This window comes from Xylocopa sonorina, chromosome 7, assembly GCF_050948175.1.
Source record: "Xylocopa sonorina isolate GNS202 chromosome 7, iyXylSono1_principal, whole genome shotgun sequence".
Classification (NCBI taxonomy): domain Eukaryota; kingdom Metazoa; phylum Arthropoda; class Insecta; order Hymenoptera; family Apidae; genus Xylocopa; species Xylocopa sonorina.
Genome location: NC_135199.1, coordinates 13,828,563 through 13,898,117, shown reverse-complemented (window position 1 = coordinate 13,898,117; position 69,555 = coordinate 13,828,563). Strand labels below are relative to the sequence as shown.

At 39.7% G+C, this 69,555-nt stretch overlaps 9 protein-coding genes across 14 annotated transcripts in view; 2 read left to right on the top strand and 7 right to left on the bottom strand.

Moving 5' to 3' along the window:
- Positions 1–22,819: 22,819 nt before the first annotated feature.
- On the bottom strand, positions 22,820–25,381 carry Cpr5 (cuticular protein 5). Its single transcript, XM_076898113.1, has 4 exons — positions 25,189–25,381; positions 24,824–25,019; positions 24,276–24,565; positions 22,820–23,125 (listed from the first exon to the last, which is right to left on the bottom strand). The coding sequence occupies exons 1-4, from the start codon at positions 25,198–25,200 to the stop codon at positions 22,928–22,930; spliced, it is 696 nt and encodes a 231-aa protein (XP_076754228.1). The 5' UTR covers positions 25,201–25,381; the 3' UTR covers positions 22,820–22,927.
- Positions 25,382–26,838: 1,457 nt separating this feature from the next.
- LOC143425731 (G-protein coupled receptor Mth2) lies at positions 26,839–27,810 on the bottom strand (the record flags this gene model as incomplete). Its single annotated transcript, XM_076898734.1, has 1 exon — positions 26,839–27,810. A coding segment is annotated over one exon (948 nt), but the record flags the coding sequence as incomplete, so codon positions are not given.
- Positions 27,811–30,316: 2,506 nt separating this feature from the next.
- Positions 30,317–46,810, top strand: LOC143425059 (roundabout homolog 2). 4 transcript variants are annotated; one of them, XM_076897521.1, is made up of 11 exons: positions 30,317–31,787; positions 36,108–36,416; positions 41,763–41,916; positions 42,008–42,138; positions 42,236–42,502; positions 42,611–42,891; positions 42,957–43,484; positions 43,558–43,791; positions 43,882–44,220; positions 44,303–46,361; positions 46,440–46,810. In XM_076897521.1, exons 1-11 carry the CDS (start codon positions 31,727–31,729, stop codon positions 46,694–46,696), a joined length of 4,620 nt encoding a protein of 1,539 aa, XP_076753636.1. In that variant the 5' UTR covers positions 30,317–31,726; the 3' UTR covers positions 46,697–46,810. The 4 variants fall into 4 exon arrangements, with proteins under 4 accessions (XP_076753636.1, XP_076753637.1, XP_076753638.1 ...); XM_076897522.1 differs by lacking the exon at positions 30,317–31,787 and adding an exon at positions 32,130–32,273; XM_076897523.1 differs by lacking the exon at positions 30,317–31,787 and adding an exon at positions 33,400–33,476.
- A 3,202-nt stretch (positions 46,811–50,012) lies between these two features.
- Positions 50,013–51,088, bottom strand: LOC143425432 (uncharacterized). The gene is made up of 5 exons (XM_076898184.1): positions 50,969–51,088; positions 50,655–50,777; positions 50,465–50,577; positions 50,258–50,384; positions 50,013–50,141 (listed from the first exon to the last, which is right to left on the bottom strand). Exons 1-5 carry the CDS (start codon positions 51,015–51,017, stop codon positions 50,059–50,061), a joined length of 495 nt encoding a protein of 164 aa, XP_076754299.1. The 5' UTR covers positions 51,018–51,088; the 3' UTR covers positions 50,013–50,058.
- A 266-nt stretch (positions 51,089–51,354) lies between these two features.
- Positions 51,355–53,658, bottom strand: LOC143425306 (kanadaptin). The gene is made up of 6 exons (XM_076898005.1): positions 53,014–53,658; positions 52,670–52,944; positions 52,445–52,587; positions 52,213–52,373; positions 51,766–52,137; positions 51,355–51,663 (listed from the first exon to the last, which is right to left on the bottom strand). The coding sequence occupies exons 1-6, from the start codon at positions 53,641–53,643 to the stop codon at positions 51,355–51,357; spliced, it is 1,890 nt and encodes a 629-aa protein (XP_076754120.1). The 5' UTR covers positions 53,644–53,658.
- A 2,304-nt stretch (positions 53,659–55,962) lies between these two features.
- Positions 55,963–60,763, bottom strand: LOC143425521 (choline/ethanolamine kinase). Its single transcript, XM_076898395.1, has 6 exons — positions 60,636–60,763; positions 58,934–59,046; positions 58,286–58,765; positions 57,977–58,223; positions 56,403–56,570; positions 55,963–56,327 (listed from the first exon to the last, which is right to left on the bottom strand). The coding sequence occupies exons 1-6, from the start codon at positions 60,651–60,653 to the stop codon at positions 56,211–56,213; spliced, it is 1,143 nt and encodes a 380-aa protein (XP_076754510.1). The 5' UTR covers positions 60,654–60,763; the 3' UTR covers positions 55,963–56,210.
- A 1,589-nt stretch (positions 60,764–62,352) lies between these two features.
- LOC143425237 (galactose mutarotase) lies at positions 62,353–65,060 on the top strand. The gene is made up of 5 exons (XM_076897870.1): positions 62,353–62,424; positions 63,520–63,728; positions 63,899–64,266; positions 64,444–64,875; positions 64,939–65,060. Exons 1-5 carry the CDS (start codon positions 62,381–62,383, stop codon positions 65,017–65,019), a joined length of 1,134 nt encoding a protein of 377 aa, XP_076753985.1. The 5' UTR covers positions 62,353–62,380; the 3' UTR covers positions 65,020–65,060.
- On the bottom strand, positions 64,647–65,766 carry LOC143425730 (uncharacterized). The gene is made up of 2 exons (XM_076898733.1): positions 65,617–65,766; positions 64,647–65,466 (listed from the first exon to the last, which is right to left on the bottom strand). The coding sequence occupies exons 1-2, from the start codon at positions 65,764–65,766 to the stop codon at positions 65,227–65,229; spliced, it is 390 nt and encodes a 129-aa protein (XP_076754848.1). The 3' UTR covers positions 64,647–65,226.
- A 2,946-nt stretch (positions 65,767–68,712) lies between these two features.
- The window catches only part of Asator (tau-tubulin kinase asator), a 9,234-nt gene continuing 8,391 nt past the window's right edge, over positions 68,713–69,555 (bottom strand). For all 3 annotated transcript variants that reach the window (XM_076898393.1, XM_076898392.1, XM_076898394.1), the window contains 2 exons: positions 68,876–69,281; positions 68,713–68,780 (listed from right to left, as the gene is read on the bottom strand). In XM_076898393.1, the coding sequence (XP_076754508.1) occupies positions 68,726–68,780; positions 68,876–69,281 (461 nt within the window). In that variant the 3' untranslated portion in view covers positions 68,713–68,725. The remainder of the gene's footprint in view (positions 68,781–68,875; positions 69,282–69,555) is intronic.

Sequence of the window (69,555 nt, the reverse complement as noted above, 5' to 3'; positions counted from 1 at the left end):
ACCTAACCTAACCTAACCTAACCTAACCTAACCTAACCTAACCTAACCTAACCTAACCTAACCTAACCTAACCTAACCTAACCTAACCTAACCTAACCTAACCTAACCTAACCTAACCTAACCTAACCTAACCTAACCTAACCTAACCTAACCTAACCTAACCTAACCTAACCTAACCTAACCTAACCTAACCTAACCTAACCTAACCTAACCTAACCTAACCTAACCTAACCTAACCTAACCTAACCTAACCTAACCTAACCTAACCTAACCTAACCTAACCTAACCTAACCTAACCTAACCTAACCTAACCTAACCTAACCTAACCTAACCTAACCTAACCTAACCTAACCTAACCTAACCTAACCTAACCTAACCTAACCTAACCTAACCTAACCTAACCTAACCTAACCTAACCTAACCTAACCTAACCTAACCTAACCTAACCTAACCTAACCTAACCTAACCTAACCTAACCTAACCTAACCTAACCTAACCTAACCTAACCTAACCTAACCTAACCTAACCTAACCTAACCTAACCTAACCTAACCTAACCTAACCTAACCTAACCTAACCTAACCTAACCTAACCTAACCTAACCTAACCTAACCTAACCTAACCTAACCTAACCTAACCTAACCTAACCTAACCTAACCTAACCTAACCTAACCTAACCTAACCTAACCTAACCTAACCTAACCTAACCTAACCTAACCTAACCTAACCTAACCTAACCTAACCTAACCTAACCTAACCTAACCTAACCTAACCTAACCTAACCTAACCTAACCTAACCTAACCTAACCTAACCTAACCTAACCTAACCTAACCTAACCTAACCTAACCTAACCTAACCTAACCTAACCTAACCTAACCTAACCTAACCTAACCTAACCTAACCTAACCTAACCTAACCTAACCTAACCTAACCTAACCTAACCTAACCTAACCTAACCTAACCTAACCTAACCTAACCTAACCTAACCTAACCTAACCTAACCTAACCTAACCTAACCTAACCTAACCTAACCTAACCTAACCTAACCTAACCTAACCTAACCTAACCTAACCTAACCTAACCTAACCTAACCTAACCTAACCTAACCTAACCTAACCTAACCTAACCTAACCTAACCTAACCTAACCTAACCTAACCTAACCTAACCTAACCTAACCTAACCTAACCTAACCTAACCTAACCTAACCTAACCTAACCTAACCTAACCTAACCTAACCTAACCTAACCTAACCTAACCTAACCTAACCTAACCTAACCTAACCTAACCTAACCTAACCTAACCTAACCTAACCTAACCTAACCTAACCTAACCTAACCTAACCTAACCTAACCTAACCTAACCTAACCTAACCTAACCTAACCTAACCTAACCTAACCTAACCTAACCTAACCTAACCTAACCTAACCTAACCTAACCTAACCTAACCTAACCTATGACGTCACTTCCGGCGAGAACATATACCGATGACGTCACTTCCGGCGAGAACATATACCGATGACGTCACTTCCGGCGAGAACATATACCGATGACGTCACTTCCGGTGAGAAGATATACTGATGACGTATATCTTCCGGGGAGAAGAAATACTAAATGACGTCACTTCCGGTGGAAAGAAAGAAATACCAATGACGTCACTTCCGGGGAGAAGAAATACTAAATGACGTCATTTCCGGTGGAAGGAAATAGGAATAACGTCATTTCCGTTTCGCGTGCCAAAGATATGACGTCATCTCCGGTTCCAGTTAGAGGAAGGTTGCAGTAGTATCGGGAATTAGCGAACAGAGATTAGATTAGGTTAGGATATTTTCCTTGAAATTTGTGCAATGTTGGATACATAGAGTGTTATGTTGAAAAAAAAAAAATAAAAAATTGAAGCAATAAAAGTAATAAAGAAGAATTAAAGTGTCATTGTAAGGTGAATCGGTATGTTTAGTTTCATGTCTTGTAATATCGGCAGCAATCAAACATACATTGGTTTAGGTTGGGTTATTTTTTGAAGTTTCTGGAGTGTTGGACACACTGAGTGTTAAAAAAAAAAAAAAATTTTAATAATAATAAAGGAAGTGATGTGTTATTGGAAAGTGATGTTGGTATGTTTGGTTTTATGTCTTGTACTATCGGCAGCAATCGGACATAGATTGGATTAGGTTAGGTTATTTTCTTGAAATTTCTGCAACGTTGGATATATAGTGTTATGTTAAAAAAGAAAAAAAAAAAAAAAAATTTGTGAGATTGGAAGATGAAATGGTATGTTTGGCTGTATGTCTGGTATCGACCAATCGAACAGCGATTAGGTGAAGTTGGATAATTTTGTTTGAAACACTTTGACGGAGCTCACACGATGCGATGTCAGTTCGGCTCATGATACGAGAGATGCCACGTTGCCAACAGAGATTAGGTTAGGTTAGGATATTTTTTGGAATATTTGACGCAAATGACGTGTATAGCCGTCGAATTGTTGGCGAAAAGCGTACACGAATGACGGTTATAGCCGTCCGATACTTGATAAAACGAGTATTACAGGTATGACGGTTATAGCCGTCGTGAATACTTGCAGAGCGAGGAACAAATGACGTCTATAGTCGTCCGAAAGTGTGTGATGTTTTATGCAAACGACGTCTATAGCCGTCCGATACTTGATAATATTATTACAGAAACGACGGTCGTGAATATCGTAAGACCGTTAAACAAATGACGTCTATAGCCGTCGGATACTCGACAATGTGTAACAGGAATGACGGTTACAGCCGTCGAGAGTATTGCAATAGTGAGGAACAAATGACGTGTATAGCCGTCCGATCGCTAGTGATGTTTCCATGAATGACGGTTATAGCCGTCGCGAATATTGTAATATTGAGGAAGAAATGACGTTTATAGCCGTCGGGAATGTTGTAATATTGAGGAAGAAATGACGTCTATAGCCGTCGGATACTTGATAATGTGTATCACATAAATGACGGTTATAGTCGTCGTGAATATTGCAATAATGAGGAACAAATAACGGTTATAGCCGTCGTAAGTATTGTAGAAGTGGCTAAAGAGAGCAAAGCGTACGCAAATGACGGTAATAGCCGTCCGATTTTTTGTGATATGTGTTATACAAATGACGGTTATAGTCGTCGTGAATATTTTAATACTGACGAAGAAATGACGTCTATAGCCGTCCGATACTTGGTAATATGTGTATCACATAAATGACGGTTATAGCCGTCGTGAATATCGTAAAACTGAAAAACAACAAATGACGTCTATAGCCGTCCGGCACTCTATGATACGCGTATTACAGAAATGACGGTTATAGCTGTCATGAATATTCGATTAGAAAGGAATAAATGACGTTTATAGTGGTCGATGTTAGTCGATGTAGTCGAAAGATCGTATCTTTTGTAAGTATTTTTTGACGAATGAAGTAAGTACGCTGAATTATCAAAGTAAATGATAATCATTTGCTTTGGCGAGGAAATATAGTCGTAGAAAGTAACTTTAAGAAGAAAAATGTTGTGAAATTGAAGAATTATAAGTTGGAAATATACAAGTTATCGTCGAACGTTGTATTATATTAGAGGTTGGATGTATCGTATGCTCTTTTCAATTGGTAGTATTTCAGTCATCCTGTGCTGAATGACCTTTTTTTTTTTTTTTTTTTTTTTTTTTTTTTTTTTTTTTTGCTCGTCGGTTTTCGTTGGGGGCGGAGAAAATTTTTTAGGGTAAGGTTTTTTGTTTAGGTTAGGGTAGTTTTTTGTAGGTTGGGGTTGGTTTTCTTAGGTTTGGGGTGGTTTTTTGTAGGTTGGGCTTGGTTTCTTTAGGTTTGGGGTGGTTTTCTGTAGGTTAGGGGTGGTTTTTTTAAGTTTCAGGTGGATTTCTTTAGGTTTGAGGTGGTTCTTTGAGGTTAGGGGTGGTTTTTTTTAAGTTTGAGGTAGGTTTGAGGTGCGTTTTTTAGGTCAGGGGTTGTTTCTTAGGGGTTAGGGTTGCTTTAGGGGAGGTTTACGGTAGGTTTTTTTTTTTTTAGGGGTTGCGTTGGTTCGGGGTTGCTTTACTTTGGTTGGGGGGTTGGTTTGGTTCCGGGTTGCTTTTGTTTGGTTCGGAATTGCTTTGTTTTCGGTTTTCTTTACTTTGGTTTGGCGTTGGTTTGGTTTCGGTTTGCTTTAGTTTCATTAGGGACTGGTTAGTTAAGATGGTGGTTACTTGTCGGGGAAGGGGGGTAGGTTACCTTAGACTCTGGAAAGGTTATAAAAATATATCCTAACCTAAACTGGCAGTGTCTGTGTGGGCATTGGGTTGGTGTATTGATGTTCGAACAAGTTAGACTCTGGAAAGATTCAAAAATATAACCTAACCTAAACTGACAGTGTCTCTGTGGGCATTGGGTTTGTGTATCGCTGTCTGGACAAGTTAGACTCTGGAAAGGTTCAAAAATATATCCTAACCTAAACTGACAGTGTCTGTGTAGGCATTGCGTTGGTATTGCGTTGTTGTGTTCGTGGGGGGGTGGTGTTTGCGTCTACTTCTGTTCGGTCGAGTTGGACTCTGGTAGGATTATAAAAATATACCCTAACCTAAACCGACAGTGTCTGTGTTGGCATTGGGTTGGCGTTGTGTTGTTGTATTTGAGCGGGCTGGGGGGTTACGTATATTCCTGTTAGGTGGAGTTTGACATTGGAAAGGTTATAAAAATATACCCTAACCTAAACTGACAGTGTCTGTGTGGGCATTGTGTTGGTGTTAGGTTGTTGTATTTGTGGGAATTGTTTATATTCTTGCGGGGGGTGGGACTGCTTTTTCTTATATTTGTATATTTCTTTAAATTTCTTTGGGTGTTAAAATTGTGGTGGATACTTTGTATTTCTTGCGGAGTGGGGGGGTTGTTTGAAGTTTGAGGAGGGAGGAGGTATATTTTTGCGGGGGAGGGGGACTGTTATATTCTTGTGGGGGGGTGTTATATTCTTGCGGGGGGAGGGGGTATGTTTTTGCGGGGGGGTGGGGGGGTGTTACATTCTTGCGGGGGGGAAGGGGTGTTATGTTCTTGCGGGGGGGGGGGGGGGGGTGTTATGTTCTCGCGGGGGGGGGGGGGGGTGTTATGTTTTTGCGGGGGTGGTGTTATATTCTTGCGAGGGGGGGGGGGGGGGTGTTATGTTCTCGCGGGGGGGGGTGTTATGTTTTTGCGGGGGTGGTGTTATATTCTTGGGGGGGGGGGTTAGGTTCTTGCGGGGGGGGGGGGTGTTATGTTCTTTCGGGGGGGGGGGGTGTTATGTTCTTTCGGGGGGGGGGGGGTGTTATGTTCTTTCGGGGGGGGGGTGTTATGTTCTTTCGGGGGGGGGGGTTATGTTCTTGCGGGGTGGGGGGGGGTGTTATGTTCTTGCGGGGGGGATGTTCTTGCCGGGGGGGGGTGTTATGTTCTTTCGGGGGGGGGGTTATGTTCTTGCGGGGTGGGGGGGGGGGGGGTGTTATGTTCTTGCGGGGGGGATGTTCTTGCCGGGGGGGGGGGGTGTTATGTTCTTGCGGGGGGTGGGGGGTTATGTTCTTGCGGGGGGGGGGGGGTGTTATGTTCTTGCGGGGGGGGTGTTATATTCTTGCGGGGGGGGTGTTATGTTCTTGCGGGGGGTGGGGCGTTATGTTCTTGCGGGGGGGGGGGGGGGGGGTATGTTCTTGCGGGGGGGGTGTTATATTCTTGCGGGGGGGGTGTTATGTTCTTGCGGGGGGTGGGGGGTTATGTTCTTGCGGGGGGGGGGGGTGTTATGTTCTTGCGGGGGGGGGTGTTATATTCTTGCGGGGGGGGGTGTTATGTTCTTGCGGGGGGGGTGTTATGTTCTTGCGGGGGGGTGTTATGTTCTTGCGGGGGGGGAGGTGTTCATATTTCTGGGGGTGATAAGTGTTTATATTTTTGCGGGGGGATTGTATTTTTTCGGGAGGGAGGGTATATGTTTGAGGGGGAGGTAGGTTAGTTTAGGTTATGCTAGTTTTGGGTTAGGTTAGGTTAGGTTAGGTTGGTGTAGGTTAGGCTGCTTTTGGGTTGAGTTAGGTTGGGTTAGGTTAGGCTAGGCTGGTTTTGGGTTAAGTTGGGCTACTGTTGAGTTAGGTTAGGCTAGTGTGGGTAAAGTTAGGCTACTGTTGGGTTAAGTTAGATTGGGTTAGGTTAGTTTTAAGTTAGGCTAGGTTAGGCTAGGCTGGTTTTGGGTTAAGTTAGGCTACTGTTGGGTTAAGTTAGATTGGGTTAGGTTAGTTTTAAGTTAGGCTAGGTTAGGCTAGGCTGGTTTTGGGTTAAGTTAGGCTAGTGTGGGTAAAGTTAGGCTACTGTTGGGTTAAGTTAGGTTAGGTTAGGCTACTTAGGGTAAAGTTAGGCTACCGTTGGTTTAAGTTAGGTTGGGCTAGTTTGGGTAAAGTTAGGTTGGGTTAGGTTAGGCTACTTAGGGTAAAGTTAGGCTACTGTTGCGTTAAGTTAGATTGGGTTAGGTTAGGCTACCGTTGCGTTAAGTTAGATTGGGTTAGGTTAGGCTACCGTTGGTTTAAGTTAGGTTGGGCTAGTTTGGGTAAAGTTAGGTTGGGTTAGGTTAGGCTACTTAGGGTAAAGTTAGGCTACTGTTGCGTTAAGTTAGATTGGGTTAGGTTAGGCTACCGTTGCGTTAAGTTAGATTGGGTTAGGTTAGGCTACCGTTGGTTTAAGTTAGGTTGGGCTAGTTTGGGTAAAGTTAGGCTACTGTTGGGTTAAGTTAGGTTGGGTTAAGTTAGGTTGGGTTAGGTTAGGCTACCGTTGGTTTAAGTTAGGTTGGATTAGGTTAGTTTTAAGTTAAGCTAGGTTGGGTTAGGTTAGGTTGAGTTATGTTAGGCTGGTTTTGAGTTAAGTTAGGTTGGGTTAGGTTAGGCTAGTTTTAGGTTAAGTTATGTTGGGTTAGGTTAGGCTAGTTTGGGGTTAAGTTGGGTTGGGTTAGGCTAGTTTGGGGTTAAGTTAAGTTGGATTAGGTTAGGCTAGTTTTGGGTTAAGTAAGGCTGCTGTTGGGTTAGGTTAGGTTAGTTTTGGGTTAAGTTAGGTCGGGTTAGGTTAGGTTGGGTTAGGTTAGGCTAGTTTTGGGTTAAGTTAGGTTGAGTTATGTTAGGCTGGTTTTGGGTTAAGTTAGGTTGGGTTAGGTTAGGCTAGTTTTAGGTTAAGTTAGGTTGGGTTAGGTTAGGCTAGTTTGGGGTTAAGTTGGGTTGGGTTAGGTTAGTTTTAGGTTAAGTTATGTTGGGTTAGGTTAGACTAGTTTGGGGTTAAGTTGGGTTGGGTTTGGTTAGGCTAATTATAGGTTAAGTTAGATTGGGTTAGATTAGGCTAGTTTGGGGTTAAGTTAGGTTGAGTTGGGTTAGGTTGGGTTTGGTTAGGCTAGTTGTACGTTAAGTTAGGTTAGGTTAGGATAGGTTATGTTAGTTTTGGGTTAAGTTAGGTCGGGTTAGGTTAGGTTGGGTTAGGTTAGGCTAGTTTTGGGTTAAGTTAGGTCGGGTTATGTTGGGCTAGTTTTGGATTAAGTTAGGTTGAGTTGGGTTAGGTTGGGTTTGGTTAGGCTAGTTGTACGTTAAGTTAGGTTAGGTTAGGTTAGGTTAGGCTACTTTTGGGTTAGGCTAGGCTAGTTTCGGGTTAGGCTGGGCTAGTTTCGGGTTAGGTTAGGCTAGTTTCGGATTAGGTTAGGCTAGTTTAGGGTTAGGTTAGGTTAGGTTAGGTTAGGTTAGGCTAAGTTAGTTTTGGGTTAGGTTAGGCTAGTTTAGGGTTAGGTTAGGCTAGTTTCGGGTTAGGTTAGGCTAGTTTCGGGTTAGGTTAGGGTAGTTTCGGGTTAGGTTGGGCTAGTTTCGGGTTAGGTTAGGCTAGTTTTGGGTTAGGTTGGGCTAGTTTCGGGTTAGGTTAGGTTAGGTTAGGTTAGGTTAGGTTAGGTTAGGTTAGGTTAGGTTAGGCTAGTTTCGGGTTAGGTTAGGCTAGTTTCGGGTTAGGTTAGGCTAGTTTCGGGTTAGGTTAGGCTAGTTTGGGGTTAGGTTAGGCTAGGTTAAGTTAGGTTAGGCTAGTTTCGGGTTAGGTTGGGTTAGTTTCGGGTTAGGTTAGGCTAGTTTCGGATTAAGTTAGGCTAGTTTAGGGTTAGGTTAGGTTAGGTTAGGTTAAGTTAGTTTTGGGTTAGGTTAGGCTAGTTTAGGGTTAGGTTAGGCTAGTTTCGGGTTAGGTTAGGCTAGTTTCGGATTAGGTTAGGCTAGTTTAGGGTTAGGTTGGGCTAGTTTCGGGTTAGGTTAGGCTAGTTTTGGGTTAGGTTGGGCTAGTTTCGGGTTAGGTTAGGTTAGGTTAGGTTAGGTTAGGTTAGGTTAGGTTAAGTTAGTTTTGGGTTAGGTTAGGCTAGTTTAGGGTTAGGTTAGGCTAGATTCGGGTTAGGTTAGGGTAGTTTCGGGTTAGGTTGGGCTAGTTTCGGGTTAGGTTGGGCTACTTTCGGGTTAGGTTGGGCTAGTTTCGGGTTAGGTTGGGCTAGTTTCGGGTTAGGTTAGGTTAGGAATGGTCCTGAGGGGTGAAGTTTAGGTTAGGCTGGGTTTGGTTACATCCGGGGTGGTACAGATTGGTTTAGGATAGGTTAGTTTAGGTTAGCTTACTTCCGGTTGCGTTTGGCAAGCGGTTAATGCATTACTACTTGTATTTTGTGTCATTGGTAGGGCCAATTTCATTGATGGATAGATCATTTCTTACCGTGTGCGTACAACGCCCTTCTTTACTTAAGAATCATTACACAATTTCATGATTAATTACTAATTTCATAATTATAATTCAATTTTGGCGCCATTGTGGCGCCATCTCTTCGATAATTTTCGAAACAAAGTTGAGAACAGTTTAAGCAGTTTCACGAGAGATGGCGCCACCTGTCAGTCAGCAGGACTTCCTTGTACATTTCGATTAAAGTTAATAATTATAAAATATGCATTGTAATAGCTGTCAGTTGCTTATAATTTAAACAGTTTCTTCATTGTTAATGTAAGGAATATGTTATTGTGCAGTGATTCCATGTTTCATCCCGTTCCAAACAATTATTGAATGCACGTGCTTATAGTTGTAACATGTGCATTATTTTTTAGATCTGTAGCTCTACTTTTATATTCAATTCTGCTGGTTTCTGTGTTCTGCAAGTAATCTCCGTAATGATCAACGTATTCCTGAGTAATCTGCATGCGCGTTGTCCAAAGCGATTCGTTAATTTCTTTCAGAAAGTGCATTTTACAAGTTGTTTCGTGTTCCAGGATTGAAATGGGTCATTCTTGGTTATTTACAAGTGTTATTAACGATTAATTGGTGATAATAGAACATTTATTTCAGATGCTTGACAATTAAAGAATACAAAAAAGTATCCGTACCTGCGTACGCTTATAAATTAAATTTATAAATCCACGTATACATAGTAAGTTATTAAAAATTTTGATGGTAAGTCTTACCAGGTACATTTTACGCATTGTCTTTGTAAACAAGTGTAAGATACATCCTATGCGAATAAAAGCGATGCCAATTTATAATGGGAACCTGTAGATTAACAATTTATATTGCTCCTTCTTCGTCGTTGATCCAACAGTTCTTTGTAACTGCTTTAAGACGTAGAGACTCTTCTTCTAACTGTGGTAAGAGGCTGACCATTAATCTCTTTTACCTGATTATTGTAGTTCTTGGACCGTTACTCTCAGCTGAACACATGTAATTGTTAGTCGTAAGTCCTTGGAGATGCTTCGCCAGACATTTGTACAAGCAATTAAAAGCATACGCATGTGCACAAGTGATTGAGATAACATACTAAACAAGAGAAAAGTCAAAAAAAAAAAAAAAAAAAAAGATTACAAGTGTCAGTATGTTACTATCATCGTTTAATGGAAGAAACCCTTTCAATTATTTATTTTTCACCACTTACAACATACTCTCCTAGTAGAAAAGCATTTTTTTTAATGATTATGCGTATTCTATCATCGTTACAGTTCTAACATTGCTGATTAAATTATTAATTACTATCATTAATTTATTTACGATATAGTGGCGCCATCTCTCGTGGAATGGCTGAACCCTGAACGACGAACAGTTTCAACACTTTTTACAGAGATGGCGGTACCAGTCTTCCTATGTGTCGAAAAATGTGAGCAAACATAAAACATTCTTTGTTGTGGCTATTAATTAATTAATATTCAGTTTCTATCGTCACGTAATTAACGAGGAAGGAGCTGTAGCTTCATAGTTCATGTAAATAAAATGTTATTGAAAAAAATGATTCGTTGTTTTATTCCCTTCCAGTCATTACTCTTGTGCTTGCAGTGATTCCAACGTTTCTGTGTAATTTTTGTATAGATTTATGCCCATTCTCTTACATCTACTTTTATTAGTTTCCCTGCTTCTGTGCTTGTTTCTCTTATATACGTATTAGTAGAAACTACAAGCAATCTGTCCATGCAATTGAATGCATTCCCTACTAATTTCTAGACACGTGGTCGCATGCAATTCATTTATTTGTGTTTGGTACAACATTGCACTATTATTTCGCCTCAGACATTGAAATAGATTATTCCAGGATCGTTGCGAGGATGGTTGATTAATTAAACAGATCATTAAAGGTAACAGAGCGTTTATTGCAACTTCTTATCAATTCACAGAATACAAAAGTTTTACCTTATAAATTAACTTTGCAAATCCACATACGCATAGTATATTACTAAAATTTAAATGGTAAGACTTAGTAGGTGCATTTTATAAAGGATTTTAGGAAGCCAATGTACGACACATGTAAGACCAACATAGATGTCAATTTATAAGGAGATAACGTAGATCATCCATTTCTGCAAGTTCTTCTTTGTCGTTGATTACACAGTCCATTGTTACTGCTTCAGGACTCTGCGACTCTTGTCTGAATAGTTACAATAAGCCAACCGCTAGTATTCGTTGCATGGATATTATAGTTTCTTCTCTGTCATTCTTATCCGATGTAGACAAGTAGTTGCTCGATTAATAAAGTCCTTTGGGATGCATCACCAGATATCTGTGCATAAAATCAAAAACATACACATGTTCACAATTGATTGAGGTACCACACTAAACAAGAGAAAAGTCAGAAAAAGGGATAATTATAAGTGTCAGAACATTATTAACTTTGATCATTTAATCGAAAAAATCCTTGCAATGGTTCTGACGCATTCACCACTTAGAACATTTTTAATCATTATACGCATTCTACTATCATTACAGTTCTAACATCGCTGATTAATTTATTAATTAGTATCATCATTAATTTATTTACGGTATGATGGCGCCATCTCACATAGAACGGCTGAACCCTGAACGGCGAACAGTTTCAGCACTTTTTACAAAGATGGCGCTACCAGTCGTCCCGCCATGTTTTCTGACGTAGTGTCGAAAAATGTGAACGAACATAAAACGTTCCTTGCTGTGGCTATTAATTAATTAATATTCAGTTTCTATCGTCACGTAATTAACGAGGAAGGAGCTGTAGCTTCATAGTTCATGTAAATAAAATGTTATTGAAAAAAATGATTCGTTGTTTTATTCCCTTCCAGTCATTACTCTTGTGCTTGCAGTGATTCCAACGTTTCTGTGTAATTTTTGTATAGATTTATGCCCATTCTCTTACATCTACTTTTATTAGTTTCCCTGCTTCTGTGCTTGTTTCTCTTATATACGTATTAGTAGAAACTACAAGCAATCTGTCCATGCAATTGAATGCATTCCCTACTAATTTCTAGACACGTGGTCGCATGCAATTCATTTATTTGTGTTTGGTACAACATTGCACTATTATTTCGCCTCAGACATTGAAATAGATTATTCCAGGATCGTTGCGAGGATGGTTGATTAATTAAACAGATCATTAAAGGTAACAGAGCGTTTATTGCAACTTCTTATCAATTCACAGAATACAAAAGTTTTACCTTATAAATTAACTTTGCAAATCCACATACGCATAGTATATTACTAAAATTTAAATGGTAAGACTTAGTAGGTGCATTTTATAAAGGATTTTAGGAAGCCAATGTACGACACATGTAAGACCAACATAGATGTCAATTTATAAGGAGATAACGTAGATCATCCATTTCTGCAAGTTCTTCTTTGTCGTTGATTACACAGTCCATTGTTACTGCTTCAGGACTCTGCGACTCTTGTCTGAATAGTTACAATAAGCCAACCGCTAGTATTCGTTGCATGGATATTATAGTTTCTTCTCTGTCATTCTTATCCGATGTAGACAAGTAGTTGCTCGATTAATAAAGTCCTTTGGGATGCATCACCAGATATCTGTGCATAAAATCAAAAACATACACATGTTCACAATTGATTGAGGTACCACACTAAACAAGAGAAAAGTCAGAAAAAGGGATAATTATAAGTGTCAGAACATTATTAACTTTGATCATTTAATCGAAAAAATCCTTGCAATGGTTCTGACGCATTCACCACTTAGAACATTTTTAATCATTATACGCATTCTACTATCATTACAGTTCTAACATCGCTGATTAATTTATTAATTAGTATCATCATTAATTTATTTACGGTATGATGGCGCCATCTCACATAGAACGGCTGAACCCTGAACGGCGAACAGTTTCAGCACTTTTTACAAAGATGGCGCTACCAGTCGTCCCGCCATGTTTTCTGACGTAGTGTCGAAAAATGTGAACGAACATAAAACGTTCCTTGCTGTGGCTATTAATTAATTAATATTCAGTTTCTATCGTCACGTAATTAACGAGGAAGGAGCTGTAGCTTCATAGTTCATGTAAATAAAATGTTATTGAAAAATGATTCGTTGTTTTATTCCCTTCCAGTCATTACTCTTGTGCTTGCAGTGATTCCAACGTTTCTGTGTAATTTTTGTATAGATTTATGCCCATTCTCTTACATCTACTTTCATTAGTTTCCCTGCTTCTGTGCTTGTTCCTCTTATATACGCATTAGTAGAAACTACAAGCAATCTGTCCATACAATTGAACGCATTCCCTTCTAACTTCTGGACACGTGGTCGCATGCAATCCATTTATTTGTGTTTGGTACAATATTGTACTATTATGTCGCCTCAGACATTGAAATAGGTTATTCCAGGATCGTTGCGGGGGTGGTTGAGTAATTAAACAGATCATTAGAGGTAACAAAACGTTTATTGCAACTTCTTATCGATTCACAGAATACAAAAACTTTATCTTATAAATTACCTTTGCAAATCCACATACGCATAGTATATTACTAAAATTTAAATGATAAGCTAGAGTAGATGCATTTTATAAAGGTTTTTATGAAGCCAGTGTACTTCACATCCACGGTTAACACTGATGTCAATTTGTAAGGAGGTAACGTAGATCAGCCATTTCTGCAGCTTCTTCTTTGTCGTTCATTAAACAGTCCATTGCTACTACTTCAGGACTTTGTGACTCTTGTCCGAATAGTAATAATAGGCCAAACGCTAGTCTTCGTTGCATGGATATTATAGTTTCTTCTCTGACATTCTTATCCGATGTAGACGTGTAGTTGCTTGAATAATAAAGTCCTTTGGGGTGCATCATCAGATATCTGTGCATAAAATTAAAAACATACACATGTAAGCAATTGATTGATGTAGCATACTAAACAAGAGAAAAGTCAGAAAAAAGGATTATTGCAAGTGTCAGAACATTATTAATTAATTTTGATCGTTTAATCAAAGAAATCCATTCAATTGTTTTGAAGCCTTCACCACTTGGAACATTTTTAATTATTATAAGCATTCTACTGTCGTTATAGTTCTAATATTGCTGATTAATTAATTAATTTATGTATGGCATGGTGGCGCCATCTTTCGTGAAACGGCTGAACCCTGAACGGCGAACAGTTTCAACACTTCTTACAGAGATGGCGCCACCAGTCTTCCCGCCATATTTTTCGACGTATGTTTCGAAAGATGTGGATAAACGTAAAATATTCCTCATTGTGGCTATTAATTAATTAACACGCAGTTCCTTTCGTCACGTAATTAACGACGAAGGAGCAGTAACTTTACAGTTAATGTACGTAAGATGTTATACAAGAATGGTTCGTTGTTTTATTCCCTTCCAGTCACTACTTTCGTGCTTACAGTGATTACAACACATCTCTATAATATTTGTATAGATTTATATCCATTCTCTTATATCTATTTCTATTAGTTTCACTGTTCTGTGCTTGTTTCTCTGAATATACGCTTTAGCAGAAAATACAAGCGGTCTGTCCATACAATTGGACGCGTTCCCAATTAATTCCTACACACGTGGTCGCAGCAATTCATTTATTTGTTTTTAGTACAGCATACTACTCTCTTTTCGCCTCGGACATTAAAATAGATCATTCCAGGATCGTTGTGGAGGTGATTGAATAATTAAACTGATCATTAAAGATAACAGAACGTTTATTGCAACTTCTTGTCAATTTACGGAATACAAAAGTGTTAGCTTATAAGTTACCTTAATAAATACGTATACGCATAGTATATTACTAAAATCTAAATGGTAAGAATTAGTAGATGCATTTTATAAAGGATCTCAGGAAGCCAGTGTACGACACATCTACGGCTAACACTCATGTCAATTTGTAAGGAGATAACGTAGGTCAGCCGTTTCTGCAACTTCTTCTTTGTCGTTGATTAAAGAATCCATTATAAGTGCTTCAGGATTTTGTAACTCTTGTTTGAATAGTAATAACGGGCGGTCTGCCAGCCTTTGGTGCATGGATATTACAGTTTCTTCTGTGTCATTCTTATCCGACGTAGACCTATAGTTGCTTGAATAATAAAGTCCTTTGGGGTGCATCATCAGATATCTGTGGATAAAATTAAAAACATACACATGTAAGCAATTGATTGATGTAGCATACTAAACAAGAGAAAAGTCAGAAAAAAGGATTATTGCAAGTGTCAGAACATTATTAATTTTGATCGTTTAATCAAAGACATCTATTCAATTGTTTTGACGCCTTCACCACTTGGAACATTTTTAATCATTATACGCATTCTACTATCGTTATAGTTCTAACATTGCTGATTAATTTATTAATTAGTATCGTCATTAATTTATTTACGACGTGGTGGCCCCATCTCTCATAGAACGGCTGAATCCTGAACGGCGAACAGTTTCAGCACTTTTTACAGAGATGACGCTACCAGTCTTCCCGCCATGTTTTCTGACGTAGTGTCGAAAAATGTGAACGAACATAAAACATTCCTTGTTGTGGCTACTAATTAATTAACACTCAGTGTCTTTCGTCACGTAATTAACGAGGAAAGAGCAGTGGCTTCATAGTTCGTGTAAATAAAATGTTATTGAGAAATGATTCGTTGCTTTATTCCCTTCCAGTCATTACTCTCGTGCTTGCAGTGATTACAACGTATCTGTGTAATATTTGTATATTTATGCCCATTCTCTTATAACTATGTTTATTAGTTTCTCTGTTTCTGTGCTTGTTTCTCTGATTATACGCATTAACAGACAGTATAAGCAATCTGTCTATGCAATTGAACGCATTCCTTACTAATTTCTAGACACGTGGTCGCATGAAATTCATTTATTTGTGTTTGGTACAATATTGTACTATTATTTCGCCTCAGGCATTGAAATAGATCATTCTAGGATTGTTGCGGGGGTGGTTGAGTAATTAAATCTATCATTAAGGGTAACGGAACGTTTATTCTAACTTATTGACTATTCAACGAATATAAAAGTCTTAGATTATAAATTACCTTTATAATTGCACATACGCATAATATATTACTAGGGCTTAAATGGTTATACGCCTAAAATTGTCATTATAATACCCAACATCTTTGATTAATTAATTAATTAATATAAATTTATTTTGTGGCGTTATCGACTTCCACATCTTAGCAGACTCGTTCACTGCCACCTACTTCCGCCCCTCGGAAGATACAATTTCCTTCAAACAATAAGTCTTTAACAAATAAGGTAAACTGAAGTAGAAGCTTAGAAAAATCGCATATATGCGTCCATAGAGCTCTAAGGGTTAAACACAGCTAACGTAGTCGCGCGAATCTGTTATGTCAATTGCATGTCCAGCGGCCTTGCAGTCTTCGTTACTGGCTTCGGTTATTAGCTGCGGTAACAAAAAAAAAAAACTTATCCGCGAACCGTACAATCACTGCCTGTCGCCGTGTACGTAATTAGTTTTGTTTCGACTTTATTGACAGGGATATTTGCACTGTTTGAACGTGGACTCGAAAGAACCTTCCTGGAACATGGTGCCGGTTCTCAGTTGATAATCGTGATACAGAATTAAACGTCGCGTAAAAAGTAACTTCTTATATTTTTATGTTTCTTATAGAAAGCTTAGAAATATAAGCTAAATATAAATCTAAATTTTGTAAAGGATAATTATGATGTGATGTCTTTGATGGCGCAGAAATAAGTGAATAATATATTTTAAAAACGTGTAAATTTGAAAGACGTAGCAAACGAGAGTCTCTTTTTTATAGATGGCACAAATTAATTTTTAAACAATTTCCTATTGAAAATGTACCTTCCGAAGGGCGGAAGTAGATGGCAGTGAACGAGTCTGCTGAGATGTGGCAGTCGATAACGTCCCTCGGAGGTAGATGGCAGTGAACGAGTCTGCTGAGATGTGGCAGTCGATAACGTCCCTCGGAGGTAGATGGCAGTGAACGAGTCTGCTGAGATGTGGCAGTCGATAACGTCCCTCGGAGGTAGATGGCAGTGAACGAGTCTGCTGAGATGTGGCAGTCGATAACGTCCCTCGGAGGTAGATGGCAGTGAACGAGTCTGCTGAGATGTGGCAGTCGATAACGTCCCTCGGAGGTAGATGGCAGTGAACGAGTCTGCTGAGATGTGGCAGTCGATAACGTCCCTCGGAGGTAGATGGCAGTGAACGAGTCTGCTGTGATGTGGCAGTCGATAACGTCCCTCGGAGGTAGATGGCAGTGAACGAGTCTGCTGAGATCTGGAAGTCGATAACGTCCCTTGGAAGTAGATGATAGCGAACGAGTCTGCTGAGATGTGGAAGTCGATAACGCCACAATTTACGTCGTAATGGCGCCATATCTTTAAAAACGACTGAACCCTGAACAGCGAACAGTTTCAGCACTGTCCACGGACATGGCACCAACAGTCTTCCCGCCATATTTTGTGACGTAGTGTCGAAAAATGTGAATAAACATAAAACATTCCTTGTTGTGGCTATTAATTAATTAATACTCAGTTTCTCTCGTCACGTAATTAACGAGGAAGGAGCAGTAGCTTCATAGTTCATGTAAATAAAATGTTATTGAAAAATGATTCGTTGTTTCATTCCCTTCCAGTCATTACTCTTGTGCTTGCAGTGATTGCAACGTTTCTGTGTAATATTTGTATAGATTTATGCCCATTCTCTTACATCTATTTTTATTAGTTTCTCTGTTTCTGTGCTTGTTTCTCTGATTATACGCATTAGCAGAAAGTATAAGCAATCTGTCCATGCAATTGAACACATTCCTTACTAAATCTATCATTAAGGGTAACGGAACGTTTATTGCAACTTCTTATGAATTCACAGAATACAAAAGTTTTATCTTACAAATTACCTTTACAAATCCACATATGCATAGTATATTACTAAAATTTAAGTGGTAAGACTTAGTAGGTGCATTTTATAAAGGATCTTAGGAAACCAGTGTACGACACATCTAAGACCAACACAGATGTCAATTTGTAAGGAGATAACGTAGATCAGCCATTTCTGCAGCTTCCTCTTTGGCGTTGATTAAACAATCCATTATTACTGCTTCAGGACTCTGCGGCTCTTGTTTGAATAGTAATAATAGGCCAACCGCTAGTCTTCGTTGCATGAATATTATAATTTCTTCTCTGACATTCTTATCCGATGTAGACATGTAGTTGCTTGATTAATAAAGTCCTTTGGGATGCATCACCAGATATCTGTGCATAAAATCAAAAACATACACATGTTCACAATTGATTGAGGTACCATACTAAACAAGAGAAAAGTCAGAAAAAGGGATTATTATAAGTGTCAGAACATTATTAACTTTGATTATTTAATCGAAAAAATCCTTTCAATGGTTTTGACGCATTCACCACTTGGAACATTTTTAATCATTATACGCATTCTACTATCGTTATAATTCTAACATTACTGATTAATTTAATAATTAGTATCATCATTAATTTATTTACGTCATAGTGGCGTCATCTCTCATAGAACGGCTGAACCCTGAACGGCGAACGGTTTCAGCACTTTTTACAGAGATGACGCTACCAGTCTTCCCGCCATATTTTCTGACGTAGTGTCGAAAAATGTGAACGAGCATAAAACATTCCTTGTTGTGGCTACTAATTAAGTAACGCTCAGTGTCTTTCGTCACGTAATTAACGAGGAAAGAGCAGTAGCTTCATAGTTCCTGTAAATAAAATGTTATTGAAAAATGATTCGTTGCTTTATTCCCTTCCAGTCATTACTCTCGTGCTTGCAGTGATTGCAACGTATCTGTGTATTTGTACAGATTTATACCCATTCTCGTATATTTACTTCTAGTAGTTTCCCTGTTCTGTGCTTGTTTCTCTGAATATATGCTTTAACAGAAAATATAAGCGATCTGTCCATAGAATTGGACGCATTCCCAATTAATTTTTGCACACGTGTTTGCAAGCAATTCATTTATTTGTGTTTGGTACAATATTGTACTATTATTTCGCATCAGACATTGAAATAGGTTATTCCAGGATTGTTGCGGGGGTGGTTGAGTAATTAAACAGATCATTAAAGGTAACAAAACGTTTATTGCAACTTCTTATCAATTCACAGAATACAAAAGTTTTATCTTATAAATTACCTTTACAAATTCTCATACGCATAGTATGTTACTAAAATTTAAGTGGTAAGACTTAGTAGGTGCATTTTATAAAGGATCTTAGGAAACCAGTGTACGACACATCTAAGACCAACACAGATGTCAATTTGTAAGGAGATAACATAGATTAGCCATTTATGCAGCTTCTTCTTTGTCGTTGATTAAATAATCCGTTATAACTGCTTCAGGACTCTGCGATTCTTGTCTGAATAGTAATAACAGGCCAGCTATTAGTCTTTGTTGCATGGATATTATAATTTCATTTCTGTGATTCTTATCCAATGTAGACATGTAATTCCTTGAATAATAAAGTCCTTTGAGATGAATCGTCAGACATCTGTGCATAAAATTAAAAGCATACACATGTAAGCAATCGTTTGATGTAGCATGCTAAATAAAGGAAAGGTCAGAAAAAGGAATTATTACAAATGTCAGTACATTATTAACTTTGATCATTTAATCGAAGAAATCCTTTCAATTATTTTGATGCATCTACCACTTGGAACATATTCTCGTAATAGAAACGAGTTTTTAATGATTATATGTATTCTATTACCATTATAGTTTTAATATTGCTGATCAATTTATTAATTAATATCACCATTAATTTTTTACGACACAGTGGCGCCATCTCTCGTGGAACGGCTGAACCGTGAACGGCGAACAGTTTCATCATTTTTCACAGAGATGGCGCCACCAGTCTTCCCGCCATGTTTTCCGACGTAGTGTCGAAAAATGTGAACAAACATAAAACATTCCTTGTTGTGGCTATTAATTATTTAACACTCAGTGTCTTTCGTCACGTAATTAACGAGGAAAGAGCAGTGGCTTCATAGTTCGTGTAAATAAAATGTTATTGAGAAATGATTCGTTGCTTTATTCCCTTCCAGTCATTACTCTCGTGCTTGCAGTGATTACAACGTATCTGTGTAATATTTGTATATTTATGCCCATTCTCTTATAACTATGTTTATTAGTTTCTCTGTTTCTGTGCTTGTTTCTCTGATTATACGCATTAGCAGACAGTATAAGCAATCTGTCTATGCAATTGAACACATTCCTTACTAATTTCTAGACACGTGGTCGCATGAAATTCATTTATTTGTGTTTGGTACAATATTGTACTATTATTTCGCCTCAGGCATTGAAATAGATCATTCTAGGATTGTTGCGGGGGTGGTTGAGTAATTAAATCTATCATTAAGGGTAACGAAACGTTTATTCTAACTTCTTGACTATTCAACGAATATAAAAGTCTTAGATTATAAATTACCTTTATAATTGCACATACGCATAATATATTACTAGGGCTTAGATGGTAATACGCCTACAATTTTCATTATAATACCCAACATCTTTGATTAATTAATTAATTAATATAAATTTATTTTGTGGCGTTATCGACTTCCACATCTTAGCAAACTCGTTCACTGCCACCTACTTCCGCCCCTCGGAAGGTACAATTTCCTACAAACAATAAGTTTTTAACAAATAAGATAAACTCAAGTAGAAGCTTAGAAAAATCGCATATATGCGTCCATAGAGCTCTAAGGGTTAAACACAGCTAACGTAGCCGCACGAGTCTGTTATGTCAATTGCATGTCGAGCGGCCTTGCAGTTTTCGCTACTGGCTTTGGTTATTAGCTGCGGTAACAAAAAACTTATCCGCGAACCGTACAATCACTGCCTGTCGCCGTGTACGTAATTAATTTTGTTTCGACTTTATTGACAGAGATATTTGCACTGTTTGAACGTGGACTCGAGAGAACGTTCCTGGAACTTGGTGTTGGTTCTCAGTTGATAATCGTGATACAGGATTAAACGTTGCGTAAAAAGTAACTTCTTATATTTTTATGTTTCTTATAGAAACCGTAGAATTATAAGCTAAATATAAATATAGATTTTGTAAAGAAAAATTGTGCTGTGATGTATTTGATGGCGCAGAAATAAGTGAATAATATATTTTAAAAACGTGTAAATTTGAAAGACGTAGCAAACGAGAGTTTCTTTTTTATAGATGGCACGAATTAATTTTTAAACAATTTCCTAACGAAAATGTTCCTTCCGAGGGGCAGAAGTAGATGGCAGCGAACGAGTCTGCTGAGATGTGGCAGTCGATAACGTCCCTCGGAGGTAGATGGCAGTGAACGAGTCTGCTGAGATGTGGCAGTCGATAACGTCCCTCCGATGTAGATGGCAGTGAACGAGTCTGCTGAGATGTGGCAGTCGATAACGTCCCTCGGAAGTAGATGGCAGTGAACGAGTTGCTGAGATGTGGCAGTCGATAACGACCCTCGGAAGTAGATGGCAGTGAACGAGTCTGCTGAGATGTGAAAGTCGATGACGTCCCTCGGAAGTAAATGACAGTGAACGAGTCTGCTGTGATGTGGAAGTCGATAACGCCACAATTTACGTTGTAATGGTGCCATATCTTTAAGAACGACTGAACCCTGAAAGGCGAACGGTTTCAGCACTTTCCACGGAGATGGCGCCACCAGTTTGACAATGGTTTACTTTGCTGTCGATAATCATGTGCGACCAGTTTGAACATTTTCACCAAAGATGTCGCAACAATTACGACAACATTTAAATATAATAATGACATTAATAATTAATCATTAAATTATGTAACGATTTCGACCATTGTTGAAACAAAATGATACGAAAGTAGCTATACTTCGCAGGAAAAGGTAAAGGAGAACAAAAAAAATGCAGATTTTAAGTCATCGTGACCTATTTATAGAATCGTTAAAAAGTACGTTACAACGATTTTATACTCGATGCACGTGGTACTGCACAATACGTTAAAAGTTAGGTTACGTTTATTTCACGTACCTCACGTTGCGTTGATACGAGCGCTGACCTTCCGCAATTGATCGTATGTTGCAGCGAAATTGATTTGCAACGATTTATTTTTCTATGATATAACATACATATTAGTAATGAAAACGTGTAGAAACAAGACGGACTGAGTATTTACATTTTTTGTTCGCAGTTTTCCCAAAGTGCCATGAACGAATCTGGAGATACGTATCCGTAGTTTTCCAGTATACAATGTAACGTATTCCGCCTTTGATAAAGGAATGAATTTGAATCTTGCGAATACATCTGATTTACGTCTGCAACGGGAATAACGGGTAAACCTTCTTTTTTACTTCCTCTGACATGACTTTCTACAAATCCAAAACAAACGTTTTCCCAGGTTTTTCAGAATATTAAGTAATATCCAATGTTTGCTCGTAAGTAATGCATTTATTATTGTATCCAATAATATGGTGTCTTCGGAAGAAAGATTTACGTTAGAGAAAAGCAAGATGCCTTTAATTACTAAATCTAAATTTTTCATTTTACCTTCCATGTATGTTTTTCAATTTCGCAATCTTAAAATTATGAATCGATGGTGGTTTTAATAGGAAAATATCAATGTTCCACTCGTTTCTTTTCTTAACGAGACTCATGATTTACCATGTATATGTATGTTAAATAATGAAACTATCTATATTGTGTCACAGAACGCATGCGTAAACTGTTTATACATATTTATCGTTACAATCTCAACTTTGCTCTTTAACGCTAGTCGATCCAAATGAATAGGGAGGATTTAAAAAAAGAAAAGTTAGGTTACATTACTTTACAATTACCTACTGTACTAGCAACAATCTAACAATGTTATGGACGAATGAATTGTTTTACATGAAACGGATTATCATTTTATCTGCTTCCTGACCGAAAGTTGTACGCTAGGTGGCATTTTATTGGTAGAAAACGATAAATGTTGGATGACGTTTTACGTGTAGACGCTAATTCCTTTATGAAGGTTAATACGTGCGAGAAAATATATAAAATTGCAACGTTTGTCATTACATATAGTCCATTTTCTTCTTTTCTCTTCTAATTACGCACATTTTAGTGCTTTGCGTTTCTAAAATTATTTCACGTTCATTTAAGGTTAGAGCAAAGCGGAGTAAAGTGGAGAGGACGGAACAGTGCCGGTTGAATGAAATCGAATAGAAACTCGAGTTGCGTTGCATCCCGTTGTACTCGTCTAGTGAACTTTAACGATGCCACCAGTACCGTAAGCACCTGCGAGCAAGGCTTGCGTACCATATAGAGAGCCCGGTCGAAGTCCAAGTCCTACACCGAGACCTAATAGTCCTGTGTTCCCGGTGACCAGGTTTGTAGCGGATAGTGTCGGCCCTGCTAATAGTTGTTGCCTCAATATAGGAGCACCCAGTAATGTCGTCTGGAAAATAATCGCGTCGTATAAACTGGTGAAGAAATTAGTAGGATGGTTAGATTCTTCAGCGCCATCTTCGTTACGATCCGATTTCAGTGACTGTCGTGATTTTCGCGATGATGACGTGAGTTTTGTTCAGATTGTAATTGTAGATAATGTATTGTTTATAAAAAAAGAGCGTGTATAAGTGTAAACATTTTCAGAAAATTTTACAATTACTTTCCTGCCTCATTGATCTCTTTCCAGAATCGTCCAATGAGAGAATTGCATTTGTTGAGAACTAGCTTATACTTGTTAGGTTAGTTCGATTTTCGGCCGTCTCACGACAGTCGTGAACACCGAAAAAAATTAAATTTATGCGAACCAATTTGTTTATGAATAGTACAAGATATGTTGAAAACGTTTGTTTTTTTTTATACACAATTTTGGAATCAATGAATTATTGAAGTTAAAAAAAACAAAAAACCCATGATTTCTGGATTCTACGGAAAAGCATAAAAGAAGAAAAAATGGGTAATAATTTTCAGTCCTCTAAAATTGACCAATAGAACTGCAGCAAATTCCCCCACTGAAAAAGTAAAAAAGCAAGGATTGGAAGCACGTCGAAACGGACCTTAAGAAATTGCATCGTTACGTGGTTCTGCGTCGTGCTGACAGTAACGTTGGTACAGGTTATTTACGAGTAACTGGGAAGAACAAAGGTGAACGTACAAATTTAAGTAATAGCGTTCGAAGAATTATTTTCGAGGAAAGTTCATCGAGTGGTGTACGTTGTACAATGCTATTTGTGAACTGCGTGTACAAACCCTAAGTGATTCTTTGTATATGATCAACCGCGTGTCGTTCTATGAATTCTTCTCGATGATGCACGCATACCGGACAAATTTTCGTCGCTTTTTTGGGAACCAAAGTCTCGTCACTTTTAATTGTTATCTATATATGAAACTGTTACCTCTACGAGGCCATGTTTAACAGTAAAATGACTGTATGATATATTTCCAGTATCGAGAATGCTAAATTTTACAACGTATATTCAGCTTTTCGATAGCATTCCGGAATGCGTTAACAGAAGTTGATGTAGCTTTCAATTATGCCGCTGTTCGACGAGATAAATCTGCAAACTGAAGAATTCTAATTGTAAGTATTAAGAACGAACCTGCGGACGGACAGCCACGCCGGGTGCAGTTGTGGCGATGACTGATGTTGGTCGTGCAAGTACGGGTGATGTAACAACGGGTCGCACAGCAGTCGCTACGGGAGTAACTGGTGCTGTAGCGACTGCAGTCTTGACTGTGATGCTAGGATCCTTTTGAACGACTGCGTTGAAACCGTTGATAGGATCGGCAGCGTATGAGACCACCCGACGCGAACCATCTGGTTCGATCAAGCTATAACTACCTTGAACCACGTCGCCGTTACGAGTTTCTTCTTGGGCTTTGTTGTCACCTGAAAATGTACCATAGATATAGTACGTAAGGAACGTTTGGGCCGCCGTTAGGTTTAAGCTACTTCCCGCGTATACAACTGTGCACGAGACAACCCAAGTTCACTTACTCGTAACGGATTGTAATCGATAGATAATACGTGGTAAGTATTACCAATGGGGTATACCCTCGGGGTATGACGGGTATACGATCGTTTTTTGCAAATACTTTGGAAGAATCGGTGAAAAATTTGAAAATGAGAAAATAGGCGAATACGTACCCGTGAGGCCATCGGCCACGCTATAACTGAAACTGTATTGAGGATTCGGATCGAAATTTTCAGTTCTGACTACCGTAGCCGCGGCTGGTGGAAGTGCGGCGGCTACCGTGGTCGCACCAGGGGCGATTAATCCAGCGCTTTGCCCGATTATTCCAGCACGGGCGACGGTTATGAAAGTAGCCAAGTATCCGATAATCTGTATGCATTGAAGAAAAGAAAAGATAATAATTAAACGTTGCATTGTTTAACCTTTGTTTTTCTGTCGTTGTATATACGCGAGCGCGCGTCTTAAAACAATGCTTTCACTTTTTCAACAGAGATGCTAGTACCAATGGAAAGGCAATTATTTGTATGCGACGAATTACTTTACAATCCATGATGATGAAAATTCAGTGTCGTTCCGACGTTGTCTTCTGTAACAACTGTGTGCTGCTGCTTTTCGGTAGCGAGCATTTTATACCACTTGGCATCGATTGATCCCACCCTCGACTTTTCATCGGTGACACCTGTATCCCGCTGCGCGGTAATCGTACTCCAGTATATGTGCACCATACTTATCGTAGCGAGACGAACGAATGTAATAAATCGTCTTGTCTTCGTATGTATAACAGATTTGTTGAACGTATATCTTTTCTGCAAGCTTTTGCCGTTCGTATGGCAAAGCCGGGCCCTATATCGATTAATAAATACAGGGGTCGATGAAATAAAAATGTTTCAGGTTCGAAATACGAATGGTTGCTGAGATGGTTAAGAAAAAAAACTGATTATAACGCGTAGTACGCTGCCTAATTGGGGACGTATCGCTATGCATTGAATGCTGTCTGTACGAGACGTTATTGAAAAACGCTGTTGAAGTTACTAAAAAGCAATAGGTATGGTCGTCGACTGCTGAATAAAAAAAAAATAAGCACTATTCTTGTTGGACCGTGTATTTTTTATATAATAAAGCGACGTTTTCCGATGTCCGTCCTCGCGCGACGCGTACCATTCGAAAAAATATCGAAGGGTAGAGAAATCACGATTATTTTACAGATTTATGCAAAATCTGGCTTGTTCGCGTAAGTAAATATCGGTGTCTATGTACTTGCGATGGTTCCAACGTTAAGGGGTATTGGATTGTAAAAAAGTTTACTGTGTCCATCGAATGAGTAGAAAAAAGAAAAAAGTGTAGTATACCCGCGTGTGTGTGTATGTGATACCCGATAGGTCGGATTATGTTGTCCTAATTATCAGTGTATATGAGATTGTCGGAGAAGAAATTCAATACGGCCAGTATAGTTTGTAAGCGCAAGATCACGCATTAGCTAATACCGATGTAAGTTAATAATTTTATCGGCGTCATTGCGACACGTTTGGCTACGAAATCTTGGGGCGGCGGTAAGTAGCGATTGTACTGAAAATGAATCGTGCCGGCGATATACCTTTGATGCGTTTCGTTTATGTGGGTCACGTAACTCTAGGAGTATTCGCAGGAGTCGCGTGACATCGAGCTCTCAATTTTCGTAATTTTATCTCATCTACCACGATCCAATCCAGTGTACGTATTTTACGTATACAGATGACCGATTGCTAGTTACGCACGTTCCTCCGACTGCCGGCAGCCGTTCAAGAGCGATAAACTGTTCCTAGGTTACGCAGGAGTAGGGGCTTTCTTTCGCAGGTATAAAAGAACAGGGATCGCTTGGACTGTGAAGATCATTGTACGAACCGTCCGTACGTCGGTTATTAAAATCGCATCTGGTAATCATTGATCGTAAGTTAATCGACTGTGGACAATTACGGGATATCCTTACGGGATTGTAATATGCACAAAAGTAATTGATTTTATTTTTTTAACGTTCTTACAATGCGACGTACATGATAACAGAATATCCTCAGTAATTACGATGTTACTGTCGAAATACAATATGGTACGCGTGTATATACGTCGCAACATGCAGGAAATGTTGAAAACCATCTAAATTCTACTTTAAGAAACGAAGGCAACGAAATTCACAGTGCAACGGTTTTTTCTCGGATTCGGGCATTCTTTGTCGCAATTAGACGGTACGATTCGATTTGCGGATGAGAGTGGTGCACGAAAAAATTCGCGTTGTTGTCCGTGGAGGTAAAATGGCTGATAACATGAGGATTGGTTGGATCATTCGTAAAAATTTTAATATCCATAGGTCGGTAAAGGCAGCAGCGAGCGCGCTAGTGATCCAGGGTGCGTCCATCAACAGATACAGTCTGAGGAAAAGAAAATATCGCTTTTTGACAGTGTTTATTCTTAAGTGGTTGTTGCTCGCAGTCGCGACACTCGTAGCCTTTTGTATCAGAATCATTTTGTATGATGTGTAGCAAAAAAGTATGGTGTTCGCGAGACAGGCGAGAGCTGGAAATGTCGTTACGTAAAGAATAACGGCCAAGTTTGCACCATCGTCGAATTTGCTAAAATTCGGCCTGATAGGAGACAACTGTGGAAGCAACGGGGACAATTCTGCAACGCAAGCTAAGACTGTTGGTAAAAACGAACCTCCCCATGTCCAAGTAGCATACGTCAAAAATTTCTTTTTTTCTTCTTGTCGAGTCGATCCGGTTGGTAAGGTGTAACGAAATCTTGTGATCGCTAACGTCATGTCGATGCAAATAACAAAAAGCCAGAAAGTCGAAGATATAGTGAGAAACATAATCGTCAAACCTGTAAAGATGTAAATGTTGGACTGAATGGGTACGTGACACAAAATGCAAGCTCCGATGCCTATTAAAATTCCGTTCAAAATAATTTGTGAAACATTGTAACATATTACGGCCTTGTTGTACGCTCGCTTGCCGAGGCCTGGAACAGCGGCGTAAACGAGTACAACGATTAAGTAGGGGATAATGTAAATAATATTGGCAAATATCACTATATTGGCACCCCAAAAGTTCAATGAGGTGAACACGCTGTTACATTGCCATTGTTGTCGTTGTCGTTGCTGTTGTTGTTGCGGTACTCGCTGTTGCGAATGTACCTCATTTTCGTTGATTCTGCGAAACTTATCCGTCTTGGTATGGAAGCTGTTGATACTGTTGTAGTCCCGCTGTCGTAAAATTTTAATGCGTTGGATTCTGCGAACGCACTCGTTAAAACAGGAACGCCTTAGATCCATTCTTACGTTGGTGCTTGCATATTTTTCTTTCCTCCCGATTCGTGGGTTCGGTGTAACGTTTGCCTCGAACGTATCTGAAACGTATCGCAAATAAATGCAAATAATTTCAACAATATCTCTTTTCCCTTTCTCTCTCATATCGATTTTTATATTAATTTCCATATTAATTTCATACATCGCATACTCACTTTCAAAACAGGCTGTACAGCAAGACATATCGGATACGTTGCCGTGTGGATTGTACGAAATCGTCGACAATGTATGATTCGAAATTCTGAGGGTACAAAAACTTTGGTAGTCCTTAACGAATCTATCTACGCTAACGAAGCAACATTTTCGTAAAAGTTCGTTCGACTCTCTACTGTTACGCGCGCAGTGCACCGAAGCACAAGTTACGCAAAATAACGTAAATACGATGCCGTTCGTATACATGCGTGATGGATCGAATTTAAGACGTACCATTCGATTTAGGTATATATGTACGTTCACGTTCTGCAGAAGGGAACTACTATCTTGAAATGATTAATTCGTATTTACGATATTTTGAATACGCTTCTTAGTTTTTTTTTTTTTTTTTTGCCAACACATTGACGTTCTAGCAAAGATACCGCAAGCAGACGCGCATCTATCAACTATTGAAGTACGACGCTAAATGAATTTCCTTCTTTGTACATCTACTATTCCTACTTGTCCTCCTTCGATTTCCCGACTTACTCATCTTTCCCTCTCTCCACCGATTACCTGTCGGTTGCACTGCTGACCAAAGATTCCTTTGTCTAGTCTCTGATGTCTCTGTGTGATGTAAAGACATCAACATTTCCAATAACTTTTTCTTATACGTCCTATACTTTCCGAGATCGCTACCATGTTGCAGTGAATTCTGTCTACAAGTTTTGTCTCCGTGCATTGGTGCCGATCGCTTAGCGACGTATCTTGTTACATTACCCGTCGCACAGCAAGAATACGCACGTGGCTTTCATTCGAATTCGAGCTGAGCGAAACTCTGTTTAGATAAATTACTGACAGAAGATCTAGGAAACAATCTTTGCAACGTATTCAAAAATCATCGAAATCGGAGATGAGATATTCGTTCTATACCACAGTAATTTCGTTCAATACCAATTAATGAAACGAGATGGAAGATGTCTTTCTTAAACGATTTGACTTGTAATTTGGTACAGTGTACAGTAACTTTTGTAACATAACAATCGAATCTAAGGAATGATAAAATGTACGATGTTTGAAACATTCGGTTCTAATGTGATAATACTTTCGTTCGTATTGAAATAAAAATATGATTTTCTTCGTTGCTTGGAAACGTATTTTCCTGCCCAACTTTTCAATTTAACCTTTAACGTGTCATTGTATCGCATCGTATCGTATCGAAAGTGTAACAAATTTTCGATTTAAATAACAGATAAGATATATTTTCATGGAGGAGTTCCCACGAAATTTCCTCGCTTTTCATCCAAAAGATCCAACCTATGGTACGTTAAATTACGATATCGGAGCTTTAAATGCGCGTCAAAAAAGAGACGTGAATTTAAGAAAAACCATCCAAAGGAACGAAAATGAAATATATTTAAAAGTACATCCAGAAATCAAAGGATTGATTTCGATTTTACTTAGGTAAATTGTTTGCTCTCTTTCTTCGTAATTCTATCGTGCAATGGTGGTTAAATGTAGCTTGAAAATGCACAGGCATGTACACTTACCGTATTTCTCTTGTACATTTTGGAAGGAAACGAAATGCATAAATGGTCGAATCTATTCTCCATAGGTATATACTGCACAGGCAGCCGACGATAAGTGTTCACGAAACTATGGGCGAGTTTTTCAATAGAAGACGTCACCGAATATTGCTAGATCTTTTGAAGTATTTCTTGCATACCGATCAAACAACATTTGACGATACGATACGAATGTTTGATTGCAACGAACGACCCGTTATTATACCCCATAAATCGTGATCGAAGCAAGGGGAGGAATCGAAAGATACGGTGCTTCAAATAATTTATGAATTCAAAAAATGCCATATTTTCTTCTCCCTGAATGAATGATTTTCAATAAACGAGATTGAAATAATTCAATTAACACGATTGAAACGTTTTCATTGACTAGTAATTTCAAGTGGTGATTAAAGGAAAGTAACAAGACGTTGGGTTTCAGAGAAAAATGGTTGAACGTGTTTAGCGAAATCATTAATTTTGTGCAAAGTCATCGATATCCATACCGTGATGGCAATACGTGTATATATGTACGTATACCTATCGTGTACTGTACATCTGCTCCTGAGAACCACGAACCGACATGAGAACCTAGCGCCGAGAACCAAAGTGGTTCCGAGATTCAACGAGGATATTCGAACACAGCCGAAGGGCCGCGTGGTCCTCCAATAGAACGGCTGCACCCTCAGTCGTGACTCGATCGTCGCGGTTACTTGGTTATTCGTTGGGGAGAGTGCGTTGGTGTAAAAATAAATGAATATTTCTATTTTATTGTAGTCACGTTCGTTACACTCACATATCGTTCGATAATTGTAACAAATTGTTTAAACGGAAAATGGCAAGTACAATGAGAAGTGGAAACAATTATTGGAAGAATAGAGAAACGACGCGCAGCTTGACAGTCGGTCACGAAGCGATCGATTTCGGAAGGAACGCCGCCGTTCTTCGAAAAAACGGAACGAATCGATCGTCGAGTACCAATTGTAGGGAATAAAAGAAGATCAAGCAAATGGATACCTAATAGGAAACGCAACGGATTCAGTGTGATTCTACATTTATCAGTGGCAATGAGGACGCGCGGCTTGGATCGATCAAAGAATTAGAATAGTTCTCTCTCTCTCTCTCTCTCTCTCTCTCTCTCCTCTCTTCTCTCTCCCTCTCTCTCTCTCTCTCTCTCTCTGTCCCCCTCCCTCGTCTCTCTCGCTCTCCTCTTCCTCATCCTCCTTGCCTGCTCTCCTCTATCCTCGTCCCTTGAAAAGAATGAAAGTGTATTAGGAGAACGTGAACAAATCTTCGGTGCATTGCCCGTGATTCGATTCTCTTTTCCATGCTCGTCTTCTTCGTGCGTGCGTGTACTTACGGGCGCGTGTGTGCGCGTTATTTTCGATACATGTACGGGCTTCTGCGTGTACGTGCGGGCGGGCGCGCGCGCGTGCGGGTTCGACGATGTCAGAAGTTCATATTATGAAAGCAATTGTTGGTTTTGCTCGATAATAATGGAGTCGGTGCTGATCGACAGACGGTCAACGATTAAACGTTAAACCATCTTACGCGAATATGTATAAACGTTCGTACGTATGTGCGTTATACGTAGTACGTGTACGCGTAACTCGTACAGACGATACATTGACACATACATAGATAATGCGTGTGCGTAGGTGGGTATTGGATATAACGTGGGTGTAGGTGTGTATTATTCGTACGCGCATACGTGCGTGTATTTTGTGGTAACGTGTAACGATATGGAAATGAGACGCGCGCGCGAGTGTCACGCCAAAAGATACGCCTCTCGCCTGGAAAGCTACTCTCTGCACCAAACTCGAAAGGAGAATCCTCTCGCGAGTGGTCGTTCTTACCGGTTTAACCTCATCGACGTCGAGCGTGTGTTTCGTGTGACTTTGATTTTGTTTACCAGAGTATGGGTTGAGCTCATCATTTTCTACAAAGTGTGATCGGCATGTGTTGACACCAGCTTGCAACGATTACGAAGGGTCTCGTTCGTGATTCACGACCATCCCCAGAATCTTTGGGCATCGAAAAGAAAAATGCGCAACGAGTGGCTAAGGAACTTGTTCGCGACAGCAATTTTCGCCCTTATGGTACACGGTAAGTCGAGTAAGAACATCCTATACTTTCGTTTTCCTTTTGTCTTTGTTACCAAATGTTTATAAATGTGTTAAAAATGGTCACTGGTTTTCACGGTTTTTCAATGTGCAGCGTGGTGAAAAATCTTCGAAACACTTATTTTTACAAAGCCAAACGCGCGCGCGCGCATACGCACAAAGCCAAATGTTAAAATATATACATACATATATACATATCGTTACCCGACATCGCTGTATTGAAACAGACAATTTTTTGTGGTACAGATAAATATTTCTTCAGCCGTTTTACGTGAAAAATTGTTTGTGTAGTTAGATTGAAAATTTTCGTCCGACAGATTACGGCGAATCAACAAGTTCAGAGTTTGCTGAAAACGAGTTCAAGTAAAGATATTTCCTCTTTTATTACGCCTCATTGTCAAGTGATAACAAATGAGCAAAGAAACGGAGACCAACGATAATGTTCTCCGCGAAGATAAATCTTTTGTTCGTAAGTTCATCCCGTTGAATCAACGCTAGGAATGAAAATCGAGTGAAATTGGAACGATAACAAGTTGGTAAATGATAAATAACGTGTTGGAAAGTGATTGAAACTGTTCGAGAATGGTGTTGACCATGAGGGACGAACAATTGTAATTTCTATAGAAGCGAATAATTTTTCAGTGACTCGAAATACGGACAAACCGGTTTCTAATTCGATTTACGTTACTGTGTTTATTGTGCGTACCGCTCTTTCTAGTAGCGAATGAAAGATGATCAGAAATTGAAAAAGACTCAATTTTTGCTCGACTATATCGAAAACTCGTTTGCTATATTCTTAGCTCGTACAATTCAATTACGGTTAGGTTCGCTTCAATTCAATTGTAGAACGGGAGCAATGGACCTGGAGTGTCGATCGCAGAGGAATTACTGTAACCAAATGTTTAGTTAATCAATGGGATTTCTACTAAGCGAAAGTCGCATAAACAACGATCGAATTGTACGATATACGCGAAACAATTGTACATGACAGTTCCATACATAGTTTCAAGAGGACCGTACTCGTGGTTTACCTTACATAAACGTACCCCTCTGTACGTTGTAACTTTGCGGTCTTTTCCTTCGATCTTGTTAAAAATATTTTATTTTACACGTTTAATTGTTCGTGTTTTTCTACATCTAATTGTATTCGATTATTTCGACTATTAAACGAAACGAATACCGGAGATATTGTGGAAAGAAATCGTTTACAAAACTCGTAGCAAAGGAACTTTGCGTATGTAAAAAGTATAGTACGATACGCGACAAACGCTGAGAAATGTTTATCATTTTATATCGAACTCTCTACTTTGAACAAAGTTCGCGATCACAAACAATTGAGACCTTTAGGAAAGATTCGATGTTGGTTGTGCTCCAGTAAAAAGCCACGCTCCGGTGATAGGCATTGGTTGATCTATTTTTGTAGATGGAAAGTCTCGCGCGGAGACAGCCGAATGTTCCCGATGGTAAACGAAACTATTAGGTTATGTGCGATGCTCGGCTAGAAACTAAACGGCGATTCCCGCGAAGCAAATTTACATCTGTAAACCTTTGAACGAACGCGTGCTACGAGGCGTTTAATTCGTTACGATACATGCGAGAGTTGTTAACATTTTCAGGCACTTTCGATACCTGTAAATGTATCTGCGAACGAAAATTTGAACGGATTCGAACGGTAACAAACTTGTCGAAATATTTTGGTCTTTCTTCAAGTAACTACTTGTCCGTAAGCTAAGACTCGTTAAGACACGATGGAAGCTGAATTGTTTTTTAATCTAGTCTATCAATAGTTTTCTTACTTTGTAACATGGATGAAAATGAAACGTTCATTTATCGTCTGTATTATTATCATTTGCTTCGTCTAGTTATTTTTATGTATCGTCAATAGATTCATAAATGTTGCGTTACGTACATCTGTCTAACTCTTCTACGGAATTTCGATGATTCAATGATTGTTCGAACGGCAAAGAAACATTGACACGAGTCTCTTTTCGAAACGTTTCGCATTTTTCACAGAAGAAATCGAATAATCGTATGTCGTACTTTTGTTAAGGTCATCGTTGTGTATGATGCAGATCCACATCTGTAGGGAGTTGTGCATCGAACCGATTATAAAGGCCGCGTAATATCATAGAAACAGGATGAACGGAAACCGACAGAAACTGGCCTGGAATAGAAATTAAAAATCTGAAGCTGCTATTTTTTCCACAACTTTGGACAGCCCTGCTTAGGAGGGCTTAGGAGGCAGTCCCGAATAGGGTGTGCCGGTCGAACCCTCTTGGAGGGTTCAGCGCGTCTAGGTTTCCCTCGCCTCTCAAGGAATTCAATGGTTATTCCCGTTTCGTCTTCTACCTTCCCCTCTTACAAGAATATCTTTCTCAGGGATCGAAAGTAATGAAACTGTTTCTTTCTATCTTCTTTTTCTTCTTATACTCTAGCCTCCTTTCGCGCGCGCGCTAATCCTCGAAATGTGTAATAGTAATACTTGTATCGATCTCACAAGGTATTATATCATTTTTTATGTACACGGCTTAGATCAAGAATTGAAAAGTGTTCGTTCGAAAGATACGGAAAAGTAAAAATAATGCAAAGAATCGTGGTGGTCGGAAAATAGAACAATTCCCTCGCGACGGTTTACAATGGTATAGCTTTGGATATTCGCCAAATTTACTCTACCACTTTGCTTATATACTTTGTACTTTTAAGCCCACCTCTTTCTGTTTCTTGTCTCCTCTTTGTTCGGATTTTTTCCGATTCCATCCATGTTGCACATACTTTACGGAAAAGTGATGAATTGCGATATATACGTACAGTGGGAAATGTTCGAAATGAGGTAACGACGGTACAGATAATTTTAAAGGAAAAATTGGGAGATTCGGTATAGCAAAGTATAGAATCAGCAAAGACGAACGAACCAGCAGAACCGACAGAGCTGAAGCGCAACAGCGCCAAATCAATACCCGCGTTGCAGTCGTGAAGTCGTAAGTCGAGTCATTGTTCGTTTACAAGTTCCGTAATCTGTGCTTTTTGGTAAAGATTAAATATACATTTCGGAACAGTGCTACGAATGATTTCGCTCACTGCTTCACTCTCCGTTTCAACTCCGATAAAGTTTTTTGCAAGATTGGTCAACTAAGGTAGTCGTAGAATATGATATCAAATAGACTTCGTGCGAGTACAGATATATCGATGACGGATGTTCAAAATCGTTGAAAAGTTAAACAGAAAAGATCGTGAACGAGGACAGGGATGCGGACGGACGGGTGGATGGAGAGGAAGCGGCGAAAAATGATACAAAAAAGAGGTGGCTAGGAGAGGGGGGAGGGGGCTGGAAAGAAACAGAAGAAACACAGGGATGAATATGATGGAATACAAAAGAAAAAGGAATGACAGCGGGTTGGCAAGGAAGGTTGCTCGGATAGGTTGGTTCAGAGAAGGTTAGAACTGAAATGAAACGAGATGCCTCAGGCCTGCTGAGCGCAAGAACTGTTCGTTGAGTTGGTTCGCGTGCGCTCACGATTCGCTGTTCAACAGCGAAATATGAAAACACCGGAGGCGATTTTAATTTAGCCACAATGTCTATTGTTTCCAAATGCTGAGGCGAGAGGACGAAAGAAAATGTTCAACTGTGTGTACGCGAGGCTAAAGAGCGGCATGCTCGGAACTGAGGAAATGAAAATTGTTATCCTTTCCATATAGTATTGTTTCCAGTTTTAGTTCGGCACCTGAACGCATTTATCAAATTCTTATTAGTTGTACAAACAACATGTACTTATCGATCATCGAATCGTATCCAAATTTAAAGGTTCTCAGAACATGCGTACGTCGAGAATGACGAATCTGATTGTAGTGTGTTCTTTCTTGAACGTCGATGGAGAATTGAAAAAGATTACTCGGAATAGAATGAAAGTTTGTTAAAACGAGTCGATAGGATGCGCAAACGTTTCGGGATTCGAGTAAACGTTCTTGCGAATGATGTGAAACATTTCTGGAGTGGGTTTTGCTTCGGACGTTTGCGTTCCAATAGGATTTGCAAGCTGCGCGACGCGATTGTAGACTGCTTATGGTCTACGGGTCGTATCTGTACGTTCCAAGAATAATTCAGAATCCGTGTAGCGATATTGAGATAGTTGAAATATCTTTGTCGCGTGTATGGAATCTGTCGCCGGTGTATAACACAGTTGTGGACATATGATAGGTAGATAAAGATAGAGATATATACGTAACGAGAAAAGGCAGCGCGCACGCGCGTTGCCGGTGTAAGAGGCAGAATATTTTGGTCAATCAACGAAATTTCTTGTTACAGGGCAATTGAGATCACCGCGTATAACGGAACATCCGTCGGATATAATCGTGGCCAAGAATGAACCGGTAACGTTGAATTGCAAGGCGGAAGGTAAACCTCAACCTGTGATCGAGTGGTACAAGGACGGTGAATTGGTTCAAACATCACCAGGAGATGTAAAATCTCATCGTGTTCTCCTTCCAACGGGATCGCTATTTTTCTTGAGAGTGATGCATGGAAAAAAGGAGCAAGATGGAGGTGTTTATTGGTGTGTTGCGAGAAATCAAGCAGGTTCCGTTTCAAGCCGTAATGCAACCTTAACCGTCGCAGGTAAGCTCCGATGATCCCTTCCGCGCAACCCACGTACACAGAAGTTCTTACGTTAATAACTTAATTGTTATTCTCGAATAGATTTATTAGAGCATAAATTATATTTCAATTCGATACTTTTATAGCGATGAGAATTGAACAAATTGGAATTGATATACACGTGTACGCGGAGAAAAGTATAAGTGCAGGCGCGCGCGCGCGCGCGCGATCGCAAAGAAGGAAAGAGAAGGAGAACAGAAATCGATACGGGGTTGTATCTACACAGCGAGCGTATGCTCGACCAACGGGGTGCTGTGTATACGGCCTGATGCAGCATAGTTTGGTTTTGCCAAGGTGTGCGGTAGTGTGCCATCATAATAAATATGTATACGTACGTGTATAGCGTGCAAAAATCTCTGCCGGTCATTTAACTAAACTACTTCTTAAAGCGTTAACGATGTCGTATCCGTATGTAATGCGGAATAATGATTAATTGAAAACAATCGCATTCCTATTTTCGTTATTTCTCGAAAAATTTCCGTAGCACGTAAAAGTTGACAGTCGTGAGAATTGAACGTCGTTGCGGTAACTATACATTTCATTGGACGGAACGAAAGAAAAGCTATTCGGAGAACGATTCGCGTTACGGTTCGGTGTAAATTGTATAACGGTTACGATTTCTCTCGATTACGCATACAACAGTTATTGGTTGCCAATCTACCATATATATTCGACAAGAGATAAAACCCGAGTAAAACGGAGACATTCGATCGATTCGACCGATTCAAGTTGCCCGAAGATACTACTTACCCTTACGGTTCTCTCCCCCCGAGTTTTCGTTTCTTCGGTTCTCGCCTCGGTGAAATAACACCTATCCATCGTTTGCTTTCAGCCCTCTTCTTCTGTTCCCTATTCGGACCCCATTCGGTGGGTCCCTCGTTCGCTCCATCCACCGCGTATCGATTAGCCGGACGGCATAGTACAGACTCTGCTGCGCTGTGCCGCGCCTGGGTTACAGTACTTCCCATAGCTTTTAGGGGAAAAGAGGAGAAGAAAACGAGAGCCCGAGGGTCAGGTCGAGATAGATGGAGCAGGGAGATGTTACAGCTTTTTTAATCCCAGCAGAGAACGATGTTCTATATCGACGGATTCGTTGATACCAGGTGCCGGCACGATAAGCGTTTCCGTTTATTCCGTCTGTACAAAGTCGAAAAGCCAATCGGAGGAGACAGCTCCTTCGCTGGCGATGATACGCGTACTAAACTGAACTGAACTCGGAGATGGGGGTCTCTTTTCTCTTGTCTTCGGAAAGATTCGATCGATCGTCGTGTAGATGTAATCGGTAAATAATCGCTTAAGAAAATGTACGTATACTTTGTATCGGCGGATAGCATTTCTCAGCTTTTTCCCTCCCTTTAACTGTTGCTGGTGGTATTCAACTGTCGTTTGTCCGCGTTGGATTGAAAAGAAGGCAAGTTCTTTTTCTTTTTCATTGTTTATTCCGTATCCTGAGTTTCATTTCCACTGGTTGGTGCGCCGCTGCCCGGAAGGTCATGAACTACGTGTACGGAAATTTGCACACGAATGTAATACGTTTATGCAGAGAAACAGGATGTAAGAAAGAATACGAAAGTTCTTCTGTATGTTGCACGCACACGGTGGCGTGTTTTCAACGGTTGAAGCAGGACAGCGTAAAATGAAAATCACAGCCCCACGCAAACACAATGAAATTTGTCTCTTATTCTCTATACATTCTATATGATATATAGAATGTATAGATTTATGTACGCGTGCGTATAATCGAAGTTGCCGGCCGGTCAGTTATGTTTTTCTTCCCATACCAACACTCTTTCGGTGGACCTATGTTGCACGTTCAGTATATACTATATACAAACGCATTTCAACTGATAAAGAGTGAATGCTGCTGGTGAAACAACGGCTCCATTCACTCAATCCCAATGGTGTAGTAGGTATTTCCGGCGTGGACAGCCAAGTTTGCAAAGCACAGTCTGAGGGTTGCCGCGCATACAAACGTTTATCGTGAGTTGCAATCTACGAACACCGCTAGATATCGAACGGCCACGATCGCATTCAGATTTCCCTTCAGGTTTCTCTCGCGATGCGATTTGCCTTTGATTTCGTCTCGTCTGTTTATTAAAAAGTTCTTTCTTCTAAACTAAGGGCTAGATTCAAATCTATCGAAAACATTGAAAAGTTTAAAAGCTATTAATTATTTAAAACATTCGATAGAGTTTTATATAATTTCTACGTCCTCGTATGCGTGTAAACGTACACGTGAGTACGCATACGTATGGGCACATACAAACCCGGTTTCTATCCAACATGCGATGTACCTCTGTGATATATGTATATACGCGAGTACGTCCAACTGCCACGCCTACCGACACTATGGTTTAATTGAGTAATCGAGTATCCTCGCAACGTTACTTCAACCGGGAGGAGAATCACTTTCGACTGTGTATCCCCGTTATCCTTATCCTTATCTTTTCCTCGCCGTTTCACTCGTACCGAACATTCTTTTTTCCTCTCCGATAATATTTCCTCTCGCTATTCGAATATGTAACTTGGGTAGCAAACCAATTGATTTTATGCAGGTAACACTCGCCATAACAATAATAATAATAATAATATTAATAATAATCAGAGGAAGAAGAAGAAGAAGAAGAAGGAGAAGGAGAAGGAGAAGGAGAAGAAGGACATGGTACGCGGTGTCGAAGCTTCATCTCGAGGTTCTTCTATCCGATCGGGACAAATATCGAGAGTAACTAATGTGTGACGTGAATTGTCGTTTACTCGGTCGACTTGGGAAAATCAGGAAGTTCGTGTGACACGAACCAGACAGATACGATGCAATTTAAATGTTAAGCGAATGGTCACCGTATTCCGTACCTTACCGTACCGTACCGTACCGTATCGTATCGCATCGTATCGTATCGTATCGTATCGTATGGGCAGATACCATAGGGAACGTGTATTTTATCAAGATAGGGTGTGCGTGTTAACGGGATTCGTGAATTCAAATGCGACAGTTAAATCGAATCTGTAGTAAGTAAGTAAGTACCGACGAAATTAGCCAAAGATATGAAATTAACGCGGGAAACGTAAGAAATAGTTCTAGACATTAGCGATACTATTATATTTCTGATCTATGCATACGTGTAAATATATTTGTTTATATTATTTAAATTTTACATACGTATCATAATCGATTTAATCACCGAGAGGGTAAGAAATTTGCCTATCCTCCGATGATTGTCTATCGAATAGCATAACACGAAAGCACGAATGCTGCACACTGGTGTCTATTTATATCGAATCCGTGGGCATACCGGACCAGGCTGGCGCGTCGCGAGCAGCACTGCTGTGCCGACAATTCCCGCATCAACGTAGACAACTTTAAACACGTCTCGAATTTAAGGTAAATTTAAATCGCGATTCGTCGAATTAATTGACGTTGAACGCGCCGAAGAAAGGTAAATCTGAATTGAATTTCAACGAATCTCTGATGAAAGTAGATGTTGCGCAGTACGTAAGAATTTTTGGCTGATTTCTCGACACGCCAGAGATGCAAAGGTATAAACGAGTAATGTAAAGTAAAATGTTGAAAAAATCATATAGGAAATGTGTGCATTTTATTTTGTTACGCACGCACGATTCGGTTCCGAGTGCACGGAGAACCGAGCGAACCGGCCGGTGCCAGGGGTACACAAGTATAGATGTGTACACGTATGTAAGTGGTTACATAGTACGCAAAGGTAAACGCACGCGCCTGCTTAGGTGTATGTGCGCGTGGATTCGTGATCAACTATCCGTATACGGATATTCTGATACGTATATACTTGCACCCTCTCTCCCCGGTATATCTGTTGCACACATAGAAACAACGGTCACCTTTCGAGACTCTGCAGGCACTATCGAACAGTCAGCCGTGCGATATGTAAGCATGTTGGTTAACGTATACCCATGCGAAGATAGTCCTGTGGCCATTTGCATTGAATGCGGTCTTACCAACCGAGCGAATATTCCTTCTACCTCTACATGTACCATACGTATACACGTTAAGTAGGCAATGCAACCACTTCTCGCTCTTTCTAACCGGTCTTTCCGCCATTGTATTTGTATTTACGCCGTTTAATTTCTATCCGAATATGGTGGTAAAAACAGTGATTCACGAGGGCTTTCTTTGGCTCGAGTAAACTCGATAAACTTTTTTGTTTAGTGGTACTGCTCCATTATCGATTCGTTCCGAAACGTATACACCTCTCGGAATAATAAATGACTGACTTAAGAACTGAATTAAGAATTTCTCTCACGGGATGAACGAAAGCAGAGAAGCTAGAGCACTTCGTATTGTTAACGAGAAACTAATAGCCGCTGGTTAGTTTCGATCGTTCGAGTCGTTTGCGTACGATCATCGTTCCGTCCGTCGTACAAGAAGAAAAGAGTCCCCTCTCCCCCCGTTCTACACCGAAGAACTCGTCTCGCGCAGATGGTACTACTCCCGCATGGTCTAACAAGCGTAGCCGTTTCCTCCCGTCCATGTAGAGACGACGCGTGGCGTGTAGGGAACGACGCGCGCCTGCTGCTCTCTCATTAGTTGGTTCCTGCGGCTCGCGAAAAACCCTGCGGGGTTCTATGTGACCAGTAGGGGTGAGACCAGGAAAAAAGAAGCCAGGGGTGCGACGGGAGATCCAAGAACCCTTCAATTCTTTCGCTCCAGATCTAGCGTCCGTTAATTGGAGGTTGTTTGACTACGCACCAACTTCGCTCTCCCTCTTTCTTTTTTCGAGTTTGCACTTTTTTTGTTCTTTTCTTTTTCCTTTTCCTTTTAAACTCGTTCATTTCTCCCGTTAGCTAGCTCTTTATCCGTTTGATTTCAAGTTAACTTGCCTTCTTCTGGAACTTTCTTTGGGGTTCTATCAGAAAAGTACTGTACTCGCGCCAGAAGAGAGAGAGAGAGAGAGAGAGAGAGAGAGAGAGAGAGGGAGAGAGAGAAGGGGAAGCGTTAGAAAGTAGATGAAAAGCTGTTCAAACTGTATTGCACGAGTATAGGACTGTTTGTACGGCGCTAACGATGAACAAACAGAGCGGAACGGCTTAACCGATAACACCGACTATGTCTCGTGACTCATCGTTCACTCGGAGACCGAACGAAGATGAAAGAAGGACAGGGTCTGGGATGAGCTTGGTAAAGAGATGGAGATGGAGATAATCCTATTATTTGGTTTAACCCTTCTCGTCTATACGTAGAATAATAACATTATTTAATGTTAGTTCAATTCTGAAAGGATTGTTTCTATACACCCGACGATCGTTTTTACCCGACACGTTGATCGTTTGTTGCAGTGTTAAGGGACGAATTTCGCGCGGAACCGCAAAATACGAGAGTTGCGGCTGGAGAGACCGCTTTACTCGAGTGTGGCCCACCCCGAGGACATCCAGAGCCAACGTTGCACTGGAAAAGGAACGGTCACACGATTGATTTGGACGCTACTAAACGGTAGTTTATTGCACTGTATCATAGATGACCAACAACATATATATATATATATATATATATATATTAACAACATTCGTTGTTTCTTCTTTAGTATCACTTTGGTAGACGGGGGAAATTTGATGATCTCGGATGTCAGGCAAACGGATCAGGGAAAGTATCAATGCGTCGCCGAGAACATGGTTGGCGTGAAAGAATCTGCGGTGGCAACTTTGACAGTTCACGGTAGGCAACCTAAGAAAGGGATGAAGAAAAATAAGAAAAATCTGAACGACAATCCAAGTTAATTGTTCGCGTGTATTTGTCGTTTGTTTTTTGTTAGTGAAGCCATTCTTTTTGTCGACTCCGGCGAATCAAACGATCCTAGCTAATCAAACAGCCGAGTTTGCTTGCCGCGTAGGCGGTGATCCGCCACCCAAGATTCTTTGGCGGCGAAGCGATGGAAAAATGCCGATCGGGCGGGCGCACATTTTGGATGACGAAAGCTTAAGGATCGAGAGGGTAAACTCTCAGGATCAAGGGACGTACATTTGCGACGCTGAAAATAGCGTCGGCGCCATATCAGCGAGTGCAACTTTAACAGTGTATTGTAAGCCTAGCGCGTGCTTAGCCCAAGCTCGTTATAGTTTTCTTCTTCTTCTTCTTCTTCTTCTTCTTCTTCGTGTTCGTGACGATGGTTCACGATTCTGTTTCGCAGCGAGACCTGTATTCACCAGTTTCCCCAAGGACGAGATAGTCGGCGTCGGATCGAACGTTTCGTTTTCCTGCGCTGCTCGCGGGGCGCCAAAGCCTTCTGTTTTTTGGACCCGGGAAGGTTCTCAAGAATTAATGTTCCCGGGTAATGTGTACCAAGGGCGGTACAAAATCGTCGAGGATGGGAGTTTACAGATCAGAGGAGTACTTGGGAAAGACGAAGGACATTACGTTTGCAGCGCGATCAGTCAAGCCGGTGCGAGCACAGCGATGGTTTTTCTTCAGGTACCTTCTTTAAACTTATTTATTCGTTTATTCGTTTATTAACACGCGAATTGTCGCGTGGCCAGGTTACGTCGGTCGAAGAGGCTCCACCGCCTATTATCGAAATGGCAGCGACGAATCAAACATCACCGACAAAGGGTGAGATTTCCATGCCGTGCCGTGCATCCGGAAGACCAACTCCAAAGATCCGATGGTACAAGTACGACGAACTTGTGCGACTCGGTAGTGAAAACGATCGGTTCGCGATCGCGAGCAACGGCACTCTTTCGATAAGAAACGTTCAAGTAAGCGACACCGGCCTCTACAAGTGCGTCGCATCCTCCGAATCCGGAAATACCTCGTGGACTACCAGTTTGACCGTTAGCCCCGGAGCGACTAGTCAGGGGACAGCGACAGACTTTTCGGTTACCGGTCCCGCGAGCGTGAGCAAACCGAGAATAGTGAATACTACGAGCAACGCGGTTACGCTCACCTGGAGCCCGGTTCAGGAGGTTGCTACGAAGATAGTCGACTACACCGTACAATATTTTGCTACGAATCCAAAAACTAGCTGGATCATCGCCGGGGCAGGAATAACGGACGATATCTACACTGTAAGATAGATTACGTAATTCGATGAAATGTTTGTTGAAATAATCTATTTCGGAACTTTTTACACTTTCTTAGGTGACAAATCTGAAGCCCGACACGAGTTACGTGTTCCTTGTTCGTGCCCGCACGAGTCAAGGCCTTTCCATCGCTGGCCCGTTTTCAGACGTCGCGCGTACCAGCACCAATCTCGACCAGCACGCGATTCCTCAAACCGAACTGATTCGAGCGAGAGATCGTCTCAACAGGGAGATTCTTTACTTGAAAGACGTTCAACCGCTGAGCAGTACCAGCGTGAAGATTGTATGGGACGTAAGTGGATCGCGAGCGTGCAACTCTTTCTATTCGTTTCCTCGAGAGAAGCTCTTAACACCGGTCCTCTCTGTCCATGTGAACGTTTAGATACTCGGAGCGGCAGATTTAGTCGAAGGCTTGTACATAAGGTACCGTGAAGTTTCGGAGAAGCCGGAATATCGAATGGTTACGGTATTAAACGCCGGGGCAACCAGCTACGTCTTGACCAATCTGAACAAGTACACGCGGTACGAATTTTTTCTGGTGCCCTTCTTCAAGACGATCGAAGGTAGACCGAGCAACGTGAAATTGACGACCACGCTGGAGGACGTTCCTTCCGGTGCGCCCGAGAATGTTCACGTTGGCATGATAAATGTGACTTCGGCGTTCGTACGTTGGTCTCCGCCACCGAAGAGCACGCAAAACGGACAATTGATAGGATACAAGGTAAAAACTGACCTGTGAAACCGATCTCGCGTTTACGTACGAGATAGACACGATTATTTCTATTGTTCCTTCTGTTGGCCAGATTCAGATAAAGAGCAACACCAGCAACAAGATTCTGGGTCAGATGTCTTTAAATGCGTCGACGACCTCGGTGATTATAAATAGCTTAACGACGGGTGGTCTTTACACGGCTCGCGTTGCCGGATTCACTCGCGTAGGGCTTGGGCCCTTCTCGAGTCCGACTGTTTTAAACATGGATCCAGGACAATTGCAACAATTACCACCGCGAACGGATCCGAGCCAGAGGAACGCCTCTGTTGTCAGCGAGACCTGGTTCCTCGTTTTAATCATAGCAGTCGTGTTCACTGTGATCGCCGCTTCGTTGGGCGTTTTTTACGTACGTCGAAGACAGGCGATGAGCAAACAACTCGGCCACTTAAACGTTCCAGTCGGCACAGCCAACGATATTTGTCAATTAAATAAGGACACTCTCTGGCTGGAGCGTGGTTGGAGGCCGACCAACACTCTTCAACCTTCCTCCACCGATAAGGATTGCGAAACAAAGCTACTGGGCAATCAAACTCAGATCGGTTTACCCCCTGGTATCGTTGGAATGACCGGCTCGGAGTATGCCGAAGTTAATCTGACAACGTTTTACAACACTCGGAAACAATTGCAAGCTCCGCCGGAACCATACGCGACGACGACGCTATGCATGCCTACGCGTAGCCCGGATTCGATAGAAACGACTGGTCGAAAGTCAAACTCGAGCGACTCTTGCCTCAAGCCAGATTATTCGAGTTTAGATTCGAATTTGGATCGAAACAAATCGACTGTATCCCCGAGCAGCGACAATGCCAGCAGCGTTTACAATGCGGACGATAATCAGGAGGCGCAAAGAAGAGTGCATCAATACAGAATGCCGCTACCGAACGAAAATCAAGCCCCGAATTGGTGCGACGTGCTACCACCTCCACCGGATCATCCGCCCTCGTTCGAGGGATCCCTTGGCTCCTCCAGAACGCATTCGCACGCGCATCAACACCAACACCAACATCCACATCAACATCAGTATCAATACCATCATCACCACCATCATCCGCATCAATATCAGCAGCAGCAGCAGCAGCAACAACAACAACAACAACAACAACAACATCATTACCAGCAGCAACAACAGTCGCAGGAGCAACAGCAATATCAACATCAAACAGCGTTCAGCCCTCATTTAGGTAAACGAAGCATCGAGAGGCAAAACGATTTGGACCTAATGGCTGGTACCGGACTAGCTTTGGGATTAGGTTTAAGTTCCAGTTCAAATTCAGGCTCCGGGTCTGGTTCCGGATCTGGAGGTGGCGGCGGCGGAGGAGGCGCAGGAGGTCCTAGTTCCGGCTCCGGATCAAGAAATTCTCAAAGTCCACCCAGTCCGCCTGCCAGAGGGACGAATAATTTAGGTGGATCGGGTACAATATGGAATTCAGGTTCGAGTCAACAGTTACAGCCGTTCGAGAGTTCCGTTCAACAAAATAACATCCACCAACAAAGTAGATACACAAGCTTGCCGCCGCAAACGAATCCACCGCAAATCGGAGCCGCTTATCCGCAGACGTACGACTGTTATGAATCGTATAAGAATAACCAAGAGAACGAGTACGAAAGCGGTTCTATTTTGTACGGGCAACGAAACTTGGATTCGCCATTGGAAGATTATGATTCCGCGTACAGCCATATGAACCGAGCGGATTCGCGCGCGGAACGATCGATTGGGAACGAGGAAATATATCGGCGAAACGACGAAAACGTTTATCAATCGGAGAGCCTTTATCACGTTGAGAACGACGATTGGGATAGAAAATCTTGCGATTCGAACGCGCACTCGGATATTTGTTGCTCTTGTTCCGAATCGAGCTGCCTGTACGGGAACACCCTCGAATACAACGATCAGTTCGTCTCGTCGTCGGCGAATTGTCTTCATGGTAAAGGCAGCTCGCGAAACAGGAACGACAGGAGTCCGCGTGGAAGGACCGTTAGGACTGCTTCACCGATTTATAGTAGCGGTGACAGTAATTACTCTTGCATTTCGCCGAGGCAATCTGGTAGTGCCGGCTCGCAAGAAAGGTCGAGGCATAACCGTGTGAAAGGTTGGTACATGACGATTCTACCTCGTCCCACATATTGTAATTGTATCATCGATGCCTTTTTTTTCTCTTCTTTTCTAGATAAAGTGCCTAGCTTCTCGAGAATCGTCGGCTATCCTCAGCATAACTCTTCAGCCTCGAACACAGTAAGCAGTTCTGGAAGTCAGAGATACAACAAGCTGAACAATGTTTTCGTTGGTGGTGGTGGTGGTGGTGGTGGTGGTGGTGGCGGCGGTGGTGGCGGTGGTGGCGGTGGTGGCGGTGGTGCTGGTGGTGGTGTTAATAATACGAATCCTGCTGCGGAATGTAGTCGGCCGGCCGACCTTCGCGATGGCTAACGTCCCGACGATTCCCCGAAGCGACAGGGAATTGATCGTCGTTGCACGATATAGAAACGATTGTTTCATTTCGAAACGATTTACTTTGATCGCAACGAATCGTAGCCGTCTCTCTCGCGCGCGACAACAATATATAGTCGTACCATACGGTTAACGTACGAGTACTTTTTTCCTATCGCTGCCAGTGTCGCGCGAAACTCTTTTTATCGGAATTCTGTTCCTGCTGCTGATCGTTCTCTCCGCTCCGACCTCGAAGATATTTTAAAAGGTAGTTGCCCAAGAATAATGTACGGTAGTTGACCGTTATCTGACTTTTCTTTCTTTGCTCAACATATACGCCCACTGCCATTGAGTAACAATGACGACCGATGATGATACGTATTTGTCCGTAAGTAAACGGAACGTAGTAAAAAGTCACGGTTCAAAAAGGCAAGAATGAATGGAGTGCATTTAGTTGAATAGTTTTTCAAATCGGTAGTCTTTATACACATACATATACATATACATACGCGTACAAGTGATTGATAGTTGACGGTTTCGACGTATGCATCGCAATTGACGGTTGATCCGCGGCGCATTTACTTTGAGAGAATGTGGCGCGTTTATTTTTAGAGATTCTGGCCACATCGAGTACCGTGCAGCTCTATTATTTTTCGATGTAACGTTCCTAAGTGATAAAGAAAGCTCTTTAAAAAACGCGACTAATTTAAGTCTACGTACGGCGGTAAAAAATTAACGAAAGCTAACCACACGATGACTGACACGTAACAAAAATATTATATATGGTCATATCGAACAATTTTGTTCTATTCGTGTATGTATGTACATACTATACGTATATGTATGCGCGTGTGTACATGCGTATATATTATTTATGTATCTATCGGCTTCTTTCTTCTCTAAGCAACCGAGTGGAATAGTTGAGAATAGCTGTTGTTTTATCGTACTCATCTTCGACAAGTTAACCAGATATCAAGCAATTACCGGATCCCTTCGGCGCCCCGAAGAGAAGAGGACAAAGTACCGCGAATACGGTGCAAGATTACTCGCCGGATCAGCTCGCCAATGGTCACAAGTGCAAATCGAAGGCCTTTCTTTTCTTGTTTTTAGAGAGAAAGAGAAAAAGAGAGAAAGAGGGAGAGAGCGAACGGGCGAGCGAGCGCGCGCGCAATCGTTAAAGTGTGTTCTGTATGCATCGTAACGAACCAACTTCGATCGCTGAAGTAACATTTAAGTCCTTAAAACAAGATTATGCGAACAAACTCGTTGGGACAAAACTTGAGGTGTGTCTCGAGACCTAATAATCGCTCAAATTTCTTGTAATTAGTTTGTTCCTTTAAACGAGAATACGGTATGTAATTGATGAACAATGTTGCGTCAAATAAAATTTATAGACGCCAAAGCGCACTGCCGAATATTGCAATTACGAGGTATGTAGGACAATGTGGAAACACAATTCGATATGTAACATGTAAATTACCCACGCGAGTAAATGTTCACGAAAATGAAATTGGTAAATCCGTAGTAAGTATCGTGTAGATAACAAGTATAATCCATCCAAGAAAGAAGAAAAAAAAGCAAAAAGAAAAAAAAAGCAAAGTAAAGAAAAGGGAAGAAAAAAAAGAGGAACGAAACGGTGAATATAATGTGAGAGAGTTTGAAGAAGATTGAAGAAAAGAAAAGGTAGAAAATAAAAACTAAACTAATCCTTCTTCTTTTCTTTTTTTCTTTTTTTTTTTTTGTAGCGTATTTTTAGGTACCATAAAATTTAAGTCGAAGAAGCGTCTCAGCCCTGTAGAATGTATATTTTAAATATTCACGGTAACTATCCGATGAACCCCCCTCGAACTGCTATCCTCATCGTCCGATAGTCTGTTTAGACAGACTTACGCCAAGTTTGCCAAATTCCAACGATCATCAGACTCTAATGGCTCGTAAATGGTCCATCTATGTATACTATATTATATATGTATAGTATATTTAGATTTGGTGGAAGAAAAAAAATGACCTCAAAATTTGTATATAAATTCGCGCTTAACGACTTTTCCACGATACGCGGAAAATTCAATCGGTAGTAATTACATGCATTTACTTATGTGGTAAAGATACCGAAAATGGTACGTTCAAAGTTGTAAACTCACGATACTATCGTTAGATACGCGATAGAATCGAGAGTAAACGATTGTTGGCGTTACGATCAGCGTTGAACCATCCTATCAATTAGCGAGAAAAAAAGTAATGAATGTTATTTTTATAGTTTCTCATATTAGCACGATTGCTACGATGGTTCGCACTATTTGTATGATATTACACGTGATTGTGAAAAAAGAGCCCGCGTATGAATCGCGATTTAACAGAGTGGACGATACACTTTTATTTTGATCCTCTATATCGTTTCACTTGTTTCAACACCCTTTCCCCCACATATGGCTCATGATTTCGTTTCAATTTCCACTGCGCTTATCCACTTATTGCTCATGCGCTCGTCTCGCGTTTCCATTATATGTACATGTATATACGTATCGCAAACTACGCTAGATCATTTATCGGTTTCCATTCTTCCGAAAAATTGTAAAACAGCCTAATTGAACGCAACTCTCTCCTGGCGATAGAAATCCGTTCCGATCGAACGTTCCCCTCTAACCGAGAGGCGGAAAGCGTCGATGGGTACCGTTATTATAGAATGATACAATGTTTTCTAATCGTCGTATCGTTATCTATCTAAAATGAATCTAAATTAATAATAAATGAAAAGTAATAAAAAATATTCCGGATACTGCGAATCAATAACTGGATTTTACTTGCATCGTAATTAGCTTTTAAGTATAAATTTAATGCGAAGGCTGATATGCGAGTGATTTTTAGCTTAAATCATTTTTACGTTTTGTAAATAAAGCGCATACAAGAAACCGGATCGTTTGTTCGTAAACGCTTTCATAGTTTCACCATAACTTATTTATTACGAAACAAACGCAAATGATTGTCCAGTTTAAAGGTATTATTGAGAAAAAAAGCCAATACTAACAAAATCGACCGATGGAGATTATTAAGTAATATACGCATACAGACGAACACGTGCGCACAAATGTAGATAATTAAAAAATAATAATTATATTATTGTCAACTATTACATATGCATATAAATTGATATACGAAAACGTTACGGAATATACGAGTAACGAATAAATAAAGATGGAAAGAAAATATGACATTGAAATTTCGCTGTAGTAAACTGTAATAATCTTTAATGACTTAAAAAAGGATAGCGAGATCCCCACTCGCTTTGATTTGCACGGTTCACAAAAATGGTGATAGCTTGGTAATTCCGTTTACACGATGTCACAGTTTACAGTTGTATACTTTTATCCACAATTGCCCTTCCCGCAACAAGTACGCTTAGGTGGACGATATCCTCTAGAACCGTCGCCCATTAATGGGCTGTAATCTAAAAGAGATTTGCAACAACGTTACAACAATTTTGCCTTTTTTTCTATATACGTTATACATATTATATATATATATATATATATATATATATATATATATATTATAATCGATTACCATCCTTTAACGATCTGTGTCTACTCCCTGTAAAGGAGGACCGATCGTTACCTTTGCTCCCTAGCTTGCAGCCGATGGAACTGTTGTTGCCTATAATTAATCTGGATACTTTTTTTGCTCTTCCTTTCTGTTTGTTAAGAGAAAGAAGAATGTTACGTTTGCATCGAAATGTATTACGTCCTGTCGAACTAAACATATATCATTTACCCTTATTCCTTCTTGTTGTACCAACGCGCACTTCTCGTAGTATTCTTCTTGCATCTTTTGCCGCGAAGCTTCCAAAGCTGATAGTCTTTCTTGCAAAAATAGAAGATCAGGATCTGTGGAGTTTAAGCGAGTCGATGTTATCGTTGGCGGGATAGATATCACTTAAATATAACATTTTATACTCGTTTACTTTTGTGATGTTTAGCTGCGTACTCTTCTTCGTACTTTCTTTGCTTCCAGCTTGTATATTTTGCTCGAATGTAAGGAGATGCGAACCAAAAAGATATTAGAATCGCAATTAGATACCATCCGACTGTATTAATTTGAAAAAAAATACCATCGCATTAGCTCCTCGTTTAAGTTTGAAAATAACATTGTTACTAACACTTAACTTAATTCGGTGCAGTTTCGCACTGAATATAAATAATCTGACCTGGTCAAAAGTTGAGATTGTAAAATTTCTAAAAAGGAGGTTACACGCTTTATGTATATGTTTATGCATACTTGTCAGACAGTAAGACGTTACAATCTCTTTTCCGGGAAAATAATCCATCTTCCAATGCTCTGTATACCTTCTAATGCACGTATGTCACGTATGAATTATTTCAAATACACCACCAGATTAACAACGATGATGATGAGTCGTTTCAATAATAATTTAGTACGCTCATGTTTTTGAGAATGATTGTCGTCGTACAATTGCGACTACGTTCACGCTTCAGGTTCACACTTTACCGTGTCATATCCATTGTCCAATAGAAACGCGTGTTCGTGTTTGGACGAAAGGTAAAAGCATAATGATGTGTAAGCGAAAGAGAATTAATTTAATTTTCGTAGAGTTAGGGTATTTACAAAGTGTATCGTAATAAATTACGATTAAATTTAGGCATTCAGTAGCCGTATTTTTCATTAAGGCTTGTTTTCCCGTCTCCTGCTTGATCTTGCGGTGGTATCCACGTTGAATAATTCTCCGCGTATACGTCTTGGTCACAATGTATTTTCCGTTCTACGTGCCGACGATCCTTTCTCGTGATTCGAATTTCATGTTTTCGTTGATTCGTTACTTCTTCGAAATCCTTCTTATCGCTATCATCACTGTCCACTTCTTCTATAGATTCTGGTTCTACCGTTGTGTCGGCGGCGATCGCATTCGACTCGAGGAACTTACTATTCGTCGTACCCTCTTGCTGATTTCTCTGCTTTCCTTGCGTAATATTCTATAACGTAAACTAATTAATCTGAACATCGTTAGGCAAATTTATACGAAAATTTTACGCGAGGCGTAAAGCTTAGTTCCTTACCTTTTTGCGACCAAATAAGGGGGCCTGAGTTTTCTTTATTTTGAACGTTGACTGTGTCTCTTTCTTCTCAGCCTGTTCCGTATAAACGGTTTCTTCTTTAGTATCGTGAGAAGAAAGGGCTGGTAAATTTGCTGGTCGCGTCAAGTTTAACAATCTGATCAAATTGGTCTCTTCCTTACGAAGATTTTGTAATTCTAATTTCATTTTGGCAACATCACTTTTAGTTAAAGTAAACGAACTTAAACTCGACATAAAAGCATCCAGCGCATCTTCCTCGGTTGCTTGTTCCTTCGCACTATCTACATTTTGCCAATTTTTAATCAAAGTTGACAAATGTAATATTCGTTTGGTAACTTTTTTCTGTTTTTCCAACTAAAATAATAATACAAATAACACCATTACATTTTACGCTATCTTTTCACTCAACCAAATTTATCATATACTCACCAACGAATCATAAGTTTCCACTTTTTCCTCAAGCTTCCCAGCTAATCGCATTCTTTGCGCACGTTTCCTCTCTATTGATCCTGTTCTATCCAAGAAATTATCTTCGTCCGAATCGTAATAATCTTCTGCTTCCCAATTCCTTGTTTTCCTTTTCCTTGCTTCTATATTGAAATTAACACGATGAGATAACGAAAAGATAGAGTTAGCAATTTGAATTGATTAGCTTGCCTACCATGATTAGCTTGCCTTAGTAAACCGTATTTGTCCAAAATTTTACAGGCTTCCAGTGCGCATTGCACGACCGCTTCCTTTTTTTTCCCTTTAACCAGGGCTTCCGCTCTCACTGAATGCCCAACCGTATCTTCCATGGGAAGACTAGATTTTTTGCAATTGAGAATTGTTAAAAATATTTTCACACCTGTCGTACAAAGATGCAAATATTTTAGAAACCACTCACTCTATCCAGCACAGAAATTGTCCAAGTCCTTTCTCCTCTGTTTGATAATGAAGATCGTATCCTTCTCTTTCGAACCATCCTCTTAGAGTTTTCTTAGGATCTTCCAGTACCAGATCCTCGTCCGTCATACAAGCGTAAGGGTTCTCTTGTAAATCTGTTTCTTCGTCCGCATCCTCGCTTATTCCCCAATCGATACCTTCGCTCTCTTTGTCTTCGATGGACGCTTCGGCTTCATCGTTTGTACCGTATCTTTCCACCTCGGATGCTCTCATTTCCTGGAAATTTTCTATATCGATTACACATTAGACAAACAACACGGAATAGAAAAATGATGAAGGGCGAACCTTCAATTGCGTTAAGCTATATTCTGACTCCTCTTCTTGATCTTCTGCCGGGGCTTGTAAAATATATTTTCTTTGGCTACATCCAAACTTAAGCATATGACCCCCGCGTATTCTTACGTAAACGTTAGGTTTTATGCGATATCCGTTCCAAAAGGTGCCATGAGTACTCCCTAAATCATAAATGTAAAAACCTTTCAGATTTTCCTCGTCATCTTGAAATTTGTATTGCAAAACTGCATGGTATCTAGAAATGGTCGGATGAGCGAGTGGCAAGTGACAAGAAGGTAGGCGTCCGACGATATAAAAACTTTGTTCGCCAAGCGGTATGCTCTCGATAATCACCCCAGACTTTAATACTTCCATTTTATAGTCCTCCTCTGGCTTTCCACCCCAAGGTGGTTCCACGTATGGAATAGACGAATCCTGTAAATGTTTATCCGCCGAAAGATTTACTTTCAAAAGTTTACTCTCTCGTCGCTGCAGTTTAGAACTAGTGGATGCGTTTGGTTTCTTAAAAGTTGTGCCATTACCACTGTTGTCGGGCTCCACAAACAAATCGTTCACATTTTGTTTTATCGAAGAAGCAATCGTATTTTCCGTAGTAACAGGCAGCTCGGACGATTCTCCCATTTCAATGGGAGACACTGTTCTTTTATCGTTTGTTTCATTTTGTATTTTTCTTGACTTTTGTACGGTTACTTTAGTTTCCATCATTTTCAAGTGCGTCTACATAGACATGAAAAAACTATTGCCTAGAATGAGATAGAAGCTTTCTGCAGACAACTTCAATTAGAAAATTTGACACATTATATATCGTCATGGTCAACTGTTACACAGAAGCGAAACTCTCTCTCGCAAAAGAGAGTTTCGCTTGAATCGAGGCTTGAAAACGGTGCCGTTTAGTAGATACATGTATCGAAGAAATGCAGATATAAGGTTAATCAGAATAATACAAAGATCAATCAGGTTTTCCGAGAGGCTTCGAAAAGACAAGGTTGGAAATAGAATATTCTAACCGAATAAGGTATCACGTGGACAAGAAACTTGTTACTGTACAAATTGTCGTCATTCTACGTCGTCATCCTCCTTAATGATACACAATAGAAGTTTAAAAGCTCTTTTCTTCTTCAAATTCCACAATATGTAGTAAACATATAGCGTCGCATTGCTGTTACTCCGACAAAGCTGTGTTATCAGGATCTATATTGCAATAATTTTATTCTATAGTTCCCGCTTTCGTGGTAAGAGAGAGAAAGATGATGGTGACCCTTACTCCAGAACCCCTGGAGCGCCATCTGTGTGAAAAGTGGTCAAACTGCTCGCATATGATTATCGACAGGCGAAGTACTACTTGCGCCATCTCTCGGAGGATCGCCGAAACTCAGTTTCACTACTTTTCGCAGAGATGGCGCCAGGGGTTCTAGAATCGGGTCACCATCATCTGTCTCACTCTTTCCTGTACAATTCTTCTACATCTAATACAATAAATTACAAAACAGTCAGATCTCAGCTTAGTATTAAAACAGCACAATTAATATTTATTATTTATAAATATTTATAATTTATATTTACATAGGTTACTTAAAATTCTGACTTGTAACCAACGATCGATGTATATCGGAGTTAGATTATAAGAAATAATAAAAACAAGTATAATCTTATATCTTTGCTTCATGTTAATCTATTTTAGAATTAAACTGAATAAACTGTTTAGTTTAGTCATTTTTAATATTCGTTACGGCATTGGTGAGAAAATTGATGAATGAAAGCGATTGGCAGGCGGTACGGTATCAGCAACTGGTACTGCACCGCGTGTTGTTCCGGTGCATTTGATACCGCTGTGACGTTACGGAACCTGGGGGCGTCGCCGTGACACTGTAGTTTATTCGTGTTATTTCGTGTAACGACGCACAAATTAGTTATTATTAATTTTATAAAAATATTCAATCAATTGTAAAGCAGAGTAATGCGTTTAATGATAAAATAACAACTCAACGATCCAGGTACAACATAAAATTGTATTTACGCACAAATAGCAGCATTGGTTCTGATTTATTAACGCAAACGCACGATGTGACCGCACGACTGCAATGGGAAGTGATTTTGTTCGGTGCTGATATTGTTTCTCGTTGGATTGAACAGTCATTGTCACGCGTTTGCGTTAATACCAGAAATTCGATCCGATTAATAACTCTTATTAATTTGTACGGACACGTTGCCTTCTTTCTGACCGACTCTCTATGTTGTTAACTCGACCGATTCGATTTTAAGATGAAGCAATTTCCCATTGGAAAAACTACTAGGCTTTTGTTTCAGTTCGATTGACCAAGTCCAGCAGAATCAACGCAGCTGCCTCTGTCTCTAAACACTAGCGTGTACATATGTATGTACACGTGCACACCCATGTATGCGTCGCGTATCGATAGACGGTAGGAAGATTCGAGGATTTTTTTATCTTCAAACTCCGGTTAAGAGTATTATTAATAACCTGGCTTGGATGTGAACTTGGATGTGGAGCAGTATTTTCCTGAAAAATTTATGGTATCGAGATAATATCGTACAACATTTCTTATTCTATATCACATTTGTAATTCGTAAGGCAGAGTTGTCCACTTGTCCAGAGTTGTTATTTTCGCTTCTACAGTTGCTTACCACTTTTTACAAAGTGAAGAAGATTTGTGCTAGCTTTACCATAGAGAATGTGAAACATCACGAAGAAAGTCGTAATTCTTGATGTAATACTTTTCTAGTGAACAACTCTGTCGTAAGGCATCGTTCTTTCTCTTCCTTTTTCCTATTCCATTTCTTCTTGCACTTCTCCAGCCACCTCCCACGTTTCTCTCTCTCTCTCTCTCTCTCTCTCTCTCTCTCTCTCTGTCTTCTTTGCATAGGCGTTTTTTCTTTTTTTCTGCTTTTTTCTGGTTTTTTTTCTTTTTCTTCTTTTTTCTTAAGTCTTACTCGCCAAATTGCTTGTTTGTATTCTTACTTTTTCTTCTGTGGTTTAGCTCTTCTAAACCAAAAACGCGACACGTATCACGATTCTTTGATAACAAAATAACGACACACATCGTGACGTTGACAACTTTGACAAGATGGTTGGTTGACAAGAGCACGGAAACGTGACGGACAAACTTGTTTGTTGTCATGTCGCAAAAAAAAAAGTATTTTACGCCATAACAAGCATGCAGTCAATCTTTTCAATCCACCACGGTTATCTTTTTGTCAACATCGTGATTATCTATCGATGACGATCCGGATACCGCAATTTTCTCTTTCAAGTACTGGAAATTTTTTAATCTAGAAACTGCGTAATCCTGTAACAAAGTGATACCGAAATGAATACAACTGAAATAAAAAAACCGACAGTTAGGATCGAAATAACTAGTTACCCAATATCCAAATGGAATTTCCGACAACTTGGCATTGACGATGCTCCAGAGGCCCCAAAATAAATGACTAGCCAAAGAGAATATCTTAATTTCCATCATGATTCGTTCCTCTTCCGACGGCCCTTCTTCTTTGCCAATCGTTCTCAGGTAACTTCTGATAAAGTTGAGCTGTCGAACAGATCGAACTGTTAAATGCGCGATGCGAACTCTTGAAAAAGAATTAGTAGTAATAGTAGTAATAGTAGTAGTAGTAGTAGTAATAGTAGTAGTAGTAGTAGTAGTAGTAGTAGTAGTAGTAGTAGTAGTAGTAGTAGTAGTAGTAGTAGTAGTAGTAGTAGAAGAAGAAGAAAAATAATATGATTTTAAATAGATCAAACGATGTGGTAGTATACATACGTACGTATATATATATATGTATATGTATGCGTACGTATAGCTTTACGAAATAGAGGAGACAAACTTGAAAAGAGAGAACGTCGTCTGTAGCGAAAAGTAGCTAGAGAAAATGGTACGTGGTAAATTTGTTAAACGGTCGGAAAAATCTAATGAAACATGCGTTCGTTGGGACATATTCGTTCCGTAAATAGAATTGCAAATAGTAAAGATAGACGGATATATGGATCGACTATCATTTTGAAAAAGTGTCTTAAAATGGAAATAACGCGAATTTACCACCCATAAGACACTGTACATTTATCGAGTAATGTAGATTATGGATCGACTAGATCGAGAATGCGTGTAGTAGAGGTGGTACTCTAGAGTCGTAGATGCGCAGGTACGGGACTGATGTTGCAAAGGTGTGGGTGGATGGCACCGGTCGTTCTGGTTCCACAACGCACGGTGCAAGACGGGATCCGTAGCACTGGCAGATCGATATTGCCGTCCATTATTCCGACTAGCCGATCGCAGGCATCAGCCTTGTCTCATCGAATCGTGGGGTCCTGTGAAACTAATACATACACACGCAGCAGACGCCAAGCAGTCCTCGATCTGCTCTCGATAACTCTCTCGAAGTTGCTCGACCGAGTAGTAGATATCGCATACGGCGTCGAACTTGGTCTTGCGCTTTAAATACTTTTGCAATCTCGAAGGCAGTGTGCTCCGAAAATGTGGGAAAGAAGAATAGAAATAAGGGGAGAGAGAAGGCGGAATAAATGCACAGAGTTGTACGTGTTCCAAGTTGTTCTTCGGCGATGGCGCGTTCGGTAAGGAAAGGTTGTGTAAAGTCTTGCAAATGGAAGAACGCGATCCATTTTCTTACGAACCATGGGATCGTTCGGTAACGATACATAAATTTGACATTATTTCGGGAATGAAACGAACGGTTCGAGTAATTAACAATTAACAGGTACATGTTACAGACGGTACCTAGAGCGATAGCGTTCCTTCATAGAGATGCCAAGGGATGGGTTGTCCCTTGGAGTTTTTAATGGCTTTTCCCCGTTTCTACCCGAGTCCACGAGGGCGCAAGACAAGTCGGACGAGAAAACGGAGACGTTAAAGAAAACGCGAGGATCGATCTTACCGTTATCCATTAATTAGTTTCTAAAGATGGAGTGCACTCCAACACTTACCTTCTGCTCTTTCGTAGGACCGGATCCTGCGCGTTCGTGAAAGAAAGGGTATTCCGCTGTTGTATAATCGTACTGCCATTCGACGAAATGATTCGCAATGTCGAATCCTCGGTAATTATAAGAACAATATTCAAAGTCGATGAGAACCAGTTCCGGTTTCCGGGTGTTTTGTCGCAGTAATATATTACCCTCCTGCATATCGTTGTGACAAAAGACAACCGGGTATTTGCATCGCGTTACCAGCGATCTGAAATGTTTTATACGTTTTAAATTGAAGTTATCGAAGGTGTTCCCTCCCTCTCTTCTTACCTGAACCATTTGATCTCGCTGTCCAAGTCGATCGCCCGTATAACGTTGACACTCTTCAAGTGTCGGGCGTCTACGTCCTCGGTGTTTTCCAAAATATCCGTGGCCGTGTCCAACCACTTGGCCATGGTATCCCAGAGCCAAGTTGGTTCTTTGCTTATCGGCACCTGCATCGTGTGAATTTGAGCCATTTTTTCAGCGATCATCGAGCTCAAGCTCGGATCTGCCAATTCCTTGGTAAGCAATGGTCTGGCAGGTATGTATTCTTCTATTCGACCGCCAGGAAATATACCGTGCAGTTTCGGTCCGAGTCGCCTTTCCGATAGCAACGTGAAGATTACCGACTCGGTGATCAGCCCCTCTAAAGCTCGTTCGCCGTGTATTTGCCCGTATAATCGTAACAGGACTTGCCGGGGTTCGCCTCGAATCGGAACCGTTCCATCCGGCAATTGGACGTTGTACAGCCAATTGCTCAATCCACCGCTGCAAAGTAAAGTATTCAACCGTGAAAAAAATCTATCAATTTGAAGAAGAACGAGTTCGAGGACCTCTTTTCCTTTTTCACTGCAAGATAAGCTAAAACTTGTCCTATCGAATTGTCGTTGTTGTGTTTTCTTTTTTAAGACCGGCTTGGTTTCGGCCGATACCAACCTGATACGTTTCAGTGCAATGTTCTCCGCGGTAACGTGTTTCCAAACTCCATGGAGATAATCACGACATATACGCGCTGCCATTTCCCGCATCTCTGGATTCTCCTCGGACATCTAACGTAAAGAAAACTGGTCACGATAGTATTATTTTTTTCCCAAGTAATGCGCGTTCGATTTCAACCAATGTGAGGGGGGGGGGGGGGGGGGGGGGGAAGGGTCATGTTAGAAGAAACGTCGAACCGATCGATCGCCTCTGACCATTGTCGGAATGTATTTCGAACCAACATACCCGCAACAGGAAATTTCCTTATTCCTTCGCCGTCTCACCGTATCGACTCGAATTTGACATATGTACGAGTACGCCGGCCTTTCTACGTCCGAAATGCTTAAAACGATCCGCGACGATATACGATTTACTATCGTAGATGCGCGAACGCATCGAACGAATGTATCGCATCGTTTTGATCGGCGACAGTGCGGGTAGGTCGTTGCAAGACTTGCGCGCAAATAACGATCGATATTTAGTCCTGCGCGATCGTATGTGTCCCTACGCAGTAAACTAACAGCTATGGGTACACATACATACATACATACATACATACATACATACATACATACATACGTAATACGTAATGAAACAGAAAAGGAAGAAACGCGAACGATACGATACGATACGATACGATACGATACGATACGATACGATACGATACGATACGATACGATACGATACGATACGAAACGATATTTAAAAATATTTCAAGTCGGACAAATCATCGGGTTCACGTCGGTAAGATAGTTTTTAATGAATAAAAAGAAAGAAAAAAAGAAGATAAAAATGAATGCGTACATTTCTTCGTCATGATTGAGGAAAAATGTTTTTTTTCTCATTTATTTTTTAAAAAACTATCGACTCGATGTATTTTTCCGGTATATCGATGATTTCTTCTCAATTATGCAATCGTTGTTCAACGCGACTTTGTGTTTGCTTACCGAATTCTTGTTATCCAAGATAAAGAGAATTATTCTTCGTTAGAAGCAATATTAGAGTTCAGATAGCGTAATTGTGCTAGATTTTCGAAAGTGTTAAATATGAAGAATGACAAAGAACTATGAACGATCCGCGAGGTTTTCGACGAAATATAAGAGACAGAACGGTCGTTCGATTGAAAGATCGTAAAAATAAAAATGATACCTTGCGATTTAATATCGCAATTCAGTTTCAATAATAAATAGGTGAAAAGTAGTTTCGGTATAAAAAAAAAAGGGGGAATGAAATTAATCGATTTTTCTGCTAATGGACGTTTTGTTGAAGGAAAATTATTCAAGCAACGATCATTGTTTAAAATCTTCGCTTTTAAACTCTACTAATCGTTCCATAACCTAAGTTGTACCGAATGTGTCACCACAATACAAGCACTAATTTCGTTTTATTTTTATATTTTATATTTAGCGTTTTACTTATCAAAAAATTATGGGAAAGTAATAATTGTGTGAAACAATGAACAGAACTAGACAGATTTCTATTTGTAAGAAAAGGAATTTAAAAAAAAAATAAATCGATATTAAATTGATGTTGTTGCAACAAACTCGAATTTTTCTTAAAACGTCAAGTTCGAGAACTTAAAGCAAATGCATCTTGACGATGTCAATCAGTACGATAAGTACAAGTGCGATAAGTATAAAAGAACAAAAAATATACGCACCTTGTTTCCTAGACCCATTTTATGAATTGTTATTCAAAATGTTATCTGGGTAAATTCTGACACTTTTGAAATGTCGGGCTAGAACGTTGAGAAACGCTGCAGGTACTTGGTTGCGTCGTAAACGTAGGATGACGCCGAGGTTAGAATCTCTGTACGTACGGTTTTTACGATACAAATAATCTTTACGTAGGAGAAAAACTAGTAAAGCACGTTCTGCAAATTGAAGTTTTAAATTTAATAAATAGAAATTTTGTAGAAATTCACTCGCGACTCGAGTATTGCTTTTTGTTTGATTTCAAAGAATGGATGAGTCACCGTCACTTACATTGCCACGTATAAGTTGACGCATATATGGTTATTTTTTAAAAAGAAGAAAAAGAAAGAAAAAACTGTAATTAATGGTGATCGCTGATCGCTGATCGCGAGGAAGAAAATTCAATGGCCATCGATATTTACCACTATCGCAGAAGAAAGAATACTGCAAACTTTACAAACGTTCGCGTTAGTCTTTTATAAATGTATATTTTTCGAGACGAACCTTGTTCCAAATAAGTTGAAACAAGTTAGAAAACAGAGTCAAGCTCAACACGTATTTGGGTAGAAGTTAACAGAAATATGCGACACAATTGAAGGAAAGAGCTGTAACACGTAGCAGTAGACGCAACCAATGAGAGCGTCCACATTTCCTCCTCCTACTCTTGTTTAATTTCGTATTGAAACGGCAACAGCGCCACTCTACCATATCATCGTGCGTACATACTACGAGCATCTTTTTCGACCCGAGACAGATTACATGTTACAAATACAAATAAATTCTAAAACTTTGGAATGTTCCCCAATCGGCAGTTCTGTTTTACAATAGTATACCATCTTCTATCAAAAGAAAATGATTTCGTTTTGCAAGACCGTGTCTGACCATTGCTTGCACGTTGATTTCATATGTATTATTTGTAACAAATACCTTCAACAAGTTAGATCGGGGCACATGCTGGCGCCATCTAAATATGGACGTATACGTACGCACATAATCCATGCATAATGTAACAGAAGTTTGTGCATTCAACTATTCTGTAATAGCAATTTTCAGTTGCAAAGTCTGCGAAACTTTTCACGGGACAGAAACGTACACGTCTCCTGACGTATCCTGTCTATATATAGATGTAACAATTGAGTTACGCGAAATACAGGAAAACTATATATATTTATATAACTGTAGAATGACATATTCATGGAAAAACCAGCTGCTACATATTTCTAAGAAACTATATGCGCGTATGTTCTCGACGATTTATTCTTTTTCTAAATTACTGCAAGCAATACGGAATATTAATTTTTGTTACGAATATTTACGAAAGAAGAGAGTATAATGTATTATCTCGAGTAGCGACTTGAACGAGTTTATCGAAAACAAATCATGATAATGTGTTACTAGCGAAACAATTGCTCGATGTATCAAATTTTTGTTATCTTACGTATGAGAAGAGAGAGAGAGAGAGAGAGAGAGAGAGAGAGAGAGAGAGAGAGAGAGAGAGAATTATATGCTATAATGGCTTTGGAATTTAAAATGGACAACCTGTTGAGAATGTTTTCGACGGGATTTCCTAATGCCAACCGTGTACAGACAGTATTACATATATCTGCGTTAACTAACGTTGCGACGAAGGCTGCGTGAAATTTTTTCCAATTCCAACATACATATTCATTGCAGTACTTACTGCGACAGACTGTATCTTATCACTACCGTTATGTTTTCCTGTTTTATAAAGATAGTGGCCCTTCTTTTATTTGAGTAAGAGATTACGCGCATGTAAACTTTATACGTGTACATGTTCAATACATTTTGCGGAACGTGTTGCATATATTACATATTAACATTGTGCGCAAACTAACAGTGATATTGGAAATACACGTGTATAATATTCATATGTGTGATTGTTATTGTTACATTGTGCGTACATTTCATCATCAACAGACGTGTAAACATCTTGAAAATTGTATGAATAATAGGATAAAATGTTTGAAACGACTTCTCGTTGAGCCCATCGTTCAATTCTGATTCGATTCTGATTACATGAATTTTTCCTGCGCGCTATGAAAAACATTTTTATACATTTATTATTATTATTTTTATATATAGAATAACTTTTTATTGTCAATTAACAGTTTTCGATGGATAGAATTGTAAAATGTAATACAAATCTCAGTTTAATGCTTATCCATTGAGAATTCATTTATCAAGTGAACATATACATACCCATGTACACTACTCGTGCGAACCAATCGAATCATAGATAGAAGAGAATGTGTTGTCTTTCCAACCTATAAAATACACCAGAAACATTCACTTTTTTAGAGACATAATTTTTCAACCGCTAAATTCTTAAAGTTAAAACTGGTATTTTTCTATACAATATGCATCGAGGGTTATTAAATGTCGAAAAAAAGTTCATTTTCTGACTGAATAAAATATGTCTTAAACTATTTTAATCGAAATAAAAGTTGATAGCTTTTTCAAGACATTACAATTTTCTTCTGCCACAATAAATGTAATGAGAAAAAATAAAAATAATTTTTATCATGCAATTTTTCCAGATCGTATTGCATGGTAAAAGAAATATTTGGTATCGCTCATATAATTTTCATGATGTGTACATTACAGCTATATTTACCCGTAATTCGGATGAAATGGACACCTACGCATATATTTCCTAGATACATATAACTTTAATTTACGGGGCTAAAGATTGCCATTTTTTAAATATCTCTTGATAGTATTCGATGCATAGAATCCAAGAATGCATGTTTGTTTTGCATGCAACAGAAATATGTATAAAACTCTGTGGAAATCTGTATTTACAATATTATTTATCTTTATGCGAACTAGATCAATTATGGATTCAAATGGTAAGGAATTAATAAGCGTTACGGCTTGGGGATCTATCAATGGTCAAAGCGTAGAGAAGTATACATTGAGAAATAATGCTGGTCAAGAAGTGGACATAGTAACGTACGGCGCAACGATAACATCAATTAGGACACCGGACAAACAGGGAAACATAGCAGACGTTGTTCTAGGCTACGATTGCATCGAAGGTACCCAGCATGTTCGTTATTCATTATGTTTCTTGTAGAATGAAATACAGGTACGTACCTGCCTTAGATCCTAACGGTAAACTAATCGAAACTGTTTTTGCTAACGTGTTCTTTGTAGAAAATTTTGTTTCCAAATGATCACATTCAAACAATTAGATTTCTCTTTATAGATTACTTGTCCAATGAGAACCCATATTTCGGAGCGACCATTGGGAGAGTCGCAAATCGCATAAAAAAGGGGGAATTCATTTTAAATGGAAAAAAATATCATGTATCTAAAAATGCAGGGAAAAATACTCTTCACGGAGGTTTCAAAGGTTGGAACTCAAAAATATGGAATGCTGATATTCAGTCGGATCAGCTTGTGCTTTCCCTGCTAAGCGAAGATGGTGATGAAGGTTTTCCCGGAGCTGCTATAGCGTCGGTCATTTTCCAGTTAACCACCCATGGAGAATTGTCGATTGGGATGAAAGTCTTTGTTACAAATGCTACTCCTATTAACTTGACTAATCATAGTTACTTCAATCTAGCTGGGCATGTTCGTAGATAACATTTTTAAATCAATTAATTTGTCGCCATTTGTCAATACGTCACATTTCATGAGATGAGAAAAGTACTGTCACTTTATTGTATTAATTTACATTTGTAAGCAAAATTCGTTTGTCTCGGAGTAACCTCTTTGATTCGATTAGCTTTAACCGAATCTCCGTTTCAGAATGGTACTGCGTGCGAACTGTTCAGACATATGTTTACGTTGAACGCGGATCATTGGACAGTAACAGATTCGGAGAGTATTCCGACCGGAGAAATTCGATCGGTTGATGGTACCGTGATGGATCTCAGAAATTCAACCACACTTGGGGATGTAATTAACAAAGTACCCGGTGGTCGTGGTTACGATCATAATTTTTGTTTAACAACAACAAATAACACGAAAGATGAAATAAATCTAGTCGCTAAAGTGCTACATCCAACTTCTGGAAGATATGTAGAGGTTTTTTCAAATCAACCCGGAGTACAATTTTATACAGCTAATTTCTTTCCGGAACACGGTAGCGTAGGTATCCATGGGAAGAATGGATGCAGATATTTTAAACACGCAGCATTTTGCTTAGAGACACAGAATTACCCGGATGCTGTTAATCATGTAAGTGTCGTAGCTTAGATTAGTCGTAGCTTGATAAATAATAATATTTCATTAAAATTACAGAGAAATTTTCCTAACAGTATACTTGAACCTGGTAAAGTCTATCAACATACTGTTATATATAAATTTGGAGTAATACTATAAACAATGCATTTCCGTTTGTTCCAGAATATAATTCAATGTTTGCATTTGGTATAATTAAATTGTAATAATTTGATACTATCTAATATAATCTACAATAAATGTTAATATATTAAAATTACATTTGAAGCTTTACATTCCGATATCGAGAAGTAAACTTCTGTTGCATCCCGCATGGTCTTTCGATACATACGCAAATTACCAAAAGAATTATACAGATAAGGAAGGTGGAAGATTAACTTCCAATGGGGAATGCCCTCTTCCACTGGACATAGAATCTATATCTGCCAATAGTCTTTCTTCGCGTTGTTCTGTTACTGGTGCAGTTGGAGGTGTATAACGATTTGATACAAGTCCTTCTATATAATATCCAACGATAGCAATAGGGATGCATACTAAAATGTTACCTGCACGACTAGTTAAAACTCTATTCAATATTGGCCACATTATCTGAAACCAAAATATAACGAATAGAAGTTCTGCTATTCCTGTACATTTGTAATTGAACCTGGCGATTTACAAAAAATATTTCAACAAAATTAACATGGTATCGGTTAACAGCGCTCAATATTCTCCACATCTAACTACTTTTGTATTTACCCGTTCTTTTTCTTTTCCTATTATCGTTTCCTGAAAAGCAGCTGTACTCGCGTTAATGTCCGATGTGCGCGTGCGCGTGTGCGTTACGACAGAGAGTCTGTCAGATACTTTGTTAACTACAGATAACAATGTTGGACGTGTTCTAGGCATATATAAATTGTTGTAAATATTTTTGCAAAACGCTTACCTGTAATAATGCTAGACACACATGTATATATACGCGGGCACACACAAATAAACATACATATAGATATCGATGAGACTCGATGTGCACGTGCGTGTACACGTGCAAATAAACTTTAAATTAGCTCAAGATGGTAGGTATCGCGTAGATGTAAATGTCCCTAGTTAGCAACGTCGCACTGTGGGTAGTCCTGAAACAGTCGATAGGTGCGTGACCTGTGCGAGTCTGTGCAACGTACGAACCGATCCTGTTATCAATATTATGTCGCGCGTGCCAGATTTCATTCGACAGATTTAAATTGTAGGCAGGTAGAATAATATCGGCCTCCTGATAACGATAGATGAACTTGCTCTGAACGCATCCGGATCCGGATCAGGATCATCGCGCTGCATGCGCCACATAGCGCGCATTACCGAAATCAGATTTGAATCATTTCCCGTTTGAATAACGGCGCTACATAGAGTACAAGTTCCCTTTCCGATTTTCTTTTTCCACTGATTTATATTTTTTCGACAAGTTTCACCATTAAACTTTTATCGAACGAACAATGTCTTCTTCTTCCTGACGTTCTTCCTTGTGTTGTTTTTTGTTTGTTTATTTCCGAAAACAAACCACTCTCCTTTATGCATTTTATTTATTTATTTATTTTTTTTTTGTTTTGTTTTATTGAGGGTGCGAAATTCCGAAGTGAACGGTACAAGTAACCTATGATTTAGATACTTGTTTCTCATTATAAACCTATAGATTAGAGATACATCAAATGAGCTGTATTATGCGTGTTTGTTTACATTCAAACGTACATTTCATCTTCGATTACAGATTGATGATCGCTTTACACAATGTATATCGTCGGTTGTATCTTTCCGTTGTAAAGTACGTACACGCGCGCGCGCGCGCACGCACGCACGCACACACATACACACATTGAAACAAATAATTTCCGATAATTTCAAGTTTTGAAACACGAGCGCGTAGAGAAATGCTACATATAGTGTAAGATACGTATACGCAAGTACGTGCACGTACGGTATATGAACATAGATTAATGAGCACTCGTCTAGACTCGTACCATATTCGTCACTCGTATCATCGACGATAATTCCATAGTTATCGTTTTTACGTACTGCATCATACTCCTTTTTTGTTTTTATCTTTTATACCGCGAAACTTTTATTCGACGACGTCAACTTAAAGCTACATATTTCATTGCATCTTTAACGTTATTTCGATCATTGCACAAAATAAATCCTAAACTACTTTGTACAAGTATAATATTATATTTATTATATGTAACTCTATGCGTAAATTTGGTTTCAATAACAGAATACTAAAGGATTCTACTTGACTAGCTTTATGCATCACTAGGTTCGTTTCGATTGCGAATCTGTAACTGCACGGAAAGACCGCGTTATCGGGAAGTGCAAGACAAATACGCGTGATTACATGTAATCTAACTATAGCATTTTCTTTGGGTAATTATTCATTCCCTCGCGTTCTATAATTAGTTAAATCCTGGCGACAACAAACGTTTGAACCGAAATGAAATCTTACTTATGCTGACAATTAGTAAGGTGCGATTTCTTAACTGTATTCACCTATTCATCATGACAGCCTTAATAGAAGCAGTTCGCTAACACGTTACACACCCATAAAACGATCATTCGGGCAAGATACACTTTTCCTCGGGGACATAATTCTGTTGTTAGTTTTAATTTGTTTTAGTTAGTTAACGATCTTAACGTATTTCCCTACCTTCAGTTACATAATTATATATGCTGGTGGCTTTTCAAAGATGTTGTCGTTACCATATATTTATTATTATAGTATTTAATAGAGATTTAATAGAGAAGAAAAATTTATAACTAATATTTAAAATAAATACAACACAATAGCCATCTGTGCCACTTTGTATTTTCAGTATATAATATTGTTACCCCTTATACTTGTTGCTTTTTAACGCGCACGTAACAAAAGTATTTGACGAAAAATTTCGCTTCGATTCAATAAAGAATAAAAATTACTTTTCATAATTCCTACTCGTACATAAATCGCTTTTATGCCGAATGCGTGACCAGCAGACAGAGTAACGTTACAATTTAACACTAAATTTCTATCTCTAACTCGTCGCAAACTGGAAATTAAAGTGCAACTTGTGTTATTCGTCAAGTGTATAGGAGAAAAATTTCTGTTTAGAGAAAGCTATTTACGAAGAAGAGGATGAAAAGAAAGAAGTGGAAGACTAGTGAGATGTGAGGAGGCGAAAACGAGTTAGTAAAAGAATGAGGGAACGAAAATTGAGCGAAATAGGAGAGCATATTTGGGGACACAAACCCTTTCGGTTTTCTAGTTTATACGCGTACGTTTGTAACGCGCACAATTTCACATATACTGTGTGTCGTCGCATACATTTAGAGACTAGGAAGTACATTATTCTTTGAAGCACCACCGATTCATATTATTTCTTAGCTTCTCTTTTTCTTTTTTTTTTTTCGTTTTGCTTTTCTTTTTCTTTTTATACTTTTACACATCTGAAACGAATATACGTTTTTATGAACGCCCCGATTGAAAATAATTTCTAGCTTCCTTGTCGCGAAGAATTTATAAAATTCTATCGTGTCGTCAAGAGTTATAGAGAATTTCAACTTGAACGCGTAACAACAGTTTACCAAATATCGCTTCGTCCGACAAATGCTTTTCACGCGATAAAACTTTTCATACTTTCTCCATTCACGGAAACGTTACCACGAGTTTCATTGTACACCACGCGAAACTCGGATTCGAATCATATCGTGAAATAATTATCACTCTCTTTCTCTGACACGAGAAAAAAAGATCCTATACATCCGAACCGATAGAAGATCGCCAAACTTCTGTCGATTGTATATAAAAACAAAGATTTGATTTTGATCCTGTACATGCTATTCCTCACCATTCCTTGCTAATTATTGTCCCGTCCGATATGGGTCGAAATCTGCGGCACCTGCAATTACATGTAAACGAAATAAAATTGACAGTTGACAATAATGTTGGAACGAAATATTAAGGTAACGAAGTTAACGAAAAACGTCCAATTACCTGGCGTTATTTTCAGCAACATGCGGTGGAAGAGATGTAGGAGGCGGTGGGGGTTGAGCATTCGGTGGACTACTGTTTTCAGAATCGTTGTCGCTACTCTCTTCCGTTTGTTTAGCTGCTTCTCCCAAAAGATGTGACGGTACTCCTCTTGGAGAAAATTTTGATAATACTTCAGAATGGGATCTGATTCGGCGTTGCGGTCTTTGAAACCGCAAGTTTAGTTGACTGGCGTCGGTTACATATTTTTCAACTTGTCTTCGACGACGTAATGCTGGAGTACAACCAGTTAAATTTTCATCTTCTGTCGAATTAGCCGATGTTAACGATGGTGAAAAGATCGCCGGTTCATCGGACAGTGCCAAGCAGCGTCGCAATACCTCCACTGTCAAGCGTTTGCCTTTGATAGCTAAAATTTTGCAATGTTAGTATCGCTAAGAAGCTATTACCCAATGTTAATCGTGATAAATTCATATCCTATACACGAAAAATTCAATTTGCAAAGGATGGATTTTCTTTCCTCTTTTCGACCCCTCCCTTTTCCTTTCTCTGATTAATAACATGTACTTTTAGTATCATCTATGCATACTTTCTTGTCTCGTTTCCTATCAATGAATTCGCACAAGCGTATGCATATGCATTTGTACACGCATCGAAAGGGGGGAAGGGGATGGATTAGTGGC

What these genes read in the sequence shown, in the direction of transcription:
- Cpr5 (XM_076898113.1), bottom strand. An exon ending in CGTGGCCGATGGCCTCACGG is followed by an intron (nt 24,566 to 24,823) that starts GTACGTATTCGC and finishes GTACATTTTCAG; the next exon opens with GTGACAACAAAGCCCAAGAA. An exon ending in GCGTGGCTGTCCGTCCGCAG is followed by an intron (nt 23,126 to 24,275) that starts GTTCGTTCTTAA and finishes ATTATTTTCCAG; the next exon opens with ACGACATTACTGGGTGCTCC.
- LOC143425059 (XM_076897520.1), top strand. Translation starts at nt 35,157, where the DNA reads ATGAATATGATGGAATACAAAAGAAAAAGGAATGACAGCGGGTTGGCA. An exon ending in CAGCGATGGTTTTTCTTCAG is followed by an intron (nt 42,892 to 42,956) that starts GTACCTTCTTTA and finishes TCGCGTGGCCAG; the next exon opens with GTTACGTCGGTCGAAGAGGC. An exon ending in GACAATTGATAGGATACAAG is followed by an intron (nt 44,221 to 44,302) that starts GTAAAAACTGAC and finishes TCTGTTGGCCAG; the next exon opens with ATTCAGATAAAGAGCAACAC.
- LOC143425432 (XM_076898184.1), bottom strand. Translation starts at nt 51,017, where the DNA reads ATGGATTATTTTCCCGGAAAAGAGATTGTAACGTCTTACTGTCTGACA. An exon ending in AACGTCTTACTGTCTGACAA is followed by an intron (nt 50,778 to 50,968) that starts GTATGCATAAAC and finishes AAATTAATACAG; the next exon opens with TCGGATGGTATCTAATTGCG. An exon ending in ACACAGATCGTTAAAGGATG is followed by an intron (nt 50,142 to 50,257) that starts GTAATCGATTAT and finishes AATCTCTTTTAG; the next exon opens with ATTACAGCCCATTAATGGGC.
- LOC143425306 (XM_076898005.1), bottom strand. Translation starts at nt 53,643, where the DNA reads ATGGGAGAATCGTCCGAGCTGCCTGTTACTACGGAAAATACGATTGCT. An exon ending in ACTAAGGCAAGCTAATCATG is followed by an intron (nt 52,374 to 52,444) that starts GTAGGCAAGCTA and finishes ATTTCAATATAG; the next exon opens with AAGCAAGGAAAAGGAAAACA. An exon ending in CCTTATTTGGTCGCAAAAAG is followed by an intron (nt 51,664 to 51,765) that starts GTAAGGAACTAA and finishes ACGCAAGGAAAG; the next exon opens with CAGAGAAATCAGCAAGAGGG.
- LOC143425521 (XM_076898395.1), bottom strand. An exon ending in AGCGAGATCAAATGGTTCAG is followed by an intron (nt 58,224 to 58,285) that starts GTAAGAAGAGAG and finishes AAAACATTTCAG; the next exon opens with ATCGCTGGTAACGCGATGCA. An exon ending in GTCCTACGAAAGAGCAGAAG is followed by an intron (nt 56,571 to 57,976) that starts GTAAGTGTTGGA and finishes TCTGTTCGACAG; the next exon opens with CTCAACTTTATCAGAAGTTA.
- LOC143425237 (XM_076897870.1), top strand. Translation starts at nt 62,381, where the DNA reads ATGTTTTCCTGTTTTATAAAGATAGTGGCCCTTCTTTTATTTGA. An exon ending in AGGCTACGATTGCATCGAAG is followed by an intron (nt 63,729 to 63,898) that starts GTACCCAGCATG and finishes TTCTCTTTATAG; the next exon opens with ATTACTTGTCCAATGAGAAC. An exon ending in ACTTCAATCTAGCTGGGCAT is followed by an intron (nt 64,267 to 64,443) that starts GTTCGTAGATAA and finishes TCTCCGTTTCAG; the next exon opens with AATGGTACTGCGTGCGAACT.
- LOC143425730 (XM_076898733.1), bottom strand. Translation starts at nt 65,766, where the DNA reads ATGCCTAGAACACGTCCAACATTGTTATCTGTAGTTAACAAAGTATCT. An exon ending in TAGGAAAAGAAAAAGAACGG is followed by an intron (nt 65,467 to 65,616) that starts GTAAATACAAAA and finishes TTTTGGTTTCAG; the next exon opens with ATAATGTGGCCAATATTGAA.